General features: G+C 39.3%; 1 protein-coding gene across 2 annotated transcripts; it reads right to left on the bottom strand.

Annotated features, from left to right (window-relative positions):
* Window positions 1–32,417: 32,417 nt before the first annotated feature.
* Window positions 32,418–69,450, bottom strand: abcf3 (ATP-binding cassette, sub-family F (GCN20), member 3). 2 transcript variants are annotated; one of them, XM_030775748.1, is made up of 21 exons: window positions 69,369–69,450; window positions 67,652–67,799; window positions 67,403–67,479; window positions 58,340–58,395; window positions 58,129–58,226; window positions 50,785–50,907; window positions 50,152–50,418; window positions 48,997–49,077; window positions 48,783–48,842; window positions 48,454–48,510; window positions 48,320–48,342; window positions 48,174–48,229; window positions 41,001–41,201; window positions 40,259–40,335; window positions 40,120–40,164; window positions 39,900–40,032; window positions 39,693–39,781; window positions 39,043–39,134; window positions 35,625–35,757; window positions 35,454–35,541; window positions 32,418–32,962 (listed from the first exon to the last, which is right to left on the bottom strand). In XM_030775748.1, exons 1-21 carry the CDS (start codon window positions 69,439–69,441, stop codon window positions 32,804–32,806), a joined length of 2,136 nt encoding a protein of 711 aa, XP_030631608.1. In that variant the 5' UTR covers window positions 69,442–69,450; the 3' UTR covers window positions 32,418–32,803. The 2 variants fall into 2 exon arrangements, with proteins under 2 accessions (XP_030631608.1, XP_030631609.1); XM_030775749.1 differs by lacking the exons at window positions 50,785–50,907; window positions 58,129–58,226; window positions 58,340–58,395; ... (1 more) ...; window positions 67,652–67,799; window positions 69,369–69,450 and having other exon boundaries at window positions 50,152–50,264; window positions 50,345–50,353.
* Window positions 69,451–72,089: the final 2,639 nt, after the last annotated feature.

The following is a 72,089-nucleotide window of genomic DNA, read 5'->3' as shown; positions in this document are numbered from 1 at the left end:
GAGAAAAGTTGAGAAACTGCAAGAACTAAGTGGGAACTGTTGTAAATCAGTCAGAAAAAGTGTTTTTGAGTGCTTTGCAGTGTCTGTGTGATGAATACCATCTTTTAACTGTAAGACTTTCACTTTAGGTAAAACCATTGAACCTTGCCAGTACATGCTGAAAAAACATGTATTTGAGCTGGAGAAAGAGTTTTGGTGTCATCTGCAATGTTTGTGTGAAAGAAAGCTTATTTGGCCTGTAAGAGATGCATTTGGAGTAAGGCGTTGCACAGAAACGCTTATCTCAGCGAGATACGTCTTTTAAACAAGCAGAAACACCCTTTACTAGAAACAGTGTCAGTGTAAGAGAAAAGTTGAGAAACTGCAAGAACTAAGTGGGAACTGTTGTAAATCAGTCAGAAAAAGTGTTTTTGAGTGCTTTGCAGTGTCTGTGTGATGAATACCATCTTTTAACTGTAACACTTTCACTTTAGGTAAAACCATTGAACCTTGCCAGTACATGCTGAAAAAACATGTATTTGAGCTGGAGAAAGAGTTTTGGTGTCATCTGCAATGTTTGTGTGAAAGAAAGCTTATTTGGCCTGTAAGAGATGCATTTGGAGTAAGGCGTTGCACAGAAACGCTTATCTCAGCGAGATACGTCTTTTAAACAAGCAGAAACACTCTTTAGTAGAAACAGTGTCAGTGTAAGAGAAAAGTTGAGAAACTGCAAGAACTAAGTGGGAACTGTTGTAAATCAGTCAGAAAAAGTGTTTTTGAGTGCTTTGCAGTGTCTGTGTGATGAATAACATCTTTTAACTGTAAGACTTTCACTTTAGGTAAAACCATTGAACCTTGCCAGTACATGCTGAAAAAACATGTATTTGAGCTGGAGAAAGAGTTTTGGTGTCATCTGCAATGTTTGTGTGAAAGAAAGCTTATTTGGCCTGTAAGAGATGCATTTGGAGTAAGGCGTTGCACAGAAACGCTTATCTCAGCGAGATACGTCTTTTAAACAAGCAGAAACACCCTTTAGTAGAAACAGTGTCAGTGTAAGAGAAAAGTTGAGAAACTGCAAGAACTAAGTGGGAACTGTTGTAAATCAGTCAGAAAAAGTGTTTTTGAGTGCTTTGCAGTGTCTGTGTGATGAATAACATCTTTTAACTGTAAGACTTTCACTTTAGGTAAAACCATTGAACCTTGCCAGTACATGCTGAAAAAACATGTATATGAGCTGGAGAAAGAGTTTTGGTGTCATCTGCAATGTTTGTGTGAAAGAAAGCTTATTTGGCCTGTAAGAGATGCATTTGGAGTAAGGCGTTGCACAGAAACGCTTATCTCAGCGAGATACGTCTTTTAAACAAGCAGAAACACTCTTTAGTAGAAACAGTGTCAGTGTAAGAGAAAAGTTGAGAAACTGCAAGAACTAAGTGGGAACTGTTGTAAATCAGTCAGAAAAAGTGTTTTTGAGTGCTTTGCAGTGTCTGTGTGATGAATAACATCTTTTAACTGTAAGACTTTCACTTTAGGTAAAACCATTGAACCTTGCCAGTACATGCTGAAAAAACATGTATTTGAGCTGGAGAAAGAGTTTTGGTGTCATCTGCAATGTTTGTGTGAAAGAAAGCTTATTTGGCCTGTAAGAGATGCATTTGGAGTAAGGCGTTGCACAGAAACGCTTATCTCAGCGAGATACGTCTTTTAAACAAGCAGAAACACCCTTTACTAGAAACAGTGTCAGTGTAAGAGAAAAGTTGAGAAACTGCAAGAACTAAGTGGGAACTGTTGTAAATCAGTCAGAAAAAGTGTTTTTGAGTGCTTTGCAGTGTCTGTGTGATGAATAACATCTTTTAACTGTAAGACTTTCACTTTAGGTAAAACCATTGAACCTTGCCAGTACATGCTGAAAAAACATGTATTTGAGCTGGAGAAAGAGTTTTGGTGTCATCTGCAATGTTTGTGTGAAAGAAAGCTTATTTGGCCTGTAAGAGATGCATTTGGAGTAAGGCGTTGCACAGAAACGCTTATCTCAGCGAGATACGTCTTTTAAACAAGCAGAAACACTCTTTAGTAGAAACAGTGTCAGTGTAAGAGAAAGGTTGAGAAACTGCAAGAACTAAGTGGGAACTGTTGTAAATCAGTCAGAAAAAGTGTTTTTGAGTGCTTTGCAGTGTCTGTGTGATGAATACCATCTTTTAACTGTAAGACTTTCACTTTAGGTAAAACCATTGAACCTTGCCAGTACATGCTGAAAAAACATGTATTTGAGCTGGAGAAAGAGTTTTGGTGTCATCTGCAATGTTTGTGTGAAAGAAAGCTTATTTGGCCTGTAAGAGATGCATTTGGAGTAAGGCGTTGCACAGAAACGCTTATCTCAGCGAGATACGTCTTTTAAACAAGCAGAAACACCTCTTTAGTAGAAACAGTGTCAGTGTAAGAGAAAAGTTGAGAAACTGCAAGAACTAAGTGGGAACTGTTGTAAATCAGTCAGAAAAAGTGTTTTTGAGTGCTTTGCAGTGTCTGTGTGATGAATAACATCTTTTAACTGTAAGACTTTCACTTTAGGTAAAACCATTGAACCTTGCCAGTACATGCTGAAAAAACATGTATTTGAGCTGGAGAAAGAGTTTTGGTGTCATCTGCAATGTTTGTGTGAAAGAAAGCTTATTTGGCCTGTAAGAGATGCATTTGGAGTAAGGCGTTGCACAGAAACGCTTATCTCAGCGAGATACGTCTTTTAAACAAGCAGAAACACTCTTTAGTAGAAACAGTGTCAGTGTAAGAGAAAAGTTGAGAAACTGCAAGAACTAAGTGGGAACTGTTGTAAATCAGTCAGAAAAAGTGTTTTTGAGTGCTTTGCAGTGTCTGTGTGATGAATAACATCTTTTAACTGTAAGACTTTCACTTTAGGTAAAACCATTGAACCTTGCCAGTACATGCTGAAAAAACATGTATTTGAGCTGGAGAAAGAGTTTTGGTGTCATCTGCAATGTTTGTGTGAAAGAAAGCTTATTTGGCCTGTAAGAGATGCATTTGGAGTAACGCGTTGCACAGAAACGCTTATCTCAGCGAGATACGTCTTTTAAACAAGCAGAAACACTCTTTAGTAGAAACAGTGTCAGTGTAAGAGAAAAGTTGAGAAACTGCAAGAACTAAGTGGGAACTGTTGTAAATCAGTCAGAAAAAGTGTTTTTGAGTGCTTTGCAGTGTCTGTGTGATGAATAACATCTTTTAACTGTAAGACTTTCACTTTAGGTAAAACCATTGAACCTTGCCAGTACATGCTGAAAAAACATGTATTTGAGCTGGAGAAAGAGTTTTGGTATCATCTGCAATGTTTGTGTGAAAGAAAGCTTATTTGGCCTGTAAGAGATGCATTTGGAGTAAGCCGTTGCACAGAAACGCTTATCTCAGCGAGATACGTCTTTTAAACAAGCAGAAACACCCTTTAGTAGAAACAGTGTCAGTGTAAGAGAAAAGTTGAGAAACTGCAAGAACTAAGTGGGAACTGTTGTAAATCAGTCAGAAAAAGTGTTTTTGAGTGCTTTGCAGTGTCTGTGTGATGAATAACATCTTTTAACTGTAAGACTTTCACTTTAGGTAAAACCATTGAACCTTGCCAGTACATGCTGAAAAAACATGTATTTGAGCTGGAGAAAGAGTTTTGGTGTCATCTGCAATGTTTGTGTGAAAGAAAGCTTATTTGGCCTGTAAGAGATGCATTTGGAGTAAGGCGTTGCACAGAAACGCTTATCTCAGCGAGATACGTCTTTTAAACAAGCAGAAACACTCTTTAGTAGAAACAGTGTCAGTGTAAGAGAAAAGTTGAGAAACTGCAAGAACTAAGTGGGAACTGTTGTAAATCAGTCAGAAAAAGTGTTTTTGAGTGCTTTGCAGTGTCTGTGTGATGAATAACATCTTTTAACTGTAAGACTTTCACTTTAGGTAAAACCATTGAACCTTGCCAGTACATGCTGAAAAAACATGTATTTGAGCTGGAGAAAGAGTTTTGGTGTCATCTGCAATGTTTGTGTGAAAGAAAGCTTATTTGGCCTGTAAGAGATGCATTTGGAGTAAGGCGTTGCACAGAAACGCTTATCTCAGCGAGATACGTCTTTTAAACAAGCAGAAACACCCTTTAGTAGAAACAGTGTCAGTGTAAGAGAAAAGTTGAGAAACTGCAAGAACTAAGTGGGAACTGTTGTAAATCAGTCAGAAAAAGTGTTTTTGAGTGCTTTGCAGTGTCTGTGTGATGAATAACATCTTTTAACTGTAAGACTTTCACTTTAGGTAAAACCATTGAACCTTGCCAGTACATGCTGAAAAAACATGTATTTGAGCTGGAGAAAGAGTTTTGGTGTCATCTGCAATGTTTGTGTGAAAGAAAGCTTATTTGGCCTGTAAGAGATGCATTTGGAGTAAGGCGTTGCACAGAAACGCTTATCTCAGCGAGATACGTCTTTTAAACAAGCAGAAACACTCTTTAGTAGAAACAGTGTCAGTGTAAGAGAAAAGTTGAGAAACTGCAAGAACTAAGTGGGAACTGTTGTAAATCAGTCAGAAAAAGTGTTTTTGAGTGCTTTGCAGTGTCTGTGTGATGAATAACATCTTTTAACTGTAAGACTTTCACTTTAGGTAAAACCATTGAACCTTGCCAGTACATGCTGAAAAAACATGTATATGAGCCGGAGAAAGAGTTTTGGTGTCATCTGCAATGTTTGTGTGAAAGAAAGCTTATTTGGCCTGTAAGAGATGCATTTGGAGTAAGGCGTTGCACAGAAACGCTTATCTCAGCGAGATACGTCTTTTAAACAAGCAGAAACACCCTTTAGTAGAAACAGTGTCAGTGTAAGAGAAAAGTTGAGAAACTGCAAGAACTAAGTGGGAACTGTTGTAAATCAGTCAGAAAAAGTGTTTTTGAGTGCTTTGCAGTGTCTGTGTGATGAATACCATCTTTTAACTGTAAGACTTTCACTTTAGGTAAAACCATTGAACCTTGCCAGTACATGCTGAAAAAACATGTATTTGAGCTGGAGAAAGAGTTTTGGTGTCATCTGCAATGTTTGTGTGAAAGAAAGCTTATTTGGCCTGTAAGAGATGCATTTGGAGTAAGGCGTTGCACAGAAACGCTTATCTCAGCGAGATACGTCTTTTAAACAAGCAGAAACACCCTTTAGTAGAAACAGTGTCAGTGTAAGAGAAAAGTTGAGAAACTGCAAGAACTAAGTGGGAACTGTTGTAAATCAGTCAGAAAAAGTGTTTTTGAGTGCTTTGCAGTGTCTGTGTGATGAATAACATCTTTTAACTGTAAGACTTTCACTTTAGGTAAAACCATTGAACCTTGCCAGTACATGCTGAAAAAACATGTATTTGAGCTGGAGAAAGAGTTTTGGTGTCATCTGCAATGTTTGTGTGAAAGAAAGCTTATTTGGCCTGTAAGAGATGCATTTGGAGTAAGGCGTTGCACAGAAACGCTTATCTCAGCGAGATACGTCTTTTAAACAAGCAGAAACACTCTTTAGTAGAAACAGTGTCAGTGTAAGAGAAAAGTTGAGAAACTGCAAGAACTAAGTGGGAACTGTTGTAAATCAGTCAGAAAAAGTGTTTTTGAGTGCTTTGCAGTGTCTGTGTGATGAATAACATCTTTTAACTGTAAGACTTTCACTTTAGGTAAAACCATTGAACCTTGCCAGTACATGCTGAAAAAACATGTATTTGAGCTGGAGAAAGAGTTTTGGTGTCATCTGCAATGTTTGTGTGAAAGAAAGCTTATTTGGCCTGTAAGAGATGCATTTGGAGTAAGGCGTTGCACAGAAACGCTTATCTCAGCGAGATACGTCTTTTAAACAAGCAGAAACACCCTTTAGTAGAAACAGTGTCAGTGTAAGAGAAAAGTTGAGAAACTGCAAGAACTAAGTGGGAACTGTTGTAAATCAGTCAGAAAAAGTGTTTTTGAGTGCTTTGCAGTGTCTGTGTGATGAATAACATCTTTTAACTGTAAGACTTTCACTTTAGGTAAAACCATTGAACCTTGCCAGTACATGCTGAAAAAACATGTATTTGAGCTGGAGAAAGAGTTTTGGTGTCATCTGCAATGTTTGTGTGAAAGAAAGCTTATTTGGCCTGTAAGAGATGCATTTGGAGTAACGCGTTGCACAGAAACGCTTATCTCAGCGAGATACGTCTTTTAAACAAGCAGAAACACTCTTTAGTAGAAACAGTGTCAGTGTAAGAGAAAAGTTGAGAAACTGCAAGAACTAAGTGGGAACTGTTGTAAATCAGTCAGAAAAAGTGTTTTTGAGTGCTTTGCAGTGTCTGTGTGATGAATAACATCTTTTAACTGTAAGACTTTCACTTTAGGTAAAACCATTGAACCTTGCCAGTACATGCTGAAAAAACATGTATATGAGCTGGAGAAAGAGTTTTGGTGTCATCTGCAATGTTTGTGTGAAAGAAAGCTTATTTGGCCTGTAAGAGATGCATTTGGAGTAAGGCGTTGCACAGAAACGCTTATCTCAGCGAGATACGTCTTTTAAACAAGCAGAAACACCTCTTTAGTAGAAACAGTGTCAGTGTAAGAGAAAAGTTGAGAAACTGCAAGAACTAAGTGGGAACTGTTGTAAATCAGTCAGAAAAAGTGTTTTTGAGTGCTTTGCAGTGTCTGTGTGATGAATACCATCTTTTAACTGTAAGACTTTCACTTTAGGTAAAACCATTGAACCTTGCCAGTACATGCTGAAAAAACATGTATTTGAGCTGGAGAAAGAGTTTTGGTGTCATCTGCAATGTTTGTGTGAAAGAAAGCTTATTTGGCCTGTAAGAGATGCATTTGGAGTAAGGCGTTGCACAGAAACGCTTATCTCAGCGAGATACGTCTTTTAAACAAGCAGAAACACCCTTTAGTAGAAACAGTGTCAGTGTAAGAGAAAAGTTGAGAAACTGCAAGAACTAAGTGGGAACTGTTGTAAATCAGTCAGAAAAAGTGTTTTTGAGTGCTTTGCAGTGTCTGTGTGATGAATAACATCTTTTAACTGTAAGACTTTCACTTTAGGTAAAACCATTGAACCTTGCCAGTACATGCTGAAAAAACATGTATATGAGCCGGAGAAAGAGTTTTGGTGTCATCTGCAATGTTTGTGTGAAAGAAAGCTTATTTGGCCTGTAAGAGATGCATTTGGAGTAAGGCGTTGCACAGAAACGCTTATCTCAGCGAGATACGTCTTTTAAACAAGCAGAAACACTCTTTAGTAGAAACAGTGTCAGTGTAAGAGAAAAGTTGAGAAACTGCAAGAACTAAGTGGGAACTGTTGTAAATCAGTCAGAAAAAGTGTTTTTGAGTGCTTTGCAGTGTCTGTGTGATGAATAACATCTTTTAACTGTAAGACTTTCACTTTAGGTAAAACCATTGAACCTTGCCAGTACATGCTGAAAAAACATGTATATGAGCTGGAGAAAGAGTTTTGGTGTCATCTGCAATGTTTGTGTGAAAGAAAGCTTATTTGGCCTGTAAGAGATGCATTTGGAGTAAGGCGTTGCACAGAAACGCTTATCTCAGCGAGATACGTCTTTTAAACAAGCAGAAACACTCTTTAGTAGAAACAGTGTCAGTGTAAGAGAAAAGTTGAGAAACTGCAAGAACTAAGTGGGAACTGTTGTAAATCAGTCAGAAAAAGTGTTTTTGAGTGCTTTGCAGTGTCTGTGTGATGAATAACATCTTTTAACTGTAAGACTTTCACTTTAGGTAAAACCATTGAACCTTGCCAGTACATGCTGAAAAAACATGTATTTGAGCTGGAGAAAGAGTTTTGGTGTCATCTGCAATGTTTGTGTGAAAGAAAGCTTATTTGGCCTGTAAGAGATGCATTTGGAGTAAGGCGTTGCACAGAAACGCTTATCTCAGCGAGATACGTCTTTTAAACAAGCAGAAACACTCTTTAGTAGAAACAGTGTCAGTGTAAGAGAAAAGTTGAGAAACTGCAAGAACTAAGTGGGAACTGTTGTAAATCAGTCAGAAAAAGTGTTTTTGAGTGCTTTGCAGTGTCTGTGTGATGAATAACATCTTTTAACTGTAAGACTTTCACTTTAGGTAAAACCATTGAACCTTGCCAGTACATGCTGAAAAAACATGTATTTGAGCTGGAGAAAGAGTTTTGGTATCATCTGCAATGTTTGTGTGAAAGAAAGCTTATTTGGCCTGTAAGAGATGCATTTGGAGTAAGCCGTTGCACAGAAACGCTTATCTCAGCGAGATACGTCTTTTAAACAAGCAGAAACACCCTTTAGTAGAAACAGTGTCAGTGTAAGAGAAAAGTTGAGAAACTGCAAGAACTAAGTGGGAACTGTTGTAAATCAGTCAGAAAAAGTGTTTTTGAGTGCTTTGCAGTGTCTGTGTGATGAATAACATCTTTTAACTGTAAGACTTTCACTTTAGGTAAAACCATTGAACCTTGCCAGTACATGCTGAAAAAACATGTATTTGAGCTGGAGAAAGAGTTTTGGTGTCATCTGCAATGTTTGTGTGAAAGAAAGCTTATTTGGCCTGTAAGAGATGCATTTGGAGTAAGGCGTTGCACAGAAACGCTTATCTCAGCGAGATACGTCTTTTAAACAAGCAGAAACACTCTTTAGTAGAAACAGTGTCAGTGTAAGAGAAAAGTTGAGAAACTGCAAGAACTAAGTGGGAACTGTTGTAAATCAGTCAGAAAAAGTGTTTTTCAGTGATTTGCAGTGTCTGTGTGATGAATAACATCTTTTAACTGTAAGACTTTCACTTTAGGTAAAACCATTGAACCTTGCCAGTACATGCTGAAAAAACATGTATTTGAGCTGGAGAAAGAGTTTTGGTGTCATCTGCAATGTTTGTGTGAAAGAAAGCTTATTTGGCCTGTAAGAGATGCATTTGGAGTAAGGCGTTGCACAGAAACGCTTATCTCAGCGAGATACGTCTTTTAAACAAGCAGAAACACCCTTTAGTAGAAACAGTGTCAGTGTAAGAGAAAAGTTGAGAAACTGCAAGAACTAAGTGGGAACTGTTGTAAATCAGTCAGAAAAAGTGTTTTTGAGTGCTTTGCAGTGTCTGTGTGATGAATAACATCTTTTAACTGTAAGACTTTCACTTTAGGTAAAACCATTGAACCTTGCCAGTACATGCTGAAAAAACATGTATTTGAGCTGGAGAAAGAGTTTTGGTGTCATCTGCAATGTTTGTGTGAAAGAAAGCTTATTTGGCCTGTAAGAGATGCATTTGGAGTAAGCCGTTGCACAGAAACGCTTATCTCAGCGAGATACGTCTTTTAAACAAGCAGAAACACTCTTTAGTAGAAACAGTGTCAGTGTAAGAGAAAAGTTGAGAAACTGCAAGAACTAAGTGGGAACTGTTGTAAATCAGTCAGAAAAAGTGTTTTTGAGTGCTTTGCAGTGTCTGTGTGATGAATAACATCTTTTAACTGTAAGACTTTCACTTTAGGTAAAACCATTGAACCTTGCCAGTACATGCTGAAAAAACATGTATTTGAGCTGGAGAAAGAGTTTTGGTGTCATCTGCAATGTTTGTGTGAAAGAAAGCTTATTTGGCCTGTAAGAGATGCATTTGGAGTAAGGCGTTGCACAGAAACGCTTATCTCAGCGAGATACGTCTTTTAAACAAGCAGAAACACCCTTTACTAGAAACAGTGTCAGTGTAAGAGAAAAGTTGAGAAACTGCAAGAACTAAGTGGGAACTGTTGTAAATCAGTCAGAAAAAGTGTTTTTGAGTGCTTTGCAGTGTCTGTGTGATGAATACCATCTTTTAACTGTAAGACTTTCACTTTAGGTAAAACCATTGAACCTTGCCAGTACATGCTGAAAAAACATGTATTTGAGCTGGAGAAAGAGTTTTGGTGTCATCTGCAATGTTTGTGTGAAAGAAAGCTTATTTGGCCTGTAAGAGATGCATTTGGAGTAAGCCGTTGCACAGAAACGCTTATCTCAGCGAGATACGTCTTTTAAACAAGCAGAAACACCCTTTACTAGAAACAGTGTCAGTGTAAGAGAAAAGTTGAGAAACTGCAAGAACTAAGTGGGAACTGTTGTAAATCAGTCAGAAAAAGTGTTTTTGAGTGCTTTGCAGTGTCTGTGTGATGAATAACATCTTTTAACTGTAAGACTTTCACTTTAGGTAAAACCATTGAACCTTGCCAGTACATGCTGAAAAAACATGTATTTGAGCTGGAGAAAGAGTTTTGGTGTCATCTGCAATGTTTGTGTGAAAGAAAGCTTATTTGGCCTGTAAGAGATGCATTTGGAGTAAGGCGTTGCACAGAAACGCTTATCTCAGCGAGATACGTCTTTTAAACAAGCAGAAACACTCTTTAGTAGAAACAGTGTCAGTGTAAGAGAAAAGTTGAGAAACTGCAAGAACTAAGTGGGAACTGTTGTAAATCAGTCAGAAAAAGTGTTTTTGAGTGCTTTGCAGTGTCTGTGTGATGAATAACATCTTTTAACTGTAACACTTTCACTTTAGGTAAAACCATTGAACCTTGCCAGTACATGCTGAAAAAACATGTATTTGAGCTGGAGAAAGAGTTTTGGTGTCATCTGCAATGTTTGTGTGAAAGAAAGCTTATTTGGCCTGTAAGAGATGCATTTGGAGTAAGGCGTTGCACAGAAACGCTTATCTCAGCGAGATACGTCTTTTAAACAAGCAGAAACACCCTTTACTAGAAACAGTGTCAGTGTAAGAGAAAAGTTGAGAAACTGCAAGAACTAAGTGGGAACTGTTGTAAATCAGTCAGAAAAAGTGTTTTTGAGTGCTTTGCAGTGTCTGTGTGATGAATAACATCTTTTAACTGTAAGACTTTCACTTTAGGTAAAACCATTGAACCTTGCCAGTACATGCTGAAAAAACATGTATTTGAGCTGGAGAAAGAGTTTTGGTGTCATCTGCAATGTTTGTGTGAAAGAAAGCTTATTTGGCCTGTAAGAGATGCATTTGGAGTAAGGCGTTGCACAGAAACGCTTATCTCAGCGAGATACGTCTTTTAAACAAGCACAAACACTCTTTAGTAGAAACAGTGTCAGTGTAAGAGAAAAGTTGAGAAACTGCAAGAACTAAGTGGGAACTGTTGTAAATCAGTCAGAAAAAGTGTTTTTCAGTGATTTGCAGTGTCTGTGTGATGAATAACATCTTTTAACTGTAAGACTTTCACTTTAGGTAAAACCATTGAACCTTGCCAGTACATGCTGAAAAAACATGTATTTGAGCTGGAGAAAGAGTTTTGGTGTCATCTGCAATGTTTGTGTGAAAGAAAGCTTATTTGGCCTGTAAGAGATGCATTTGGAGTAAGGCGTTGCACAGAAACGCTTATCTCAGCGAGATACGTCTTTTAAACAAGCAGAAACACCCTTTAGTAGAAACAGTGTCAGTGTAAGAGAAAAGTTGAGAAACTGCAAGAACTAAGTGGGAACTGTTGTAAATCAGTCAGAAAAAGTGTTTTTGAGTGCTTTGCAGTGTCTGTGTGATGAATAACATCTTTTAACTGTAAGACTTTCACTTTAGGTAAAACCATTGAACCTTGCCAGTACATGCTGAAAAAACATGTATTTGAGCTGGAGAAAGAGTTTTGGTGTCATCTGCAATGTTTGTGTGAAAGAAAGCTTATTTGGCCTGTAAGAGATGCATTTGGAGTAAGGCGTTGCACAGAAACGCTTATCTCAGCGAGATACGTCTTTTAAACAAGCAGAAACACCCTTTACTAGAAACAGTGTCAGTGTAAGAGAAAAGTTGAGAAACTGCAAGAACTAAGTGGGAACTGTTGTAAATCAGTCAGAAAAAGTGTTTTTGAGTGCTTTGCAGTGTCTGTGTGATGAATAACATCTTTTAACTGTAAGACTTTCACTTTAGGTAAAACCATTGAACCTTGCCAGTACATGCTGAAAAAACATGTATTTGAGCTGGAGAAAGAGTTTTGGTGTCATCTGCAATGTTTGTGTGAAAGAAAGCTTATTTGGCCTGTAAGAGATGCATTTGGAGTAAGGCGTTGCACAGAAACGCTTATCTCAGCGAGATACGTCTTTTAAACAAGCAGAAACACCCTTTAGTAGAAACAGTGTCAGTGTAAGAGAAAAGTTGAGAAACTGCAAGAACTAAGTGGGAACTGTTGTAAATCAGTCAGAAAAAGTGTTTTTGAGTGCTTTGCAGTGTCTGTGTGATGAATAACATCTTTTAACTGTAAGACTTTCACTTTAGGTAAAACCATTGAACCTTGCCAGTACATGCTGAAAAAACATGTATTTGAGCTGGAGAAAGAGTTTTGGTGTCATCTGCAATGTTTGTGTGAAAGAAAGCTTATTTGGCCTGTAAGAGATGCATTTGGAGTAAGGCGTTGCACAGAAACGCTTATCTCAGCGAGATACGTCTTTTAAACAAGCAGAAACACTCTTTAGTAGAAACAGTGTCAGTGTAAGAGAAAAGTTGAGAAACTGCAAGAACTAAGTGGGAACTGTTGTAAATCAGTCAGAAAAAGTGTTTTTGAGTGCTTTGCAGTGTCTGTGTGATGAATAACATCTTTTAACTGTAAGACTTTCACTTTAGGTAAAACCATTGAACCTTGCCAGTACATGCTGAAAAAACATGTATTTGAGCTGGAGAAAGAGTTTTGGTGTCATCTGCAATGTTTGTGTGAAAGAAAGCTTATTTGGCCTGTAAGAGATGCATTTGGAGTAAGCGTTGCACAGAAACGCTTATCTCAGCGAGATACGTCTTTTAAACAAGCAGAAACACCCTTTAGTAGAAACAGTGTCAGTGTAAGAGAAAAGTTGAGAAACTGCAAGAACTAAGTGGGAACTGTTGTAAATCAGTCAGAAAAAGTGTTTTTGAGTGCTTTGCAGTGTCTGTGTGATGAATAACATCTTTTAACTGTAAGACTTTCACTTTAGGTAAAACCATTGAACCTTGCCAGTACATGCTGAAAAAACATGTATTTGAGCTGGAGAAAGAGTTTTGGTAGTCATCTGCAATGTTTGTGTGAAAGAAAGCTTATTTGGCCTGTAAGAGATGCATTTGGAGTAAGGCGTTGCACAGAAACGCTTATCTCAGCGAGATACGTCTTTTAAACAAGCAGAAACACTCTTTAGTAGAAACAGTGTCAGTGTAAGAGAAAAGTTGAGAAACTGCAAGAACTAAGTGGGAACTGTTGTAAATCAGTCAGAAAAAGTGTTTTTGAGTGCTTTGCAGTGTCTGTGTGATGAATAACATCTTTTAACTGTAACACTTTCACTTTAGGTAAAACCATTGAACCTTGCCAGTACATGCTGAAAAAACATGTATTTGAGCTGGAGAAAGAGTTTTGGTGTCATCTGCAATGTTTGTGTGAAAGAAAGCTTATTTGGCCTGTAAGAGATGCATTTGGAGTAGGCCGTTGCACAGAAACGCTTATCTCAGCGAGATACGTCTTTTAAACAAGCAGAAACACCCTTTAGTAGAAACAGTGTCAGTGTAAGGGAAAAGTTGAGAAACTGCAAGAACTAAGTGGGAACTGTTGTAATTCAGTCAGAAAAAGTGTTTTTCAGTGCTTTGCAGTGTCTGTGTGATGAATAACATCTTTTAACTGTAAGACTTTCACTTTAGGTAAAACCATTGAACCTTGCCAGTACATGCTGAAAAAACATGTATTTGAGCTGGAGAAAGAGTTTTGGTGTCATCTGCAATGTTTGTGTGAAAGAAAGCTTATTTGGCCTGTAAGAGATGCATTTGGAGTAAGGCGTTGCACAGAAACGCTTATCTCAGCGAGATACGTCTTTTAAACAAGCAGAAACACTCTTTAGTAGAAACAGTGTCAGTGTAAGAGAAAAGTTGAGAAACTGCAAGAACTAAGTGGGAACTGTTGTAAATCAGTCAGAAAAAGTGTTTTTGAGTGCTTTGCAGTGTCTGTGTGATGAATAACATCTTTTAACTGTAAGACTTTCACTTTAGGTAAAACCATTGAACCTTGCCAGTACATGCTGAAAAAACATGTATTTGAGCTGGAGAAAGAGTTTTGGTGTCATCTGCAATGTTTGTGTGAAAGAAAGCTTATTTGGCCTGTAAGAGATGCATTTGGAGTAAGGCGTTGCACAGAAACGCTTATCTCAGCGAGATACGTCTTTTAAACAAGCAGAAACACTCTTTAGTAGAAACAGTGTCAGTGTAAGAGAAAAGTTGAGAAACTGCAAGAACTAAGTGGGAACTGTTGTAAATCAGTCAGAAAAAGTGTTTTTGAGTGCTTTGCAGTGTCTGTGTGATGAATAACATCTTTTAACTGTAAGACTTTCACTTTAGGTAAAACCATTGAACCTTGCCAGTACATGCTGAAAAAACATGTATTTGAGCTGGAGAAAGAGTTTTGGTGTCATCTGCAATGTTTGTGTGAAAGAAAGCTTATTTGGCCTGTAAGAGATGCATTTGGAGTAACGCGTTGCACAGAAACGCTTATCTCAGCGAGATACGTCTTTTAAACAAGCAGAAACACCCTTTACTAGAAACAGTGTCAGTGTAAGAGAAAAGTTGAGAAACTGCAAGAACTAAGTGGGAACTGTTGTAAATCAGTCAGAAAAAGTGTTTTTGAGTGCTTTGCAGTGTCTGTGTGATGAATAACATCTTTTAACTGTAAGACTTTCACTTTAGGTAAAACCATTGAACCTTGCCAGTACATGCTGAAAAAACATGTATTTGAGCTGGAGAAAGAGTTTTGGTGTCATCTGCAATGTTTGTGTGAAAGAAAGCTTATTTGGCCTGTAAGAGATGCATTTGGAGTAAGGCGTTGCACAGAAACGCTTATCTCAGCGAGATACGTCTTTTAAACAAGCAGAAACACCCTTTAGTAGAAACAGTGTCAGTGTAAGAGAAAAGTTGAGAAACTGCAAGAACTAAGTGGGAACTGTTGTAAATCAGTCAGAAAAAGTGTTTTTGAGTGCTTTGCAGTGTCTGTGTGATGAATAACATCTTTTAACTGTAAGACTTTCACTTTAGGTAAAACCATTGAACCTTGCCAGTACATGCTGAAAAAACATGTATTTGAGCTGGAGAAAGAGTTTTGGTGTCATCTGCAATGTTTGTGTGAAAGAAAGCTTATTTGGCCTGTAAGAGATGCATTTGGAGTAAGGCGTTGCACAGAAACGCTTATCTCAGCGAGATACGTCTTTTAAACAAGCAGAAACACTCTTTAGTAGAAACAGTGTCAGTGTAAGAGAAAAGTTGAGAAACTGCAAGAACTAAGTGGGAACTGTTGTAAATCAGTCAGAAAAAGTGTTTTTGAGTGCTTTGCAGTGTCTGTGTGATGAATAACATCTTTTAACTGTAAGACTTTCACTTTAGGTAAAACCATTGAACCTTGCCAGTACATGCTGAAAAAACATGTATTTGAGCTGGAGAAAGAGTTTTGGTGTCATCTGCAATGTTTGTGTGAAAGAAAGCTTATTTGGCCTGTAAGAGATGCATTTGGAGTAAGGCGTTGCACAGAAACGCTTATCTCAGCGAGATACGTCTTTTAAACAAGCAGAAACACCCTTTACTAGAAACAGTGTCAGTGTAAGAGAAAAGTTGAGAAACTGCAAGAACTAAGTGGGAACTGTTGTAAATCAGTCAGAAAAAGTGTTTTTGAGTGCTTTGCAGTGTCTGTGTGATGAATAACATCTTTTAACTGTAAGACTTTCACTTTAGGTAAAACCATTGAACCTTGCCAGTACATGCTGAAAAAACATGTATTTGAGCTGGAGAAAGAGTTTTGGTGTCATCTGCAATGTTTGTGTGAAAGAAAGCTTATTTGGCCTGTAAGAGATGCATTTGGAGTAAGGCGTTGCACAGAAACGCTTATCTCAGCGAGATACGTCTTTTAAACAAGCAGAAACACCCTTTACTAGAAACAGTGTCAGTGTAAGAGAAAAGTTGAGAAACTGCAAGAACTAAGTGGGAACTGTTGTAAATCAGTCAGAAAAAGTGTTTTTGAGTGCTTTGCAGTGTCTGTGTGATGAATAACATCTTTTAACTGTAAGACTTTCACTTTAGGTAAAACCATTGAACCTTGCCAGTACATGCTGAAAAAACATGTATATGAGCCGGAGAAAGAGTTTTGGTGTCATCTGCAATGTTTGTGTGAAAGAAAGCTTATTTGGCCTGTAAGAGATGCATTTGGAGTAAGCCGTTGCACAGAAACGCTTATCTCAGCGAGATACGTCTTTTAAACAAGCAGAAACACCCTTTAGTAGAAACAGTGTCAGTGTAAGAGAAAAGTTGAGAAACTGCAAGAACTAAGTGGGAACTGTTGTAAATCAGTCAGAAAAAGTGTTTTTGAGTGCTTTGCAGTGTCTGTGTGATGAATACCATCTTTTAACTGTAACACTTTCACTTTAGGTAAAACCATTGAACCTTGCCAGTACATGCTGAAAAAACATGTATTTGAGCTGGAGAAAGAGTTTTGGTGTCATCTGCAATGTTTGTGTGAAAGAAAGCTTATTTGGCCTGTAAGAGATGCATTTGGAGTAAGGCGTTGCACAGAAACGCTTATCTCAGCGAGATACGTCTTTTAAACAAGCAGAAACACTCTTTAGTAGAAACAGTGTCAGTGTAAGAGAAAGGTTGAGAAACTGCAAGAACTAAGTGGGAACTGTTGTAAATCAGTCAGAAAAAGTGTTTTTGAGTGCTTTGCAGTGTCTGTGTGATGAATAACATCTTTTAACTGTAAGACTTTCACTTTAGGTAAAACCATTGAACCTTGCCAGTACATGCTGAAAAAACATGTATTTGAGCTGGAGAAAGAGTTTTGGTATCATCTGCAATGTTTGTGTGAAAGAAAGCTTATTTGGCCTGTAAGAGATGCATTTGGAGTAAGCCGTTGCACAGAAACGCTTATCTCAGCGAGATACGTCTTTTAAACAAGCAGAAACACCCTTTAGTAGGAAACAGTGTCAGTGTAAGAGAAAAGTTGAGAAACTGCAAGAACTAAGTGGGAACTGTTGTAAATCAGTCAGAAAAAGTGTTTTTGAGTGCTTTGCAGTGTCTGTGTGATGAATACCATCTTTTAACTGTAAGACTTTCACTTTAGGTAAAACCATTGAACCTTGCCAGTACATGCTGAAAAAACATGTATTTGAGCTGGAGAAAGAGTTTTGGTGTCATCTGCAATGTTTGTGTGAAAGAAAGCTTATTTGGCCTGTAAGAGATGCATTTGGAGTAAGGCGTTGCACAGAAACGCTTATCTCAGCGAGATACGTCTTTTAAACAAGCAGAAACACTCTTTAGTAGAAACAGTGTCAGTGTAAGAGAAAAGTTGAGAAACTGCAAGAACTAAGTGGGAACTGTTGTAAATCAGTCAGAAAAAGTGTTTTTGAGTGCTTTGCAGTGTCTGTGTGATGAATAACATCTTTTAACTGTAAGACTTTCACTTTAGGTAAAACCATTGAACCTTGCCAGTACATGCTGAAAAAACATGTATTTGAGCTGGAGAAAGAGTTTTGGTGTCATCTGCAATGTTTGTGTGAAAGAAAGCTTATTTGGCCTGTAAGAGATGCATTTGGAGTAAGGCGTTGCACAGAAACGCTTATCTCAGCGAGATACGTCTTTTAAACAAGCAGAAACACCCTTTAGTAGAAACAGTGTCAGTGTAAGAGAAAAGTTGAGAAACTGCAAGAACTAAGTGGGAACTGTTGTAAATCAGTCAGAAAAAGTGTTTTTGAGTGCTTTGCAGTGTCTGTGTGATGAATAACATCTTTTAACTGTAAGACTTTCACTTTAGGTAAAACCATTGAACCTTGCCAGTACATGCTGAAAAAACATGTATTTGAGCTGGAGAAAGAGTTTTGGTGTCATCTGCAATGTTTGTGTGAAAGAAAGCTTATTTGGCCTGTAAGAGATGCATTTGGAGTAAGCCGTTGCACAGAAACGCTTATCTCAGCGAGATACGTCTTTTAAACAAGCAGAAACACTCTTTAGTAGAAACAGTGTCAGTGTAAGAGAAAAGTTGAGAAACTGCAAGAACTAAGTGGGAACTGTTGTAAATCAGTCAGAAAAAGTGTTTTTGAGTGCTTTGCAGTGTCTGTGTGATGAATACCATCTTTTAACTGTAAGACTTTCACTTTAGGTAAAACCATTGAACCTTGCCAGTACATGCTGAAAAAACATGTATTTGAGCTGGAGAAAGAGTTTTGGTGTCATCTGCAATGTTTGTGTGAAAGAAAGCTTATTTGGCCTGTAAGAGATGCATTTGGAGTAAGGCGTTGCACAGAAACGCTTATCTCAGCGAGATACGTCTTTTAAACAAGCAGAAACACCCTTTAGTAGAAACAGTGTCAGTGTAAGAGAAAAGTTGAGAAACTGCAAGAACTAAGTGGGAACTGTTGTAAATCAGTCAGAAAAAGTGTTTTTGAGTGCTTTGCAGTGTCTGTGTGATGAATAACATCTTTTAACTGTAAGACTTTCACTTTAGGTAAAACCATTGAACCTTGCCAGTACATGCTGAAAAAACATGTATTTGAGCTGGAGAAAGAGTTTTGGTGTCATCTGCAATGTTTGTGTGAAAGAAAGCTTATTTGGCCTGTAAGAGATGCATTTGGAGTAAGCCGTTGCACAGAAACGCTTATCTCAGCGAGATACGTCTTTTAAACAAGCAGAAACACCCTTTAGTGGAAACAGTGTCAGTGTAAGAGAAAAGTTGAGAAACTGCAAGAACTAAGTGGGAACTGTTGTAAATCAGTCAGAAAAAGTGTTTTTGAGTGCTTTGCAGTGTCTGTGTGATGAATAACATCTTTTAACTGTAAGACTTTCACTTTAGGTAAAACCATTGAACCTTGCCAGTACATGCTGAAAAAACATGTATTTGAGCTGGAGAAAGAGTTTTGGTGTCATCTGCAATGTTTGTGTGAAAGAAAGCTTATTTGGCCTGTAAGAGATGCATTTGGAGTAAGGCGTTGCACAGAAACGCTTATCTCAGCGAGATACGTCTTTTAAACAAGCAGAAACACTCTTTAGTAGAAACAGTGTCAGTGTAAGAGAAAAGTTGAGAAACTGCAAGAACTAAGTGGGAACTGTTGTAAATCAGTCAGAAAAAGTGTTTTTGAGTGCTTTGCAGTGTCTGTGTGATGAATAACATCTTTTAACTGTAAGACTTTCACTTTAGGTAAAACCATTGAACCTTGCCAGTACATGCTGAAAAAACATGTATTTGAGCTGGAGAAAGAGTTTTGGTGTCATCTGCAATGTTTGTGTGAAAGAAAGCTTATTTGGCCTGTAAGAGATGCATTTGGAGTAAGGCGTTGCACAGAAACGCTTATCTCAGCTAGAGACGTCTTTTAAACAAGCAGAAACACCCTTTACTTGAAACAGTGTCAGTGTAAGAGAAAAGTTGAGAAACTGCAAGAACTAAGTGGGAACTGTTGTAAATCAGTCAGAAAAAGTGTTTTTGATTGCTTTGCAGTGTCTGTGTGATGAATAACATCTTTTAACTGTAAGACTTTCACTTTAGGTAAAACCATTGAACCTTGCCAGTACATGCTGAAAAAACATGTATTTGAGCTGGAGAAAGAGTTTTGGTGTCATCTGCAATGTTTGTGTGAAAGAAAGCTTATTTGGCCTGTAAGAGATGCATTTGGAGTAAGGCGTTGCACAGAAACGCTTATCTCAGCGAGATACGTCTTTTAAACAAGCAGAAACACTCTTTAGTAGAAACAGTGTCAGTGTAAGAGAAAGGTTGAGAAACTGCAAGAACTAAGTGGGAACTGTTGTAAATCAGTCAGAAAAAGTGTTTTTGAGTGCTTTGCAGTGTCTGTGTGATGAATAACATCTTTTAACTGTAAGACTTTCACTTTAGGTAAAACCATTGAACCTTGCCAGTACATGCTGAAAAAACATGTATTTGAGCTGGAGAAAGAGTTTTGGTGTCATCTGCAATGTTTGTGTGAAAGAAAGCTTATTTGGCCTGTAAGAGATGCATTTGGAGTAAGGCGTTGCACAGAAACGCTTATCTCAGCGAGATACGTCTTTTAAACAAGCAGAAACACCCTTTAGTAGAAACAGTGTCAGTGTAAGAGAAAAGTTGAGAAACTGCAAGAACTAAGTGGGAACTGTTGTAAATCAGTCAGAAAAAGTGTTTTTGAGTGCTTTGCAGTGTCTGTGTGATGAATAACATCTTTTAACTGTAAGACTTTCACTTTAGGTAAAACCATTGAACCTTGCCAGTACATGCTGAAAAAACATGTATATGAGCCGGAGAAAGAGTTTTGGTGTCATCTGCAATGTTTGTGTGAAAGAAAGCTTATTTGGCCTGTAAGAGATGCATTTGGAGTAAGGCGTTGCACAGAAACGCTTATCTCAGCGAGATACGTCTTTTAAACAAGCAGAAACACCCTTTAGTAGAAACAGTGTCAGTGTAAGAGAAAAGTTGAGAAACTGCAAGAACTAAGTGGGAACTGTTGTAAATCAGTCAGAAAAAGTGTTTTTGAGTGCTTTGCAGTGTCTGTGTGATGAATACCATCTTTTAACTGTAAGACTTTCACTTTAGGTAAAACCATTGAACCTTGCCAGTACATGCTGAAAAAACATGTATTTGAGCTGGAGAAAGAGTTTTGGTGTCATCTGCAATGTTTGTGTGAAAGAAAGCTTATTTGGCCTGTAAGAGATGCATTTGGAGTAAGGCGTTGCACAGAAACGCTTATCTCAGCGAGATACGTCTTTTAAACAAGCAGAAACACCCTTTAGTGGAAACAGTGTCAGTGTAAGAGAAAAGTTGAGAAACTGCAAGAACTAAGTGGGAACTGTTGTAAATCAGTCAGAAAAAGTGTTTTTGAGTGCTTTGCAGTGTCTGTGTGATGAATAACATCTTTTAACTGTAAGACTTTCACTTTAGGTAAAACCATTGAACCTTGCCAGTACATGCTGAAAAAACATGTATTTGAGCTGGAGAAAGAGTTTTGGTGTCATCTGCAATGTTTGTGTGAAAGAAAGCTTATTTGGCCTGTAAGAGATGCATTTGGAGTAAGGCGTTGCACAGAAACGCTTATCTCAGCGAGATACGTCTTTTAAACAAGCAGAAACACTCTTTAGTAGAAACAGTGTCAGTGTAAGAGAAAAGTTGAGAAACTGCAAGAACTAAGTGGGAACTGTTGTAAATCAGTCAGAAAAAGTGTTTTTGAGTGCTTTGCAGTGTCTGTGTGATGAATAACATCTTTTAACTGTAAGACTTTCACTTTAGGTAAAACCATTGAACCTTGCCAGTACATGCTGAAAAAACATGTATTTGAGCTGGAGAAAGAGTTTTGGTGTCATCTGCAATGTTTGTGTGAAAGAAAGCTTATTTGGCCTGTAAGAGATGCATTTGGAGTAAGGCGTTGCACAGAAACGCTTATCTCAGCGAGATACGTCTTTTAAACAAGCAGAAACACCCTTTAGTAGAAACAGTGTCAGTGTAAGAGAAAAGTTGAGAAACTGCAAGAACTAAGTGGGAACTGTTGTAAATCAGTCAGAAAAAGTGTTTTTGAGTGCTTTGCAGTGTCTGTGTGATGAATAACATCTTTTAACTGTAAGACTTTCACTTTAGGTAAAACCATTGAACCTTGCCAGTACATGCTGAAAAAACATGTATTTGAGCTGGAGAAAGAGTTTTGGTATCATCTGCAATGTTTGTGTGAAAGAAAGCTTATTTGGCCTGTAAGAGATGCATTTGGAGTAAGGCGTTGCACAGAAACGCTTATCTCAGCGAGATACGTCTTTTAAACAAGCAGAAACACTCTTTAGTAGAAACAGTGTCAGTGTAAGAGAAAAGTTGAGAAACTGCAAGAACTAAGTGGGAACTGTTGTAAATCAGTCAGAAAAAGTGTTTTTGAGTGCTTTGCAGTGTCTGTGTGATGAATAACATCTTTTAACTGTAAGACTTTCACTTTAGGTAAAACCATTGAACCTTGCCAGTACATGCTGAAAAAACATGTATTTGAGCTGGAGAAAGAGTTTTGGTGTCATCTGCAATGTTTGTGTGAAAGAAAGCTTATTTGGCCTGTAAGAGATGCATTTGGAGTAAGCCGTTGCACAGAAACGCTTATCTCAGCGAGATACGTCTTTTAAACAAGCAGAAACACCCTTTAGTAGAAACAGTGTCAGTGTAAGAGAAAAGTTGAGAAACTGCAAGAACTAAGTGGGAACTGTTGTAAATCAGTCAGAAAAAGTGTTTTTGAGTGCTTTGCAGTGTCTGTGTGATGAATAACATCTTTTAACTGTAAGACTTTCACTTTAGGTAAAACCATTGAACCTTGCCAGTACATGCTGAAAAAACATGTATTTGAGCTGGAGAAAGAGTTTTGGTGTCATCTGCAATGTTTGTGTGAAAGAAAGCTTATTTGGCCTGTAAGAGATGCATTTGGAGTAAGCCGTTGCACAGAAACGCTTATCTCAGCGAGATACGTCTTTTAAACAAGCAGAAACACTCTTTAGTAGAAACAGTGTCAGTGTAAGAGAAAAGTTGAGAAACTGCAAGAACTAAGTGGGAACTGTTGTAAATCAGTCAGAAAAAGTGTTTTTGAGTGCTTTGCAGTGTCTGTGTGATGAATAACATCTTTTAACTGTAAGACTTTCACTTTAGGTAAAACCATTGAACCTTGCCAGTACATGCTGAAAAAACATGTATTTGAGCTGGAGAAAGAGTTTTGGTGTCATCTGCAATGTTTGTGTGAAAGAAAGCTTATTTGGCCTGTAAGAGATGCATTTGGAGTAAGGCGTTGCACAGAAACGCTTATCTCAGCGAGATACGTCTTTTAAACAAGCAGAAACACCCTTTAGTAGAAACAGTGTCAGTGTAAGAGAAAAGTTGAGAAACTGCAAGAACTAAGTGGGAACTGTTGTAAATCAGTCAGAAAACGTGTTTTTGAGTGCTTTGCAGTGTCTGTGTGATGAATAACATCTTTTAACTGTAAGACTTTCACTTTAGGTAAAACCATTGAACCTTGCCAGTACATGCTGAAAAAACATGTATTTGAGCTGGAGAAAGAGTTTTGGTGTCATCTGCAATGTTTGTGTGAAAGAAAGCTTATTTGGCCTGTAAGAGATGCATTTGGAGTAAGGCGTTGCACAGAAACGCTTATCTCAGCGAGATACGTCTTTTAAACAAGCAGAAACACCCTTTACTAGAAACAGTGTCAGTGTAAGAGAAAAGTTGAGAAACTGCAAGAACTAAGTGGGAACTGTTGTAAATCAGTCAGAAAAAGTGTTTTTGAGTGCTTTGCAGTGTCTGTGTGATGAATAACATCTTTTAACTGTAAGACTTTCACTTTAGGTAAAACCATTGAACCTTGCCAGTACATGCTGAAAAAACATGTATATGAGCTGGAGAAAGAGTTTTGGTGTCATCTGCAATGTTTGTGTGAAAGAAAGCTTATTTGGCCTGTAAGAGATGCATTTGGAGTAAGGCGTTGCACAGAAACGCTTATCTCAGCGAGATACGTCTTTTAAACAAGCAGAAACACCCTTTACTAGAAACAGTGTCAGTGTAAGAGAAAAGTTGAGAAACTGCAAGAACTAAGTGGGAACTGTTGTAAATCAGTCAGAAAAAGTGTTTTTGAGTGCTTTGCAGTGTCTGTGTGATGAATAACATCTTTTAACTGTAAGACTTTCACTTTAGGTAAAACCATTGAACCTTGCCAGTACATGCTGAAAAAACATGTATTTGAGCTGGAGAAAGAGTTTTGGTGTCATCTGCAATGTTTGTGTGAAAGAAAGCTTATTTGGCCTGTAAGAGATGCATTTGGAGTAAGGCGTTGCACAGAAACGCTTATCTCAGCGAGATACGTCTTTTAAACAAGCAGAAACACTCTTTAGTAGAAACAGTGTCAGTGTAAGAGAAAAGTTGAGAAACTGCAAGAACTAAGTGGGACCTGTTGTAAATCAGTCAGAAAAAGTGTTTTTGAGTGCTTTGCAGTGTCTGTGTGATGAATAACATCTTTTAACTGTAAGACTTTCACTTTAGGTAAAACCATTGAACCTTGCCAGTACATGCTGAAAAAACATGTATTTGAGCTGGAGAAAGAGTTTTGGTGTCATCTGCAATGTTTGTGTGAAAGAAAGCTTATTTGGCCTGTAAGAGATGCATTTGGAGTAAGGCGTTGCACAGAAACGCTTATCTCAGCGAGATACGTCTTTTAAACAAGCAGAAACACCCTTTAGTAGAAACAGTGTCAGTGTAAGAGAAAAGTTGAGAAACTGCAAGAACTAAGTGGGAACTGTTGTAAATCAGTCAGAAAAAGTGTTTTTGAGTGCTTTGCAGTGTCTGTGTGATGAATAACATCTTTTAACTGTAAGACTTTCACTTTAGGTAAAACCATTGAACCTTGCCAGTACATGCTGAAAAAACATGTATTTGAGCTGGAGAAAGAGTTTTGGTGTCATCTGCAATGTTTGTGTGAAAGAAAGCTTATTTGGCCTGTAAGAGATGCATTTGGAGTAAGGCGTTGCACAGAAACGCTTATCTCAGCGAGATACGTCTTTTAAACAAGCAGAAACACCCTTTAGTGGAAACAGTGTCAGTGTAAGAGAAAAGTTGAGAAACTGCAAGAACTAAGTGGGAACTGTTGTAAATCAGTCAGAAAAAGTGTTTTTGAGTGCTTTGCAGTGTCTGTGTGATGAATAACATCTTTTAACTGTAAGACTTTCACTTTAGGTAAAACCATTGAACCTTGCCAGTACATGCTGAAAAAACATGTATTTGAGCTGGAGAAAGAGTTTTGGTGTCATCTGCAATGTTTGTGTGAAAGAAAGCTTATTTGGCCTGTAAGAGATGCATTTGGAGTAAGGCGTTGCACAGAAACGCTTATCTCAGCGAGATACGTCTTTTAAACAAGCAGAAACACCCTTTACTAGAAACAGTGTCAGTGTAAGAGAAAAGTTGAGAAACTGCAAGAACTAAGTGGGAACTGTTGTAAATCAGTCAGAAAAAGTGTTTTTGAGTGCTTTGCAGTGTCTGTGTGATGAATAACATCTTTTAACTGTAAGACTTTCACTTTAGGTAAAACCATTGAACCTTGCCAGTACATGCTGAAAAAACATGTATTTGAGCTGGAGAAAGAGTTTTGGTGTCATCTGCAATGTTTGTGTGAAAGAAAGCTTATTTGGCCTGTAAGAGATGCATTTGGAGTAAGGCGTTGCACAGAAACGCTTATCTCAGCGAGATACGTCTTTTAAACAAGCAGAAACACTCTTTAGTAGAAACAGTGTCAGTGTAAGAGAAAAGTTGAGAAACTGCAAGAACTAAGTGGGACCTGTTGTAAATCAGTCAGAAAAAGTGTTTTTGAGTGCTTTGCAGTGTCTGTGTGATGAATAACATCTTTTAACTGTAAGACTTTCACTTTAGGTAAAACCATTGAACCTTGCCAGTACATGCTGAAAAAACATGTATTTGAGCTGGAGAAAGAGTTTTGGTGTCATCTGCAATGTTTGTGTGAAAGAAAGCTTATTTGGCCTGTAAGAGATGCATTTGGAGTAAGGCGTTGCACAGAAACGCTTATCTCAGCGAGATACGTCTTTTAAACAAGCAGAAACACTCTTTAGTAGAAACAGTGTCAGTGTAAGAGAAAAGTTGAGAAACTGCAAGAACTAAGTGGGAACTGTTGTAAATCAGTCAGAAAAAGTGTTTTTGAGTGCTTTGCAGTGTCTGTGTGATGAATAACATCTTTTAACTGTAAGACTTTCACTTTAGGTAAAACCATTGAACCTTGCCAGTACATGCTGAAAAAACATGTATTTGAGCTGGAGAAAGAGTTTTGGTGTCATCTGCAATGTTTGTGTGAAAGAAAGCTTATTTGGCCTGTAAGAGATGCATTTGGAGTAAGGCGTTGCACAGAAACGCTTATCTCAGCGAGATACGTCTTTTAAACAAGCAGAAACACCCTTTAGTAGAAACAGTGTCAGTGTAAGAGAAAAGTTGAGAAACTGCAAGAACTAAGTGGGAACTGTTGTAAATCAGTCAGAAAAAGTGTTTTTGAGTGCTTTGCAGTGTCTGTGTGATGAATAACATCTTTTAACTGTAAGACTTTCACTTTAGGTAAAACCATTGAACCTTGCCAGTACATGCTGAAAAAACATGTATTTGAGCTGGAGAAAGAGTTTTGGTATCATCTGCAATGTTTGTGTGAAAGAAAGCTTATTTGGCCTGTAAGAGATGCATTTGGAGTAAGCCGTTGCACAGAAACGCTTATCTCAGCGAGATACGTCTTTTAAACAAGCAGAAACACTCTTTAGTAGAAACAGTGTCAGTGTAAGAGAAAAGTTGAGAAACTGCAAGAACTAAGTGGGAACTGTTGTAAATCAGTCAGAAAAAGTGTTTTTGAGTGCTTTGCAGTGTCTGTGTGATGAATAACATCTTTTAACTGTAAGACTTTCACTTTAGGTAAAACCATTGAACCTTGCCAGTACATGCTGAAAAAACATGTATTTGAGCTGGAGAAAGAGTTTTGGTGTCATCTGCAATGTTTGTGTGAAAGAAAGCTTATTTGGCCTGTAAGAGATGCATTTGGAGTAAGCCGTTGCACAGAAACGCTTATCTCAGCGAGATACGTCTTTTAAACAAGCAGAAACACCCTTTACTAGAAACAGTGTCAGTGTAAGAGAAAAGTTGAGAAACTGCAAGAACTAAGTGGGAACTGTTGTAAATCAGTCAGAAAAAGTGTTTTTGAGTGCTTTGCAGTGTCTGTGTGATGAATAACATCTTTTAACTGTAAGACTTTCACTTTAGGTAAAACCATTGAACCTTGCCAGTACATGCTGAAAAAACATGTATTTGAGCTGGAGAAAGAGTTTTGGTGTCATCTGCAATGTTTGTGTGAAAGAAAGCTTATTTGGCCTGTAAGAGATGCATTTGGAGTAAGGCGTTGCACAGAAACGCTTATCTCAGCGAGATACGTCTTTTAAACAAGCAGAAACACTCTTTAGTAGAAACAGTGTCAGTGTAAGAGAAAAGTTGAGAAACTGCAAGAACTAAGTGGGAACTGTTGTAAATCAGTCAGAAAAAGTGTTTTTGAGTGCTTTGCAGTGTCTGTGTGATGAATAACATCTTTTAACTGTAAGACTTTCACTTTAGGTAAAACCATTGAACCTTGCCAGTACATGCTGAAAAAACATGTATTTGAGCTGGAGAAAGAGTTTTGGTGTCATCTGCAATGTTTGTGTGAAAGAAAGCTTATTTGGCCTGTAAGATATGCATTTGGAGTAAGGCGTTGCACAGAAACGCTTATCTCAGCGAGATACGTCTTTTAAACAAGCAGAAACACCCTTTAGTAGAAACAGTGTCAGTGTAAGAGAAAAGTTGAGAAACTGCAAGAACTAAGTGGGAACTGTTGTAAATCAGTCAGAAAACGTGTTTTTGAGTGCTTTGCAGTGTCTGTGTGATGAATAACATCTTTTAACTGTAAGACTTTCACTTTAGGTAAAACCATTGAACCTTGCCAGTACATGCTGAAAAAACATGTATTTGAGCTGGAGAAAGAGTTTTGGTGTCATCTGCAATGTTTGTGTGAAAGAAAGCTTATTTGGCCTGTAAGAGATGCATTTGGAGTAAGGCGTTGCACAGAAACGCTTATCTCAGCGAGATACGTCTTTTAAACAAGCAGAAACACTCTTTAGTAGAAACAGTGTCAGTGTAAGAGAAAAGTTGAGAAACTGCAAGAACTAAGTGGGACCTGTTGTAAATCAGTCAGAAAAAGTGTTTTTGAGTGCTTTGCAGTGTCTGTGTGATGAATAACATCTTTTAACTGTAAGACTTTCACTTTAGGTAAAACCATTGAACCTTGCCAGTACATGCTGAAAAAACATGTATTTGAGCTGGAGAAAGAGTTTTGGTGTCATCTGCGATGTTTGTGTGAAAGAAAGCTTATTTGGCCTGTAAGAGATGCATTTGGAGTAAGCCGTTGCACAGAAACGCTTATCTCAGCGAGATACGTCTTTTAAACAAGCAGAAACACTCTTTAGTAGAAACAGTGTCAGTGTAAGAGAAAAGTTGAGAAACTGCAAGAACTAAGTGGGAACTGTTGTAAATCAGTCAGAAAAAGTGTTTTTGAGTGCTTTGCAGTGTCTGTGTGATGAATACCATCTTTTAACTGTAAGACTTTCACTTTAGGTAAAACCATTGAACCTTGCCAGTACATGCTGAAAAAACATGTATTTGAGCTGGAGAAAGAGTTTTGGTGTCATCTGCAATGTTTGTGTGAAAGAAAGCTTATTTGGCCTGTAAGAGATGCATTTAGAGTAAGGCGTTGCACAGAAACGCTTATCTCAGCGAGATACGTCTTTTAAACAAGCAGAAACACTCTTTAGTAGAAACAGTGTCAGTGTAAGAGAAAAGTTGAGAAAGTGTGTGTTCCTCACCCTCACTCACTCTTTAAATGCTCCGTCTGGTGCATAACTTTGTTGCAATCTGCAAATACATTTGTATGTTGATCTATTTATATTATATCATTGATCTCCTCAACAACGTAATGGCTGATCCAATTATTACCTCCGCCATAAAGTTATGTTTTCGGTGCGGTTTGTTGGTTGGTCTGTTGATTTGTCTGTTTGTCAGCAGGATTACGGAAAAGCTACCAGGCCGATTTTCATGAAATTTGGTGGAAAGGTGTAGTGTGGGCCAAGGAAGAACTCATTGAATTTTGGAGCGGATCCGAGTTATTATTTTCCAGTTTCGTTAACATTGCCAGATGAACTGAAATGAACTGAATTTGTCACGCATGCGCGAATCCGCCGTGACTAAACATACAGCAAAACAAAACATGACAGCAACCTCAAATATCACTATATAAACAAATGCAGCAGGTATGTCAGAAATAAGCAATGTCTACATTATCCTTTCTGTTTCCAAGTCGATATGACCAAAATAAGTCTATTTAAAGGTTATTGTGGACTTGCATAACACGCGCATAATCGCTAATCGTTTCGTGCAATAAATTAGCTTTCACAATCGTACATTCTGATTTTTAGATTCTAACAGTTTTAGAAATATATCCAAGACATATATTGTTGCGGCTGCAGATCTGAATGTCATAGAAGAGTGGAGTATTGGCCTTGGCGGAGCCCTGCGCTCTCTGAGTGCCCTTATCCACTCTTTTGCGAATGAACATTCAACTTGATGCTCCCATACAGCTGTAAATGTGCTATGTTATGTTTTTTTTGGGGGGGGGGGGGGGGCTGCGTCAGCTTGGTCAGTTGGTCAGGATGTGGAAGGGGGTGCGTGTCTTAAGAAGCTTGTAAAAACCGCTGCTATAGACCATTGAATCTTGTTACCCTGGACTCATTTGATATTGTAAATGTCTCTATGTTCTCTGTGCTGGCCAGACGAGGATGGGCTCTGTTCCTTACAAGGTTTCTTCCTCCTATTCATTTCGTTTTTCCTTGCCACTCCCAGCTTAAGCTTGCTCACTGGGGGTTTTGGTACTTATCTCTGTAAAGCTGCTTTGAGACGATTTTTGCTTGTAAGAAGTGCTATACAAGTAAACTAAAAAAAAAAGTGCCACTGCTAAGTTCAGTATCAGACATCATAGAAATGCAAGACTGTTGAAGGAAACCAAGAGTGTGGACTACAAGTGACAAGCCCCCATAACTTATGCTATTGAGCACCTCCAGGAACAAGTATCACAAATAAGTGCTAGGGTGTACCAGTCATGGAAGAAAGGAAATCATAAAAGTCAGTGCACACAGGACAGTATAAACATCAGTGCAGATTCATAGTAATTATAAGTGCCATGAGATATCATACAACCATGAATAGTGCATTGGAACATTTGCACCATCAAGTAGGTAGGGGTAAAGAAGGGTGGGTTAGTTTGTGGCTGTGGAGGTAAGGGTTTAGTGAAAAAGTTGAGTATTTAAGCACTTCTTGAAAATTGTGAGGGAGTCAGCACACCAGATGGAATTAGGAACTATGCATGCAAAGACTTCAGTTTGTGACTTTCTGTGGTGTGATGGTTGAATTACCAAACACTCTTTCCTTGCTGAACTTTTCGAGGAATTTAAGAGTTTTTTTTTTTTTTTTTGTCTTTTCCACTAACAAGCCTCATCTGAAATGTGTGGTTAAGAGTGATATAAAGGCTGTGCAAGTCTGAAATGTATCTGCTCATCAGCTAAATGTACAGAATATGTGAATTGGTTTTCTTATATTGTATCCTAGTCCACTTCCCCTTCAATCCTGTGGAGTGCACAATTTCAAATGGACATGATGTTGATAATCAAAGGAAACAAATCTTATAAATAAAATGAAAACCAGACCACAAATTGTGTTGTTGGAGTTAAGAAGCAACAGTAGGTGATGATTTTGCAAGGAGGCATTCCAAGTGACCTTGTCAGCCTGTAGGATGCTGAAATACAAGAAGTAAGAGGAACCAGGACCAGGAAGAGAGGTTGAGGGAGGGGTGAGTGAAATCATAGAAAATAAAAATATGCATTGGAGAGGATATTCATTGTGACCACTGAAACTCTACCGTGGAGAGAGCTGTGTAGCCCTTTCTACCTACTGAAGTCCTTTTTCATTTCTTTAAGGAGGGTTTCATAATTCTGCTCACATAGGTGATTTATCTTGGGATGAATTTATATAAACAGATAATTATATCACTGAGGCTGAATTGCAGCATCTCTTTAGACAATTAACATTAGTACAACCCAACATTTGCAAATGAACTCATCACTGGCCTCAGTCTTACTGTTCCATGTCTAGCAGAAACCTGGCTAAAACTAGTGTCTTGACCTGAATGAATATACTCCCCTCAGATATTGCTATAAGCAAATCCCCCATCTGAATCAGTGGGATAGGAGTGTCTAGTGATGGCATTACGCTTAAGTCTGACAGCAGTTTTACCACATTTAGAATGCTTGTTCTCAGTGTTGCTGCAGCAACAGCTAATAAGGACCCTTATTCTTCCACTCTTGTGACTGTTTATAGGTCCCCAGGACTGTATACTTAATTCTTACAGGAGTTTGCATCCTTTTTGTCCAACCTCCAGCACTGATAAGGCAGTTATTGCTGGAGACTTTATGATAGTAAACAAAATAGTAAAGATAAAGATCCTTACTGTTAAATTTTAGTTTTACATCCCATCATATGTCTGCCGACTGAGTTACGTACACAGTTTAGAGAATGATTTACTTACCAGTTGGACTCATTGAACTTAGTTCTCCTGTCACATCCTCGGTCCCATGCCCATAACACTACTAAAAAAATTTTGTGTTAACTCGTAAACCACTGTTACATGTGATTAACTCATCCCTAGGCCTCGGAGAGGTATTGGAGTCCTTTAAGAGGCTGTCATTAAACCACTTATTAGGAAAGCAGATCCTGATCCACATTATCTTTTCAGCTATAGGCCTATTTCATACCTTCCTTTTGTTTCTAATATCTTAGAGTACACTGTGGCCAATCAGTTATGTTTATTGCACCAGAATTTACAGAGATTTTAATCAGACTTTGGACCACACCATAGTACAAAAACTGCTCTAGTTAAGGTTTGAATGACTAACTCCTCAAAGCGCAGCTTTTATGACATGATGTCCTGATAATTAGGCTGCGAAGCATCATTGGCTTAAGTGGACAGGCACCCTTTTCGTTTAGCTCCAACTGTTACCAATTCACACATAAAAATGGTATGTCTTCTAAGCACACTCAGATGAAGAATAGTGTCTCTCAAATCCCTTGGGTCACTGCTTTTCTCGCTGTATATGTTCATTCTCACTGTGGATGGGCTCCTCCTGTTGAGTCCTGGTTTCCCCCAAGTTTTCATCCTGTCTCAGTCTAAGGGACATTTCATCCTGTCTCAGTCTTTTCATCCTGTCTCAGTCTAAAGGAAATTTCATCCTGTCTCAGTCTTTTCATCCTGTCTCAGTCTAAGGGAAATTTCATCCTGTCTCAGTCTTTTCACCCTGCCTCAGTCTAAGGGAAACTTCATCCTGTCTCAGTCTTTTCACCCTGTCTCAGTCTAAGGGACTTTTCATCCTGTCTTAGTCTAAGGGAAATTTCATCCTGTCTCAGTCTAAGGGACTTTTCATCCTGTCTCAGTCTAAGGGAGTTTTCCTTGCCACTATCAGCTCAGGCTTGCTCACAGGGGGCATCGGTTCTGTGTATCCACTAAAGCTGCTTTGTGACAAAAAGTGCTATACAAGTAGAACTAACGAATTGAAATAAGTAAATTTAAATTGTAGTAACTTCAATATTTTTCAAGCCAGTTCTAAAAACAAAGGAAAAAAAAAAAGGAAAGAGGAGTACAACAATATTTTTCAAGACAAACAATAAGTAGCGAATTAGTGTACCGGATGCTGTTTTATGAACTTCATGTTTGCATTCTTTAATAGCAATAAGAGTGATACATGCATTTGTTAAAAAGATAATGGCTTCTACACAAATCTTTTCTAAAGAAAATGAGGAAGACAGCAAAACTCAAAGACATCAAAACTGAGAACAAATCCATGTGTAGTTTTTATTAGGTGTTTTTTGTTTGTTTGTTTTTTTTTTTTAGTTATGTATTACAACAGCAATGAGGGACACAATATATATAGCTCTAAATATTCCCGTCACCCGCCATTCAGTTTATATAGATAGTGCAACATGAACCAGAGTGGGCTGACCCATTTTGATTTTAAGGTAAGCAAGAAAATAAAAACAAGTCCATGGAAGTTTTGCAGTATGTCAATACAGAATAAGCAGGATGGTAGCAGTTTAGTTTCAGTCATAAGGTTCAAACTGGCAGTTGGGCACAGGAACCCATGATTCTGAGGTTTACAGTATATTGGCATTTTTGGGCATGTCAGTCAGGTCAGTTTTGCAGGTCATGTGGTTAACATAAATCTGGGACTGACATTATGGATTCACAGATATCCCTCCTTTCGAAACTGCTCGTGCAAGATGTCCTTATATTCATCAAAGCCACCGTCTACTCGATGGACTTTTCCTCCCTCACATACCCAGAGTTCCTTACATACTTGCCGAATGAGTCGCTCATCATGAGACACCAGCACGACACCACCCTGAGGGAGAGAGAGAGGTTAAGGCACTGTTTTTCCTTAAAAGAAACAAAGCATCGTATCAGATACAAAATGGACCCAACACAGGGACATCATAAAGTTGAGCTGGGTAACTGGTTAAAACCCAAGAATAGATTAATATGTCGATTTACTATAGAACGGGCTTATGTATACAGAAACCTGCCTTACATTAGGAACACCTTTAATTTACTACCTATACTTTTTAAGATACTGGAGATCTGTTCAAACTCCCTGAGAGAATGGTAGAGTGCACTGTTGTCATATTGTTCCCCCAAAAAGGATACATACCAAACCTGACAAATATGAGAAATTTTGGGCCAGGGGGTTGTTAATGTCTTTTTGCCGTGTTTGTACGTTCATATTGTTAAATTAAATTAAGAGACCATCTAAGACCACAGGTGTCATCTCTGAGGGGAGTCACACTCCTGAGGACACAGGACACGGTCCTCTGCAACACTCAGTAATGAGTGATGAACAAAGGTTCATAAAACATACCTTCCACAATGGACAGCGCTGTGAAATTCATGATAGACACTTAATATATTGGATGCTCTCAACAGAAGTATGCCAAAAGCACAGTCCAATACTGTGGTGCAGCATTTCATTGCAGTGCTGTCTTAACATTAATTCTGCAGTAAACAACAAAATCTCCACAACACTAGCACGGCAAGAACGCTCAGAACCTCACATGATATTTAAACCAAAGAGCATACACACAACTGGAATATTGCCTCTTTTACAGTCACAGAGGCACCAGGTAAACTCCTCTACTAAAGCCAAGCTTAAATTGATTTTCACAAGTTTCTTGTTGTATCCTAAAATAAAGGGCCAGAGGGTGTCTATGGGTGTGCTCTGCGATCATTAGTTACCTAGTTGTCTGATAATTATGAACTAAAAAGCCATTATATTCATTCTTAAATGTAAACATTTAAGAAGTTTTTCGATCAGGCTTTTGATCACAGCAAAGCACAGAGACTGCTCTGGTTAATCTGAACATTGACTAACTTCTGTTATCTGACCATGGCTGCACATCTGCGCTTGAGCTACATTCAAGTGTAGCACTTGATAAAATAGACTATGCTATTATTTTAGATAGGCTGTTAAACTTCACTGGCATAAGTGGTTAAACTCAGTTGGCTAAAATCTTACTTCAGTAATTTTTACAAATTTATATATGTCCTCTGATCATAGTCAGGCACAGTATGGTGTCCCTAAAACCTAAGCTCTCTGGGCCTCTGCTCTTCTCACTGTATACGCTGTCTCTTGGTGGTATTATTCATAAATATAGAATCATATCATTTAGGAAAGAAAATTCCTCAAGGCACAAGACACCAGATATTGGATGACTTGTGGTGTCTACCTGCTATACTCTGAGAGGACCAAAAGTCTGTTTCTTGGTCATTCAGCTGCAAGAAGCAAACTGATTATGCACTGAAATATAGTGGCTTCTCCATTGTTTGTGACAACTGTCAAAAATTCTAGTGTTAGTAATATCTCTGATCTTTCATTTGATCCCAACATTGCTCCTCTTGACTTTTCTGATAGATGTATAAGTATTCTCATTCCCTTCAATAATATAATAACAAGAACTATTCCAGACCTCCTAGAGTTTGGCTCCTCTCAAGGTTTCTTCCCATTTAAGCCAGAGAGAGATTTTCCTAGCCATTGTAGGCTTAGAGTTAGTCTACTAGCAGTTTCAGGTGTTCCGGCATTCTAGTGTTCAACATCTGCTATAAGTATCTGCTATTGTCATCGATGGGATCGAATGTCCTGCATAAGCAAGCATCTTCAACATATGATAAGATTTACTTTTCATCAGCCACCTTTTATGTCTTGGTAGACTCATCAGAGTACACATATACCTACATCAATGCAAATGCATAACATTAAGCAGAAGGCTGCCATTCTTTATGATGAAGAGCCGGCAGAGTCATCTTAATGTGCAAAACCTGAGATGCTGCACTGGCTTTTGTCCACTAACTCAGTGCATCTGACACTTCACTCAAACTACAAAAAGTTTTATTTAGAGATCAAGCAAGAATACAAACAAAGTTGTCATGCAAAACATCTTGTGCATATGAGCAGGTTCTGAATTAGAAAGACTGGAAGTATTGTACCAGTAGTAAAATGATGTTGACCATAGAACATCTTGAACCATAATTAAGATCAGTAATGAAGACAGTCGCCTTCCCCTCAGAAACTCAAGATTGAGCAAATTGATTGAGCAAATTCAATTCTAAGAGAAATTTGCCTATACTTTCAGCAAACTGCTACAGAATTTAATCAGTAACACAAAAACAGTCCCAGAGATGCTGGATGTCTGTTTAAGCTCCTTAAACAATGGGCAGGAATGAGTGGTCTCAGTGCCTTGAAATATTTAGGAACAACATAAATTTTTAGTCCCTCAAACATTTGCGACCCAACTATTTAAAACAACACCTAAAAGATGAAAGACTTATAGAAATGCCCTTACTTTAAATTTATTTAGTGCTTTTGCCAGCGCTTCAATTGTTTCCATATCCAGGTGGTTAGTCGGCTCGTCAAGTATGTAGAAGTTTGGGCTGAAAGGCAGATTGAGAGAAAAAGTGAGACTGGGAAGGAGTGAGATGGACTCTAGATTGATCATGGAGAGAAAGTGGCTTACCATGGCATGGTCATCTGAGCAAAAGCCACACGACTCTTCTGTCCTCCTGACAAACTAGCTACTGGCCGTGTTGCCAATTCTCCAGAAATGCCATAAGAGCCCAGCTGATGCCTGTATTCTTCCTCAGAACGACCTGAAAATGTAAGATAACACAAGCTATTATAAGTGAAGAGTTCATTTACTTGTGTAGAATAACTTTCACTGTGTTTCTGCAGATTGTACTTCACATCTAGCACCTCATAGTTCTTAAAACCAACCTGTGCAGTGGTGAGCTGCAAGCCATATATCTGAAGGTAATTCTGTGGATCTGTCTTTGCCATGTCATGCTAAGAGATCATTTCTAAACTTTTAAATTTTGGGGGGTTTAAACAAATGTGACCCGGCGGGAGAAGACCCTCCATATCGCGGCCACGTCAACTTAACAGGAAAGCACAAAAACCGCCAAGAATCAGCATTTCATCAAAAGTGAGATAGTGATGGATTCAAATTCCTGATTTTTGAAACTGAAAGTGATTTGTAAATATGAAAAAAAAAAAAAGAAAAAGAAATATCGAGGCAAGTTTTCTCTCCGAGAACTGACAGGAGAGAAAACGTTTCCTATTATGTTGTATTATTAAAGCAAGCACTCGCATATTGTATGCTTCTGTCTTTTGATACAGTCATGCAGTTCAAGATCACCCTCTCACATTCGCTGTGATGTCAACTTGCAATACAAAGCAATTATGATACGTAATTTAAGTAATGCTGGATTTGTCACTGAAACCAGAAGGAATGTCCCTCTTCTGTGGTGGGAGTTTTGATAGCTTTTCTTCTTTTGTGGCGTAGTAACGCAATGCTGAGCCTAGCCAATCATTGTAGCTGAAACAATTGCCCAAGGCCATGTATTCCCTCCAGGTAGTCCTCCAACTATTCAAATGCAAATGAGCACTCACACCACCCACAAGAACAATGGAAACGATTTTCCAGCCATCAGCAGCCATTAGTCCTCAAGGCTTTTAGAGGCAATTGCATACTGGGATAGCTTGTTAGTCAGAGCTGAGTAGGTGAAAAAGGCTGATTTCTCAGAACTGTGGTTTGCAAAATCCTAATTTTCTATTGACCAAAGTATTTGGTCAATCTCAGAAAGTGATACCTTAGCTCTGAATCTGTACTTTAGTATAGTGATTAAAAAAAAAAAAGAATTATGAATGTGCCCCTAAAACATGTGATCGGTCACAAATGAATCAATGGCTAGCAGCCAAACTGTGTAACTAAGGTTGGTTTCAATATGGTTATAACTTGCCTACACAACAATAAGACTTCTTTTCCTGTAACTTGATAAGTATTTAAAATGATTTTACTTCCTCCAAGATCTCACCAAATGCCCGTTTCTTGGACAAGACAGTGAACTGAACTCAACAAATTCATAGTCCTTCTGAATCAAACAACAATTTCCTATGGCAAATTTAATACTAACCAAATCTATGTTGCCCTCTGTATCTGCTCTCTATCAAATGGGAAGAAATAAGGCAGAACACAAAGCTAGAAACTACATATGATTTGATTATAGCTGGTATTATTACTTGGAATGTCCTCATAAGAAAAGGTTGAACACTCATTTCTTCTTCTCTGGCTTTCTACATGGAGAGTTGAATGTTTAGTTATTTGTCCATCAGTAGCGATATTTTCACATGTTAAAAGTCTAGGCTAAATGCTATGTTGACAGGGAGGATCACTGGACTGTTATATGATAATGGAGGTAAAGATTTATTGATTGATCGATTGATTGATTTTTAACTTAAGCTCTTTTTTTTTTTCTTTTGTTTTTTTCTTTTTCTTTTTACAGATACAGCTAGATCACAGGAATTGTGGAGAGGAATATCCATACCATTCACGATTTAAGCTTTTTCTTACTAAGAGTAATGTTAATCATAATTTGAGCCCGGTATGGCTTTTCTTTCGCTTTTAATTTCTCACTGTGAGAGAATATAAGCACCATGCATACCATGCCATGCATGTTTGCTTTAGCTGACAATTACAACAGCTTTAATGACAATTGTTGGTTCTCATTTTGCAGTTGGAGTGCTTTCTGCCAAAATGGCATGCAAGAGCAACAGTCTCAAATGGACCGGAGAAAAATGTTAAAACTCCAAGAACTTCTGTTAGAGCCAAAGCTGTCTCTTTCTCATTCAGAAACTTAGACAGCAAGAACTGCTTGGTAATTTGGGAGATGATTGGACTGTCTTGTGTGTACAGACAACGGTACGCAATGCGCTGTCCAAAGACTTGGGTATGTGCATGTCCATTTTTATAAATATAGCTGCAAGCAGCGATGGGGGGGCCAAGCAGCCCAGCAGGGCACAGTCGACATGGCAACTTAATGTGATCACGTTAAAAGTGTGGTTTTAAGCACTGATATCAAGTTATCACAACTGATCTGACACAAGAGTCAGTTTTGCTAAGAAAAACAGATGAACACTTAAGATGCAAAAAGATATCTTTGCTTATTGCGGCACCCCCAGTGGTCAAATGAAACAATTTTTTTGCACATCCTCAGGAAGGTGTCCCGAGTCCACATACCAAGTTTGGTGTCACATTACAGATTAGTTGAGGTATGCCCTTACTTACTGTTTGGCGGCTTAGCCCCTGATTTTGATCGGCTGTAATGGGTGAATGCATTCGTCAATCAAAAAGCCAACGAATAACTTTTGTTCGGCTTGCTCTGAAGATCATCTGTGCCAATTTTGGTGAAGATTGGACAAACTTTGTGGCCTGTGATAAATTTTTAAACTTTTCCATAAACTCCAAAATGGTGCCCGCATCAATTAGGCTGACATGACAAGTTGCTATGTGTCGGCCTTGGATCCTCCCATAGCATCACCAGACATGTGAATCAGTTATTTAAGGCAGACATATCAACAGTTACTGGCCAAAGTGCATTTTTGCTTATTGCAGTGGTCAAATGATGCCGAATTGTTTGCGCTGCCTGAGTTCAATCTGTCCTGTTTCCAAGACACATGATGGACAAGTGACCTGCTGCTTTTTTTGAAGCCACAGCGATACAAAAATAGCCTGTCTTCTTCTCACTAACAGATGCTGATTGGACTGTTAGTGTACACCAACATAATCCACTCTCTGTCACATACAAGTTACATTAGCTTAAGTATATAAGAACAATAATTTATTGACAATGCCTTGTATCAAAATTACTAACTTATATGTATAAATCTCAAGGAAAGCACAATGCGCAAAAATTAAACATCTTTAATAAATTTATGTACAATTCTGGTTCAGAAATTTTTCTATCCCTTTTTACCATTCTTAGAAATGATGAATAAAATCTGTACAAGAATCAAGGCATACCAATACCAAATATATAACAGGATGCACAGTACCTGGGAACTTACCAATACTGAATATATAACAGGATGCACAGTACCTGGGAATTTATTGAGCAGCAGTTCTACTGAAGAGACATTGAGATCCAGTTGATCCACATGATGCTGACTGAAATAGCCAATCTTCAGATTTCTGTACCAAGAGAGACATCATGAATATATTTACAAGCCTGATTAAATCTCAGTCTGCACCCATGTGCACCACATGTTAGGGCTGCAACAACACTGAAATTGCATCGACATCAATATTTAAACTGACGCATCATATTTTTTATTTTTATAAATCTACCTTTTTGATTTCTAAAACGCTTCAATTCATTATAACAAATGTGCTTCTTAAATATCACTACGTAATTGCCATTAGGGCTGCCACTACTCCACTATTCTTGTGTGGATTAAATCGATTAATCTGTCAACTAATCGAGTTGAATAATCCATAGATTAATCGACAGAAGAATAGTTGTCAGTGGCAGCCCCAGCAGCAATTACACAGTGATATTGAAGAAACATATTTGTCATAATGAATTGAAGCATTTTAGAAATCAAAATGGTAAATTCATAAAAATAAAAAAAGATGTGTTGGTCTAAAATATTGACGTTGACACATTTTCAGCGTTGACGTAATCGATTATGTCAATTAATCGTTGCAGCCCTACTAGATGCCCCTACGTGCATAAGCGTTGTGCTTCACCTGTGGGCATGCCTAATGCCAGTGACCGGTGTCAGTTCCCCCATCAGAAGCTTCAATACTGTGGACTTTCCTGCTCCATTCTCCCCCACCTTTGACGGGCAAAAAAGTAAAGATGGATTGAACATTGACGCTAGAGAAAGGCACAATCACATTCTGATTTAAATGTGTCATTTAAAAGGTCACTGTTAGAGCAGTCTAAGCACATACAATGCAGATGCGAGACTCCAGGTCAGCAGACACACAGAGCCCAGTAAAGAGGGGATGGTCAGGACTGTAGTAGAACTCAACCTCGTCCAGCTGAAGGATTGGTGGAGACAGCTTTTCGAAATTATCTGGAAATCTGTTACATTGCAAATGAACAACCTGCTTGTGATTTTTAATTTTTTTTAAGTGTTACAATTTTCAGTGAGTAAGTGTTTGATCTTACCGTAAAATAACCTCAGATTCCTTTTCTACCGGTTTGAGTTCAGGACTGTGGGGGAAAAATAGGTGAAAGAGAGTGAAAATGCAGCAAGTGAATGTGAAAGTGAGTAGAAACAGATGAAAAAAAGTGACAGTGAACTCACAGTTTCTCCAGAAGCTTCAGTTTGCTCTGCACCTGCGCAGCTCTGTTGGCATTGTACCTGAACCTGTCTATAAACACCTGTGAGATGCGACAATGCCCTCAACAAGTCAGTCTCTTAGAACTGAACAGGAGACAAATGCAGCAAAGCAAGAACTGCTCAAAAACTGCTCTATATATTCACATCAAACTTCGCTTGTAAACAGATTTCTTTTTCAAAGCTGATTGTCATTAATATGGTATCATTCTTCTGATGTTTTCATAATTTTTTCTGTCTGCTGAAATAAAATGATAGAATATATCAGCACATCTTTCTGTAACTTCTCCTTTCTCCTTTCAGTAAAAGCATTTTAAAAGTAATACAAAGTACCAACAGGTGCTACACAAGATATTACTGATGATACCTAAGGGCAAACATAACAGAATACCTTCTATTAGCAGCCATCTTAACCCTGCCCAAACCCTAACAGATTTCTCTGATATTTCAGCTCCATATTGCTGATCTGAATTAGCCAAGGCATATTTAAAACTGTTTGACCAAACTTATTTGATTGTTTGACAGCCTTGTTCATTAATCAAAATGCCATCAAATAATCCTGGTATGTTGAACTAAGTGAAATGTAAAGTGACTTAGAAAATTTGTGTGCTGGGTGTATTATTACATAAAACCCCTTTTTTGGTTATGAAAGTAACAGACTAAAGATAATGTGTTTTGCTCTGTTATGAGACGCAGTAGGCAACACTACCTGTATGTGTTCTCTATACTGTAACTGAGCTTCATATTCTCTTTGTTGGTTCTTTAGTCGGTCTTCTTTGGTTTTGACAAAGTTCTCGTAGTTGCCTCGATAACTCTCCAAGCGTTGTGAGTGCAGGTGGATGATATCGGTCACCACGGCGTTTAGGAAGTTCCGGTCATGGGAAACGACCAGGATGGTGGACTGCCAAGTCTTAACCAGTAGAAAAAAAGATAAACATCATCGCAAAATAAAACAAAAAACAAAACCAGAGCTCCAGCTGTGTCATCTTTACATCCCTCACATTCACCTGTGAAAGTCAGTGCATTTCAGGATAAACAAAGAAAAACTGAGATTAGAGGAATTTCCCTGGGAACAGCTGGCAAACAAGTGTGTTTGAAGGTGTGGTGATCTCAACCCTCTCCCTCTTAGACATGATATTGTCAACAGTGTGTTGACATGACAGTCCAACATTTATTTGACATCTTCTTACGAAATCAAGAGTTAAGTATACACCACGTAAACAACATGTCATCACTGAGGGGTTAACATGCTAAGCTGAACACTATGTCTAATTCTACCCAAAACTATCAGTGACCATCAACCATCAGTGACTGCTGCTAAATTAGAGGGATCTGGGTCATCCACTGAGGGAAGCAAATGTGGGACACACCTCTGCTCTGTTACACATAACCTTAACACTATAAGTGCTGAGTGCCGGTCATTTGACCACTGTGATGTCTTACTGGAAGCGCTGTGCTGGTTTGACCCACTTATACCTAGAAGCTCCGAGCGGCGGTCACCTGATCACTGTGACCAAAATAATTAATTCTTTGCACTCGATCAAATTCCAGGACCCTCCTTTCATGACTTTTCCTAGATTTGTGCGTGCTACCACCTAGCAGGGTTCGCGCAAGTACTTTTCCTTATCCGTCCTGTGTCCGGAAAGAATTTATTTTACCGGACAAATTTGAAACTTAATGTTGCAAACGCAAATATAATGTACACCTAGGTTGACGAAAGAATTACAACGGCCTCTAATCAGTTTATATATCAGTACTTTGTCAGTATATATATATATATATATATATATATATATATATATATATATATATATATATATATACACACACACACACACACATACACACACACACATATACATATATGTATAAACCGAAATGATGACAATAACTTAATTTAATCACGTAAGTAATCATATGACATCAGCAACAAAAATTTACAAGGCTGAAATGCAAAAGTTTTACAAAGCAGATAAACGTATAATAAGCGGATTTTTGTTTCATGTACATGGCCATAACTAATTGTTATATGACATAGATAGTTTGCAGGAATTTTGCAAATGGCAATTTATTCAATATAATAACACCCTTTGAGGGCAACTGGAAGGTGATAAAAGGAGACGACTGCATGGGCGGGGCTGTTATGATCATTGTATTTGCAATAGTATTTCTGAGACATCAAGAGCTATAAATTAGTCCACAGGTATGTCTACAGCTCAATGTGTAGTGGGGTGGCCACACAGTTTGGGCGGTTGCACAGTGCATTAAATACAATGATTCGGAGTGCTCGATATACCCCACAGCAAGTGTTGGAGCTGCTGAGTAATATCAATGAGATGGAATTGGAGGGCGAACAATGTGAGGTGTCGGATGGAGATGATGAGCGCAAGTGCAGAAGTGAATTCAATCTGAACCTTGAATCTGATTCAGGTTCAGAATAAGACTGAAACTGAGTGTGCTGGGGGCTCATTTCAAGAGGCTAGAGATGGCACAGTATGGGCTGAACCAACTGCTGGCAACCCTCGGGGCAGAGTGCGAGAGTGCAATATAATGAGAGAAACCCCAGGGCTCACACGTTATGCCAAGGACAGTATTACAAGTCCACTAAGCAGTTCACTGTGTTTGACTGACACAGAAATGTGGGAAAAGATTAAATAATACACTCAGGAAGCTACAATCGGAAGCTGACCTAAATAACGCTGATAAATTAAAACTGACAGCTGATGAACTAAAAGCATTCATGAGTCTCCTCTATTTGAAAGGTAGTATGGGCAGTAAAAGCATGAACCTGGATGAGTACTGGTCTGCTGACTTGGGAAATCCCATTTTCAAAGAGACAATGTCTCGGCAGAAATTTCGATATCCATGCGCTTTGATGACAAGAACACAAGGGCTGCCCGCCTCGTGACAGATAAATTTGCTATGATGTCCGAGATTTTCGATAAATTTGTGAAAAACAGTATTGCCTCTTACACACCCGGTGAGAGCATAACTGTAGATGAACAACTGTTCTCTATCAAGTTGCACTGTCATTTCACACAGTACATGGCCAATAAACCGGACCAATTTGGTATCAAATTCTGGGTTGCAGCTGATGTCGAAACAAAATACATGCTGAATGCAATTCCCTATCTAGGGAAAAATGACAGTAGGCCGGCTGGTCAGCGGCTGCGTCTCATGGAGCCTTTCCTGGGTAAAGGAAGAAATGTCACGACAGAGAATTTCTTCACCTCACTGGTACTGGCAAACAATTTTTTGGAGAACAAAACCACAGTTGTTGGCACAATGAATAAAAACAGACGAGAGATGCCCCTTTGTACACAGGCACAGTCTGAAAGATTTTTCACTAAGGTGCTGAGGGCTGGAAAAGTTACACTCACCATTTACCAGGTAAAGCCAAAGAAAAATGTTTGCATCCTGAGCACAATGCATCAGACATTTTCAATCGATAATGGTGCAAAGAAATTGCCTGAAACAATTTCCTTCTTTAATAGCACTAAAGTTGGCGCTGATGTTATGGATCAAATGGCACGGCTGTATTCGGTAAAGGGAGGCAGCCGCTGTTGGCCTGTGGCTGTGTTTTAAAACCTCCTAGACCTGGCTGCAATTACTGCACATGTTCTGTACAAACGGTGCATGAACGTCACCATAAGCAGAAGGAAATTTATTCTCGAGCTGGTAAAAGAGCTGTGTCTGCACCAGAAAATTGCAAAAGTAACGGGAGTGACAGCACGCAAACAACTTTTGCCTGGAACTCCTTCTCTGCCTGCGGAAAGGAGTTAGTGCCAAATCGGCAGATGTTCAGGGAACAAAACTTGTGACATCTGCCAGACATGTAAGCGACTTGTCTGTGGCAAATGCTCAAAGAACCCACCAAAGCTGTGCTTGGAATGTTGATAAAGTGATATATACATCCTGAGCACAGTTTGAAGGGAAGTGTAGGGGTCGTCAGGCCGTAAACCATATTACCCATAATTCCCTGCTTGACCGCATGGGTAATCTGTACCCATCTTCTCAGGTTTCACTGTAACGGTATTGGTTACAGCAATGGAGCAGATACAGTGATGACGCAATTTTCGCCATAAAACCGCGGAAAATTCCAAACTCTCTCTTTTTTCCGTTCTTTTCCACCTCTTTCCAGCCCCGCAATGCTGCAACTCAGCGGGTGTCTCTTTTCTCTGCCGAAGAAAAGGACAGCGTAACAAAGAAGCGAGACATTTGTACAACCAAAGTTTAATTTACTTGGAATTGGAGGGCGAACAATGTGAGGTGTCGGATGGAGATGATGAGCGCAAGTGCAGAAGTGAATTCAATCTGAACCTTGAATCTGATTCAGGTTCAGAATAAGACTGAAACTGAGTGTGCTGGGGGCTCATTTCAAGAGGCTAGAGATGGCACAGTATGGGCTGAACCAACTGCTGGCAACCCTCGGGGCAGAGTGCGAGAGTGCAATATAATGAGAGAAACCCCAGGGCTCACACGTTATGCCAAGGACAGTATTACAAGTCCACTAAGCAGTTCACTGTGTTTGACTGACACAGAAATGTGGGAAAAGATTAAATAATACACTCAGGAAGCTACAATCGGAAGCTGACCTAAATAACGCTGATAAATTAAAACTGACAGCTGATGAACTAAAAGCATTCATGAGTCTCCTCTATTTGAAAGGTAGTATGGGCAGTAAAAGCATGAACCTGGATGAGTACTGGTCTGCTGACTTGGGAAATCCCATTTTCAAAGAGACAATGTCTCGGCAGAAATTTCGATATCCATGCGCTTTGATGACAAGAACACAAGGGCTGCCCGCCTCGTGACAGATAAATTTGCTATGATGTCCGAGATTTTCGATAAATTTGTGAAAAACAGTATTGCCTCTTACACACCCGGTGAGAGCATAACTGTAGATGAACAACTGTTCTCTATCAAGTTGCACTGTCATTTCACACAGTACATGGCCAATAAACCGGACCAATTTGGTATCAAATTCTGGGTTGCAGCTGATGTCGAAACAAAATACATGCTGAATGCAATTCCCTATCTAGGGAAAAATGACAGTAGGCCGGCTGGTCAGCGGCTGCGTCTCATGGAGCCTTTCCTGGGTAAAGGAAGAAATGTCACGACAGAGAATTTCTTCACCTCACTGGTACTGGCAAACAATTTTTTGGAGAACAAAACCACAGTTGTTGGCACAATGAATAAAAACAGACGAGAGATGCCCCTTTGTACACAGGCACAGTCTGAAAGATTTTTCACTAAGGTGCTGAGGGCTGGAAAAGTTACACTCACCATTTACCAGGTAAAGCCAAAGAAAAATGTTTGCATCCTGAGCACAATGCATCAGACATTTTCAATCGATAATGGTGCAAAGAAATTGCCTGAAACAATTTCCTTCTTTAATAGCACTAAAGTTGGCGCTGATGTTATGGATCAAATGGCACGGCTGTATTCGGTAAAGGGAGGCAGCCGCTGTTGGCCTGTGGCTGTGTTTTAAAACCTCCTAGACCTGGCTGCAATTACTGCACATGTTCTGTACAAACGGTGCATGAACGTCACCATAAGCAGAAGGAAATTTATTCTCGAGCTGGTAAAAGAGCTGTGTCTGCACCAGAAAATTGCAAAAGTAACGGGAGTGACAGCACGCAAACAACTTTTGCCTGGAACTCCTTCTCTGCCTGCGGAAAGGAGTTAGTGCCAAATCGGCAGATGTTCAGGGAACAAAACTTGTGACATCTGCCAGACATGTAAGCGACTTGTCTGTGGCAAATGCTCAAAGAACCCACCAAAGCTGTGCTTGGAATGTTGATAAAGTGATATATACATCCTGAGCACAGTTTGAAGGGAAGTGTAGGGGTCGTCAGGCCGTAAACCATATTACCCATAATTCCCTGCTTGACCGCATGGGTAATCTGTACCCATCTTCTCAGGTTTCACTGTAACGGTATTGGTTACAGCAATGGAGCAGATACAGTGATGACGCAATTTTCGCCATAAAACCGCGGAAAATTCCAAACTCTCTCTTTTTTCCGTTCTTTTCCACCTCTTTCCAGCCCCGCAATGCTGCAACTCAGCGGGTGTCTCTTTTCTCTGCCGAAGAAAAGGACAGCGTAACAAAGAAGCGAGACATTTGTACAACCAAAGTTTAATTTACTTTCTCTCGCGCAGTTGCAACTTTAACTTCTACCGGCAAGTTACACTGTAACGCACACAGTAATCGACGGAAGAAAAGGCGACCGGATCCCTTTCTACTTCTTTAAATGTCGACGAACTAAATCAAGAACCCTTAAAGATCATCGGACGAGTAACGGAGCCCCGAAGATCTTCAAGTGACAAGGAAAGGAACTTCTCCCTGGACCTGCGAATCGCACTGCTCATCAGGCTACCAAAGACGCACCTTCGGTCGCCACGCAATGAGCTATTCAAAGTAAGGCTGGCATCTGGGCATACTTTAGTATTAAGATCACACGCAGTTAACGTGAAGAAAGTGTTATCATTTGAATTCTTTTATGATTTTAATGTACACGCTGTATTTCATGTACGATGCGTTTTTTAGCCGTTTATTATTTTCTTGTGAAGGATAGATCTGGCATGCGTTCTCTCTCTCTCTAACTCCCTTTTTCTGATTGCACACCTCCAACATTGGGATTGCAGCGTGACTTAAGGGTTGGGTAGAGTTGTTGAGTTTAGGGCCTACTTACTTGAGACTAGCTCTCAAGTTAGGCATTCTTTGGTCTCTCGCACACATGCGATTCTCGTTGCCACCCCCACTCTAGTTGGTGCCCAGCACACACGCTTGCGCACTAAATCCTCATACCACGCATACCTCTTGCTGTACACATGCGCACAGCCTCTCTCCCTTGCTCCTCCTCCTCTCTTCTGTGCGCCTGCGCACAGCCTCTCTCCAAAGAACTCCTCCCTCTCTCTTCAGTGCGCAGCTGGGCACACGCCCACATACACGCACGCGCTCTCTCTCTCTCGCTCTCTCTCTCACACACACACACACACTCACTCATCTCTGGTCTAACACTCATTCAGTTCTACACTGAATGCCTGTACATAGACTCATCACCATTTTGTTACCCTTTGATCATTCTATTTGCTGCTGATTATTGATTGTACCATATCAGTATTGGTTTGCCAAGTAGTATTGATTATGTTAATAAATAGTATCATTGAAATAAACTGTTGTCCTGTCTGTTTCTGCCGCAGTATCTACTGAATGCCAACCTCTGCCATCAAAGCACTCCCAATTACCTTCAACCTGGTTGTTCATGAGTGTTATGGGTTTAGTAGTGTAATTGCAATACATTAGTACTGCAATGCTCTCTAAGACTGTAGCACAGTGTTACAGCTAGCTTATCCCATTAATCTTAGTTGTTTAATTAATAAAATATTGAACATCGAAATTAATGGTTAATAAATTTTATGAGACTGATTTATGAGACTGATTTATAGATCCTACCACACCTACATCTTTTGGTGTCTCTGTGTTAGGATTGCAATTGCACCTACAGAAGAGACAGACAGGTTTGGAACTGAAACACTTTGGCCTTACTCTCCAGCGCCATTCAAAGCATTCTCACACTCTAAACTCTTGGACCGTACTCTTCGGTACTTACAAAACTGTTGGAAGGTGCAAAGGAGCACCTACATATAAAGGTATATCTTTAAAGGGGAAAAGAAATGCCTACACACACACACACACACACACACACACACACAAAATGTTGTCATTTTGGAAGCACAAAGCTGAATCCAACATTCATCAAGTTTACCATACCTGATGTAGCCAGCTACAATTACATAATAGTTTCAAAATTAAAGAGGTTTGCTTACAGCTTTCAAATATTAAAAAAAAATCATCTTGTAATGGGATGAAACTTACCTGTAAGTAGTTCTCCAGCCAAAGAATAGCTCTGACATCCAACATGTTGGTGGGCTCTGCGCAAGACACACATTACATACCACATGTTACATGTATTTTCAGCATAAAAGACCATGCACTATATTCAAAATGTCATGTTCACTTACCATCAAGCAATAAAAGGTCAGGCCTAAAACAACAGATCAAACAGAAAATGGTGACAAATCCAAGCTAAGCCAGCACCACAGAAACAGGATATTTTTAAACTGATAAACCACAGTATTAGGAAGGACAGACTTACTTGGCAAACAGGGCTCTGGCCAACGCTAACCTCATTCTCCAGCCACCTGAAAACTCCCTGGACAAAATACATATCACTCTCTTATTATAGGTAAAGTGAAACTAAAACTACAAAACATACCACTCTCCTATTATATGTAAAGTGAAACCAAAAAACAACTAAAACAAAACAAACATCATTGTCTTTCTACGAGTGGTGAAATTAAAACAAAATGCACATCACTGTCTTATTACAGGCAGTATATCGACAACAAAACAAGCATCGCTGTCTTATTACAGGCAGTGAAACTAAAACTTTGGGACATGTTGGTCTTTATAGACCAAACTCACTTGGTTGTCTGCTTCTGCATTTTAGGAGAAAACCCTAGACCTGCCAAAATGACAGAGGCTCTGGAAAGGTAAATAAAACAGACGGAGTGGGACTGAGAAGGTGAATATGTAAAAAAGATATATGATCTCATGCTTGATCAAGTTAAACCAGATATTCAAATAAAATGCACGACAGCAAAAAGGAAATAAAAAAGGGAATAAAAATGTCTTATACCTGGCAGGTGCCTTATCAGCTTCAATGTCCTCCAACTTAGCATAAATTTCTGACAGACGAATGCTCTCCTGACCATCTGCCCTGAGGGGAAGAAAAGACTCACATGCAGTAGGTGATTTGTTATTTTTTGATGGGGGGACGGCCCAATGGCCACTGACACTACTCTATAGAGTATACAGGGGCATGGCAAGTTAACAAGGGGGATGCGTTTTGGTCATTTTCTAACAAGGGGGATGGCATCCCCCCCTTATCCTCCTACAAAATGCCTACTGCTTACATGGATTAATTAAAAAAAAATTGTTTCTGCTTTACAAGGTCAAAGAACCACACAGACTCTTTATAAATCATAACTTCTGTGAAGTATGTAATGGTACTGCTTGGGCAACATTCCTTTCAACAAAGGAATTAATGTTGGAACAAATGAATGAATGAATAACTGTACACTGGTGTGTTTGTGGAAAGAACTGAGCTTAAAACAAACCACATTCTCTCCTTCCGCACAGTGGATGACATGACCCCTGCTTTCTCACATAAAAACAGTTTTCATCAGAAACACCACTTTAGCTGAGACCTGAACAAGTCCAGACACTCTCCTCTCCTGCATTCACAAGGCAATGACACTGTAGAATCCTTGAGATTGAACAAGCTCTCAATTGTTTCTTGGGTGGGCATGTCCCTTAGCCCCTTTGGCGGGATAGTTTTACCACCAGCTCACTGTTTCAAAATTTTGTAAACACTCTGCTTGGAACTCATCTATTTTTCATATCTTGTTCAGCACTGGCTTGGTTATTATTGTGTATCATGTACCTCTTAGTGAGGAGATCCAATATCACTGTACCTGTCAAATATATAGCTGTGGTCCTGTCTGTACTTTATAGTAGTCCCATAATATAATGTCCTGTCCACTATGTAATAAAACATGGCATGCTAATGAATGTTTATTATATGCTGTTTGTTTGCAAAAAAACACTTAGTTAGGCTCAGTTTACCGGATACAGTGCACATTGTTCGACAGGCTCTGACAGGCACAACCTTCTATTCCCTGTAGCTGTCACGATTACAGTTTTACTCAAGTAGCCAATACAGGCAGCCCCTTGTGTTTTTCTTCTCTGCAGTACTAAGTAATTCTACAAATGACAGAGTCTGATAACATACGTTCCGTTTGCAACGCGAGAATTTAGCAGGCACTCCTCCTTCAGCAACTCTTCTCTGATGTTGTCACTCTCCAAAACACTCTGCAGTGCTGGTGTGTCATCTCCTGCTACCTCCTGCTCCACGTGTAAGATAGAGATGTGAGGAGGTACACGCAGGCTACGACTTGCGAGCATCTTCAGCAGCGTGGTCTTACCAAGCCCATTACGGCCCACCAGTCCATAACGTCGGCCACTGGCTAAGGACAGTTCTGCTCCCTGTAACAGAGACCTGAAGCACAGTTCCCATCATTTAAGTACTTTATGTCGCGGACATAGGATGACATTCACCAGCTTCACCAGATAATTCCTCTCATCAATGAATGTTGAAAAGCATGAATATATTTACTGTTGAGTTAAACAAACAAATTTCACATTTAAATATGAGGCACACTCACACCAATGCTTTCTCACTTATTTCCCAATATAAAAGAACAACACTGATTGAGTAAGAGATACTTGTGCATTGTGATCTGGTGAGATATTTGGAGAGATATATAAGGTTGATGAAGCCCTAAGGGACAGGCCAGATGAGAAAAGGATGGACGTGTAAAGCCAGAGCAAATAAGTTGCTATAAAGCGTCTGAAGACCACTCACCGTTCCCCAAAGGATACATCAAAGTTCTCAATGCGAATATCATAGCTACGATTTTTCCCAGACATGTCCACACGATTGTCTTTCTTACTGCTAGCTTGACTAGCAGATGCCTCTTCCAAAACCCTCGAGAAACAGAAAGAAAGACCAAAATGACAGTTACATCACATTTGATATTCAGTGACACATTTGATACTCAGTGCATGACAGTTTTCTACAGTAGCTCAAGATAGAAAGTTCAGTCAACAAAGTAGGTGGTCCACACTAACCTGGGTAAATTTGTAAATGCATAATTATTTCTCCGTTAAGTGTTCTTATTGCGTTTGGATATATAACAGCTGTTTTTTTTTTTTTTGGTGTAAATTTGGTAAAACCTGGTCATCATTTGTAAGCCTAACTGACTTAAAAATGAAATTAGTCATATTTGCTTGCATGTATTTTTTAACAACATTAATTTGTTAATTTGTTAAGCATTAATTTGTTAGTGTAGTAGCCTAGTCTACTATATGACAAACTTGATATTAAAACCATCCTTGAGAAATCCGTCCACAACAACTGTTGCATGTTTATTTCATCACAACGAGAGCAAAAACGAAATCTGCACAGTGAAATACAACAGTAAAGCAAACAAACAATTTATTCACCCTTTTCTGCTGTCGCCATCCTTACTCTTGTTTACCAAGGACTCTGACTGAGAATTTATGTAACTGCCCAAGTATTCTGTGCAACCCCTGGTAGTTTCCTCTTTGAAGGAATGAAAAATGCTGCATGAAATCTTATACTTCCACCCTTTTGACCTTTTTTTTTTTTAAACAGAATTGTTTAATTTTTATTTATTTATTTATTTATTTATAATTTCACTTCACATGATAAAAAACAGCAGATTGGCTGAAAACAGGGTTAAAATGAGAACACATGGCTCAAATATTAAATCTTACACTTACAACATTTCTTTATTACAAATGATTTATTGCTCTGCTTACGTGAGGTTTACAAGCATTACAAGCAGCTAAGGTGCTGGAAGCCTATTGCTGCTCGCAGTTTCCAATTAAGAGTCCAGGGGGCTATTCCAGAAGGCGGGTTTAGTGAAAACTCTGAGTTAGTTAATTCAGAGGGAGTAATAAACTTCCTAATAGAGGAGTCCTATGGCTTCATTCTCCTAGCAAAACAAAGCCATGAGGCTCTTCTATTAGGAGGTTTTCTACTTGTTCTGAGTTAACTAACTCAGAGTTTTCACTAAACCCGCTTTCTGGAATACCCCCCTGGAGAACTCCTCTATCAAGAATCCAGGAGGAGTTCTTTAAATCTTACCTGACAGATCGCCGCCACTTTGTAAGTGTAAACCAGGAGCTGTCAGATATCTCTCAGGTTAAATACAGTGTGCCACAAGGTTCTGTTTTAGGTCCCTTATTGTTCTCCTTGTACTTGCTACCATTAGGAGACATTATCCGTTAGCACGGCATTAACTTCCGTTTTTATGCCTGTGGACTGTGACGTATGTTTCAGGTTTCCGGTTCGTACCTGTGCAAGTCTGCTGCTGCTGCTGTGCTGATTGTCCTTACTGCTCTACGGTCTGTCGTTAACAATTACGTTTTGCTGCAATTGTAATGTTTTGTACTTGTTTTAATCTCGCTCTGTGTCTCTGCTTCGTTAGCGTTACCTCTCAACACATTTTTTCTACTGTTTGGCTGCTGGCTTGCTAATACCAGCTTAGCCTTCTTGCTAACCCTACTTACACAACAGTAGTGTGTTGATACTTCACGTTAATGTTACCTTTCATTGCCTGCCACTATGTCTTGCTCTCTCTGCCTCGCTCTCGTAGAGAAGTTGTCTCTCCTAGAGAGACGTGTCTGTCAGCTAGAGAAAGGTAGCGCTAGTTCTAGTTTTATTACTATATGTACGACGGCCACCCCAGATAGCATTAGTTTAGCCTCTGAGCCGATTAGCGGCTCAGTCTCTCCCATTAGTGCAGTTTCACTGGCAGAAAAGGAGTTTGTTACGGTCGTGAGTGGCAGGAGGTCTCGCTGACGCCGACGCCGACGCCAGCCGTCATCTGTACGGCCTGACTCACAACCGCTCCCGGTAATGAATTGCTTTGCTACTTTTGTTTCTCCTGTTTGCCGGCCTGGGTCCTCTGCCTCCCTCGATCGCACCAAGCCCCGTACCTTAGTTATAGGGGACTTAGTGACCCGAGGGATCAGGTTAGCAACGCCAGCGACTGTTACCTGTCTCTCTGGGGTCAGAGCTCCCGACATAGAAGCTAACCTTAGAGTGCTGACAAACAGGAATAGCTGTATCGATAAGGCACAGCCCATAGACACCAGCTATGGCAACATTGTTATTCATGTCAGCACCAATGATATTAGAATGAGGCACTCACAAAGGTCAACATAGCTAGGACTTGTGACTTCGCCAGAAAGATGTGCTGGCATCGATTAATTGTCTCTGGCCCTCTACCAGCTAGAGGTAATGATGAAAGATACAGTAGATTAGTGCAACTGAATCGCTGGCTGGAGCAGTTCTGTGTGGATCAGGGATACGATTTTGTAGATAACTGGCCCTCTTTCTGGGGTAGACCTGGCTTGCTAAAATCAGACGGCCTGCAGCCTAATGGGCTTGGCGCCACTGTTTTATCAGGCAACATAGATAGATGTTTAAGTCAGCTATGACATCCTTCACCAGAGCAGGCCAGGTCGCAGGTGATTAGAGAACCTGCTAAGGAAAAGCCCTCAGAGGCTGCTGAGTCCCATGAGTCAATGACTCCTCTCCTCCAACATAAGGCTTAGATTAATATGACTAAATTAATATGAGAGGCTTCAGCAGAGACTCCCTCAGAGATCTCCCTGTTTAAGCCTGGTCCTCATTCTGCCTCAGTTGCACAACATAACCTGCACTATGGTCATCTCTCCATCAGCAGCAATCTAGCTTTTCCTATTAGTGTACTCTCATGCCCACACAGGTCACTTCGGTCTAGATCCAGACAATCCATATCTCACAACAATTTAGTTCCAATTCAATTGACCCCCTCTTCTGATTTGATCGTTGTAAGCCCGATAACCCTGAAGTTTTTACTAATATTAGATCGCTCTCCCATAAGGCCTTGCTGGTCAGTGATCTGATCACTAATCTTAGCCTTGACATGATGGGTTTGTGTGAAACTTGGTTGGAGCCAGATGTTTATTTCTCTTTAAATGAAGCCTCACCTATTCCTTTTCACATGCTGCTAGAGCAGCGAAGAAAGGTGGGGGTGTAGCCCTAATTTATAACACTGAATTCTCTCCTAACATCTTTAACGTACCAAACTTTGACTCCTTTGAGGTGCTCTCCATGAAGCAATCCTGCACTACCTCATCCTTCCTTATAGTAGTGATCTATTGGCCCCCTGGGCCCTATAGTGAATTTCTAGATGAATTCTCTGAATTCATCTCTGACATTATAACTACGGTGGATAAAATCCTTATAATGGGGGATTTTAATATCCACATCAATAACAACTCTGATTCTCTTAATACAGCATTCACATTTATTTTAGACACTTCTGGCTTTAACCAATACGTCCGCGGGCCCACTCATTCCAATGGCAACACCTTAAATCTTATTCTACCTTGCAGCCTAACTATCTCTCATGTGGTTGTATCTTGCTACTCCACTGCCCTCTCTGACCATTTTCTTGTTATCTTCCAGGTCACACTCCCCTCTCCTCCTGTAGTCTCTACCGTGGTTCGTAGCTGCATTAATGCTTCCACCACTGCCGCTCTCACTAATCTGCTTCCCGCAGCCCTCACCTCCTTCAATGATGAACAAGGGTCTTTGAACGATCTGACAGACAGTATAAACTGTGCCCTCCGTAATGCATTAGATATGGTAGCACCATTAATGCTAAAAAATAGGTGTAAATATATAACACCTCGGTTTAATAATGATACACGTGTGGCTGAAGCAAGCGTGTAGAATATTAGAATGAAACTGGTGCGCCATTAAACTGGAAGTCTTCCGCCTCGCCGGGCATGATAGCTTGATAAATGCGCCCTCTCCACAGCCAAATCCGCCTATTATTCAAAAATCATTAATCTCAACAAAGCAACCCAAGATTCCTATTTGATAGAGTATCAAAATTGACCCAGAATCACTCCCCTCAGTCCAGCTCTGTTACCGCATGTGATTTTGTCAAATTTTTCTTGTAAAAAATAGACATCCATGGTGATACTCAAATTAGTGTACGAAATCAATGCGCCGGTATACTCTCCATCGCTGCCCCAGAGCCTAATCAGGATGTGCACTCTTTAACCCAGTTTGATCTCCCTAGACGTGCTCTCCAAACTGGTGCACTCTGCTAAACCAGCCTCTTCCCTGCTCAATCCCCTACCTCCTAAACTTTACATAGAACTTTTCTCGGTCCTCGGCCTTATAATCCTCAACCTTTAAAATTTGTCAATTAAGTTGGGCGTTCTACCCTCTGCTTTTAAAACAGCCTTGATTAACCCTTGAAGTGTTTCAGTCAGGCTTCAGGTGTTTTCATTCTACTGAAACCACACTAACTAGAGTGACTAATGATCTATTACTAGCCATGGATGCTGGTGATACCTCAACACTTATCCTTCTCGATCTGAGTGCAGCATTCGACACAGTCGATCACACCATACTGTTACAGCGCCTGGAAAATCAAACTGGCATTCGTGGCCTGCCGCTCTCTTGGTTCAAGTCTTATCTCGCAGAAAGAAAGCAATGTGTCCCCTATAATAATGTGACATCTGAGTACCGAGAGCATAACTATGGTGTCCCTCAGGGGTCGGTCCTTGGCACTCTCCAATTCTCTATTTTCATGCTCCCTCTGGGAGATATTATTTGCAGCTATAACATTAGCTTCCACTGTTATGCTGATGATACTCAGATGTACTTACCAATCAAGCACAATGACCTCTCTGAATTGGCTAACCTTGAGGCGTGTCTCTGTGCTATTAAAAGTTGGATGTCTTCAAATTTCCTGATGCTTAACGCAGGCAAGACTGAAATGCTGGTCATTGGTCCTCCTGCGCATAAGCATCTTTTTAAAAATCTTACATTAAATTTTGACAACTGCATTCTGTCGCAAAATTCCACAGCTAAAAACCTTGTGATTTTTGACTCTAGTCTCTTGCTTGTCACTCATATCAAGAACACTACCAAAACGGGCTTTTATCATCTCCGCAATATCGCCAAAATTAGGCTCCTACTATGTATCGCTGATGCAGAAACCATTGTTCATGCATTTGTCACGTCTCGCCTTGACTACTGTAATGTTCTGTACTCTGGACTCCCCTCTACTACAAGAAGTCTTCAGCTCGTCCAGAATGCTGCTGCCAGAATCTTGACCCGAACTAGGACTCACTCCTGTCCTGGCCTCCCTTCACTGGCTCCCAATTCACATGAGGGCTGATTTTAAAGTCCTCCTATTAACATTTAAAATTCTCCATGGGCTTGCACCAGCCTATCTGTCTGAATTAATTACACCATATGAGGAGTTTTTTCTTGCCCGTTATGAGGATCAAGTCAGGGGGTGCCACCCTGCTCTGGTTGTTGTAATCCTGTGGGCATGTAAAGCCCTTTGAGATTGTAATAAGTGATATCGGGCTTTAAATAAACTTGAACTTATGCCAACGACTAAGTTCAACCGTAAATATCTGTAAAACCAGGTGATCTCTCTCAGATTGTATTAGGGACATTAAAGACTGGATGACCAGTTAATACCTCCTGTTATAGCCAAGAGCCAATATAGCCAAGATAAGGAGTATGCTGGCTTTGCATGATACAGAGAGGTTAGTTCACGCATTCATAACATCTAGATTAGATTACTATAAAGATCTATTAGCTGGATGCCCTGTCATGTATATAAACAAGCTTCAGTTCGTTCAGAATGTTGCAGCTAGGGCTCTAACAAGAACCAGGAAGTGTGAACATATTAGTCCAATATTATCCCATGCACACTGGTTATCTGTTAGGTTTCATATTGATTATAAAATTCAGCTGCTAACATACACGTCTAGACTAAAGATCCACCTATTCAGCCTAGCATATAGCTAACCATCTTTGCCAAAGTGGTTGAGGCATTTAACCATAGTCATGGAGTGTTTTGGTGTACTGATATGTTGATGCTGTCTCCTCTACTCACATCCAATCACTCAAGTTTGTTGACAATGGAATGGAGACTTGTCGATGTCTCTAGGACCCCAAATGGCTATGCGGCCTGCTGCTGCTCCCCTCTCTTTTGTTTTTTGGGCCAACGCTGCATTAACTAGGATTGCCAGAGTGCTAGTGCTGCACTTGAATCAGAATCAAAATAATTCTAAAACATATAACAACTATACTGCATGCTTCAGTTTGCTTAACTATCTTGTTCCTTCTTTTCTTTTACCTTCACTTCTGTGCCCTAACACTGGGGTATGCATTCTGAGGTCTACAAGGTCACAAGCATCTGCTAGTAGCATGAGGCCTATATACTCCTGTCCCTTCTGCAGGCCCCTGCTCTGAGCCAGAGGCCCGCCTGTGATGCTAATTCAACCTGACTGTGAACCAAGAACAGCCTGTCCCTTATAACCATGTCTAAATCTCAGTTTTAACAATAGCAAAGCAAATCATTCTGCACCACCATACAGTTGGTCTTAAACTTACTGATATGAACAATGCTTAGCCTAGTTATCAAATTGATCTATATCTGATACCACCTAGAACTCCTTGAACCTTGTATATTAACTCTTTTATACAGTGAACAAATCAGATATTGCAAATAGTTGTACAGACCATTGAATCTATTTACCCTGGACTCATTCTACATTTTAAATGTCTATGTGCTAGCCAAAGGAGGATGGGCTCCCCCTGTTGAGTCTTGGTTCCTCCCAAGGTTTCCTCCTCCTATTCACCTCATTAGGGAGTTTTTCCTTGCTACTGTTGTCTTGGGCTTGCTCACTGGGTATTTAGGTACTGATCACTGTAAAGCTGCTTTGAGACAATTTTGATTGTAAGAAGTGCTACAAAAATAAATGTGATCTTGAACTTCTGGATCCGGCATCCAGGAGAACTTTTCTATTAAGAGCATGCATGATGCTATTTCCTACTCTTTGTTTGATTTCCAGAATTTTAATTCTCTCTATGTGATATGCGACCATTATAGGAATGCCAAGCAGAGTAGGGTCTAAGGATAGATAACTGTGATAACTCTTTTATTGTGGCTCTGGTACTTTTTGGACGAATTGGTTTGCCAAAAGCTTTCTAGCAGTGTAAAATTTCCTAAGGGATCTTTAACACGCACAGTTCATGATCATAAATTTATGACTTTAACAACAGAAAAAAATTGAAGGTTGTGATGCTTACAAAGGAGTGGAAGTTTTTTGTGAGTCTCTTTCACTCCTCCTCTCATGCTTTGCCCTCAGCCTGGCCTCAGCCTTCTCCAGTTTTTTTGCATCCACTGTCTGTAGTGGCAAAGACAGTGGAAAAATACAAAAAACAGAATGTCAAGGAATAAACAATTGATCAACATTTGAACACACATTTGAACTTAAGTTACAGAGATGTGTCATCTCACCGTGTTCTGACTACGTTTCATCATCCAAATCCCTTGCATGTCGTTAATGGCAGAGTCTAAAGAGAGAAAGAAAAGTTATGAGTGCCCATATCTGGATGTGTTCAATTGAGCAGGTATGAAAAGCTCAGAGAGTGCAAGGAGGAAAGGGGCGAGTTCACAAGGCTACAGCATTACAGTCACTGTTAGAGCAGTAAAATCTCTGCGATAATAACTGTCTGACGCCATACTATGGGTCAATCAGTGTGAAAACATATTCATGATGTCTCAGACCATATTAACAGTCACAATAAAGCCTTGATTACTAAAGCATAAGGGTTATGTAGGCATATATCTAAAACCTGTTCGAGAAAAAAGGTTTGTTAAGGAGCTCCTTTTTGTTGTCTCTGAACTAAGAATGCCAAAAAACCAAACAAACTAAACAGCCCAACCAAACTAAAACAACTCAATATGTTTTACATTGTGCTTAATTTAAGTCTCTGAACACACACACACACAAACACACAGACACACACACACAAAGAATGCGTTAGATAAAACAAGTAGAAATGGCCATCATTATTTAACACCTCAGTTAAAGAAAAGCTATAAATATAGTAACGTAAAACGATTTGAGACCCCCCCTTCCCTCCAACATCAAAATGCAAACACCAAACAAAGCCTTTTGAAAGCTGTTCTGTAACAACCAACAGAAAAGATGGTCAGCATCTAGAGATACTGTTCTACTTATACTTATTCAAATAATATGAGAAAGACAGCATGTTTGGTATTTACGTTGGTATATAAGTATTTACACACTACTGAGGGCTGGAAAAGAAAGTAGGACTCTTGGGTTAGTGAGCAAACTTCAGATTTGTCACACAGGCAATCCTGTCACAAAACTAGTTACTTATGAGCAGGTTTTACAGGACTCACCTCTCCAGCACATGTAAAGCCAAGCTCTAACCCAACCACAACTCCAAGAGCACATGTAAAGCCAAGCACTACACCAATCATAACTACAAGAGCACATGTAAAACTGAGCTCTTAACCAATTCTTGAAGACTCATCATTTTCTCATCAGTTTCGAGTCCTGCAGAACTTCAGAACTTGCATAAAGTGGCATATATAATGAACATATTTGGAAAATGAAACACAAAAACATAAAAATTTGCACATAAATTTACATGGTTCAAAGAGAGTTTAAACTTCTTTTTGACAGAGAGAATAGTTTACATGAAGCATTCCTATTGAGCTTCATACCATATGCTAGGCCTGTAACAATTATGATTGCCTAACTGTGATTTTTTTGACATGATCATGTTTTGTTTTGTTTTGGATTTTTTTGCTGAACATTGGTTAAAACATTTTTTTTCTCATGAGATGGGTCAAAGCATGGTCACTCTTTTGTTTGCATCCATCAAACATGTCCAATGTAGCAGGACAGAAAAGTAGCTATCCTATCAGAGGGCGTCCCGCCCACACTGATTTACAGCAAAGTCAAAGTCACCTTCAAACTTTAAAAATCCAAAGAGAATTGGGCAGTTTGTGAGAAACAGTGTTGTACCTTTGAGAAATGCCCATAATATTAAACTGATAGATGTTTGGTTTGCACTTAGCGTTGGTAAAGCTGGCAGAGTTTTCATTTAGCGTAAGTTAAAAAAAAAGAAAAAAAAAAGAAAAAGGACTTGACACTGTCCCGTTGGTCATGTCAAAATGTGGGGAGTCTGCAAGCCCAACTGAGTTCAGCTTTTCATAGGCTGTGTACTTGTGTTATTACATTATCTGGGTCACATAACAGTGAAAAAACCAAAGGATGTATCCTGGGATTCATTAAAAACTTTCATTTGATAAATAATAAATAATAATAATAATTTGACCAAAATTATTAATTAGTAAAATCAAATAAATAAATAAATAATTAAATATGACCAAAAGAGACAATTATATTGTTAACTGCAGTCATTTCTGAGACAATTAATTGTACAGCAACATTTCGAATTGTTACAGCTCTACCACATGCACGTGGTTTGTGCTCTGCTGCTGTGAAAATCTCTTTTATATGAATAATTTATATTATTTATAGAGGTGTAACAGTACACCCAACTCACAGTCTGGATTTTGGGCCATGGTTCAATTTGTATCATGGTTTGGCTTGAAATAAAACTGAACTGCAATCAGAATTTAAGTTTTTCTTTCTTATCAGTTGAAAAAATTAGAAATCCAACATATTCATAATAAGTATTCAAAAATAAGACTGAAAGGAAACTAATCTTCAGTACTTTTCTGAAGTTCTCCTTTTAGGAAATAAGTAAAAAAAAAAAAAAATAGATGAGAGCAACTTTTAGGAACACTTATTTTAAGGCTTTTCTTCATGACAATCAGTGAAATATAGTAAATGCAATCCTAAGTACATTTAAATTTAACGTTCTTACACGAGAAATTGACTGCAACAAAATGAAGACTGGGCACATGTTAACTGAAGATATTCTTTCAGAAATTCGTAAGACAACTGAACTTGAACAGGACTATCGTAAATGCCATATCAGTAGAAAATTAAACACAGGGTGACAGCAAAATGACAATCAACTGTTATGACCTTTTTCAGTTCAATGTGCAGCTACTTCAGTGTAATAAAAACAAGTCCCCACTTATAAAAGCCTAGAGATCATATTTACTTATATTTTCTTGTATTATATCTACTTTTTTTACTTCCTCATTCATATGGATGCATATACAACAAAATAACACGCCGTTTCTGGTCTAAGTAACAGCCCCATGTGTTTTGTTCTTATTGAAAAAGGCTGACATTGTCATCAAAGCTACAGTAATTGTCCACTCAGTATTGTCCACTCTAAAGCATACACACTACTAATAAAACACAAAATGCATTCATTTTCTCACAGAGAGAATTGAAAAGAAAAAAAAAAAACAGTGTGGAGGAATCAATTATAATTGTTATTCTTAATGATCAAAAGTATAGTGTACAACGTTCTCCTATACTGAGTATATGTGTATTCCCTCTAATTTGGCATCACATTTGAGGGAAATGCAGTTTTGGTTTCAGTACAAAACCGTTGCAACATTGATTATTAGGGATGCTCTTTTAAGATCAGATGAGTCAGAGGAAGTGACCCCTGGGACACGTTCTATGGTAGGCCTGCGCAGTATTCTGCTACCTGTTCTCTACAAGGACGTTATCAAGGGGCACAAGGCTCTCCTATCCTACTTTCCTCATTTCATTACCAAGAGCTATACAAAATACCTGTACTATTTTGGAGATCTCTCATCCATATAGATTGGAACAAAGGAAAATATATACTAAATCACTTATGTAATCACCTACTACCACATACAACGTCTTTATATTTGATTTTTGTCTGCTGCCAATGCAATGTAACACCACTGTTGTGGAGAAATGAGAAATGATCAGGCCCTTTCAGGTAAACACATAACAGGCTGGATTAAGAAAACCTGACTTGGCTATGTTGTGCCAATGGTGTGGATCAGTTCTGGATAATGGTTCACTATGAATATTACAATTAATACTAATATCACTTAGCTGTAACCATAACTTTATCTCAGAACCTAAATCCAGTGAAATTACAGTAATTCTAGAAAATTCTATTTATAGCTCAGTGCCCTGAACACTGAACCTAGAAATTATTCAAACAAACTCTTCATTAGCCTTAACATATATTAAATACTAGAGTCCGACCGATAAATCGATATTATCGGCCCACATGAGCTGGATCCTTCAACCATGTTATGACATTCATGTAAGCAATGCCTGGTTTTGATGCAGTAACGTGATAGCCGGTACAGTCAGTCAGACATCAAAATTATCTTTAACGTTACAGCAGTTGAGTGGTGTAGGCTAAGCTGTTGACAGACTTGATTGTACGTTTACTTATGAAACAGCATGGCAGTTCTAGCAAGTAAACAAACTACAGTCCTATTATTTCTCCCTCATAACTTCTAAAAATTCTCTGGCAACATCGCTTACAGCAGCTGATAAAACTGTCCATTGCTAAATTATGTTACCCACAAAGCTAGCTAATGCCATGTTTATCAGTGGGAGACCACGAATGTTAATGAGCGGTTAAGCTATAGCGTTTAACTTATTCTGCCTAAATGAAGCAATGGTAAATATACCTGCGACTCACATGTCTATAGTTAAAGTCGGTGCATTGGAAATTATTAAACCAGAGGGGACAAGTAAACAAACGTGAGCTGAACAAGTATGTAACATGGCTTGGCAGCCAGACAAAGTTATCTAACCTCTCTTTCAAACATGTAGTGGGTAATCCCAAAGTCACGTAGACAGTCATGTAGTACTGCATTCAACAGCAGCGTTAGGTCACTTTAGGTCACTGTATCAGTTTACTGCATTATTTATCAAAACTTTAATATATTTTGCTGTACTTTTGCTCAAAGTACTATTTATGACAATAAAACAGGTTTATTTTTAAACTGCATTGTGTCATGTTATCTTGGTGAGGATTCTTAAATAACTACACATGACAAATGTTAGGGAAACTCTTTGTTTATGTTATGTTTTTCTGAACAACGACAAGAACAAAGAGTATCGGCTGATATATTATCGGATTTTTAAATCCTCAAATATCGAAATTGGCATTGATCTGAAAAATCCTATATTGGTCGGGCTCTATTAAATAATATCCTGCATAACCAAATTCCTGGATCACAACATTCAGAAATGCAAACATAAACATTTATTACAACAATAAAATCCAAACGGTAGAGAATGAATTTAATGTTGAATAAATTGCAGTTTAGGTAGAACCAAGGCACATTCACCATACACATACACATACTGTTCCACAGCATCTAAACTACACACAAGAAGACCCAACAACTAACAACAGGCAATAACAATATCCTTGCTACCCTCAGTATGCATGAATGAACAACTATGTGTGTATGAATTATTACTCATGAGGAGGTACGCTTAACCAAAGTGAACTATCTGAGTGATGTTCTAGTGGAGTTACTTACACACAAAAGGGTACTGAAGGAAGGGGAGGAAAGGAGAAGAGGAAAAGAAGCAGGCCCAGCCATGTTCAGGTAGGAGAGACTGGGATTACTCAGGTTTACTGTAGAAGACTGTGAGCGAGACTTCACGTTGGTGCCAGGAGAGTCTTTTAGTGTTGTGGATCTTCCAAAGTGGAGAGATTGGGATGATTCTTCGCAGAGACAAGCGGAAGAGACTGACAACAAAACAGTTGGCACAGCCAGAGCTCAACTTGACTGCTATCCTTTTGGGGGTGTCTCTGCTGAGAGGGAGGAGACACTCCTTGGAATTTGGGAAGTCTGAATCTGAGCACAATTTTAATAACTTTTTCCAGTTAAGGAACAGAAAAAATATATTAGCCGACTCATATCCTTGTTTGTCTACCTGTATAACAAATATGATTGCTCTATTATTGCAAACAGCTTAGATTCACTGACAGCTTGAGAATCAGCTGTTGGTTACCTGGTGAAGGTTATCTAAAAGCCCTATAGCACATTTACAGCTATACAACTGATTACAGCTTCAATATGCGCATTTATTCAGTAATTTTGTAAAGGTTAATTTCATTTTCTTTTGTTCTATATAGTTTGAGTGAGGGAATGTTGACTGGACTCAGGTCCAAATGCCACCCCCACAGGAAACAACCCACTGAGGTGATCTGGTATTCATCAGAAAAGATAAGTCGTCGAACCTGGTGTCTGTTAGGTGTTACGACTACTGAGTTCTGATTTTGATGAACAAAGGTGGGCTTAGGCCATGGAGGAGGGAAATTAGGATCAAAGGGACATGCACACAGAGGAGGAATGAGGGGGACAGGTGTTAAGGAAGGGTGAATTTGAGTTTAATATCATAATCAGCAAACATTTATTAGCCCATGGACTGCAATGTAAAAAGTCTTGTCTCCTATTGCCGCTCAACACTCCCTCTTTTTGACCTGGCAAATTAGCGACAAGCTGGCTTGCCAGGGCAAGCAAGTTGTTAATGGAGCTGCAGTTTCCTCTGCTGAAACAGGTGACCAGTCATTCTCTTGGACATGGGCAAGAAGTTGAGCTGTACCTCCTTTAAAGACTCTTCTTCTGCTTCCACCTCTCTTCTGTGGTGGTTGCAATTCTTGGCTAGAGTATGCTGTGATGGAAACACCTGTCGTCCATTGTGGAACTGCTGATGGCAGCTCTCGGGGAAGAGAGCTTGGGAAGGTTCACAGCAGTGTCTTCACACATCGGGGTGGTTTGTCTTGAGATCACTCAAAGCTTGCATATCAGGGCATGTGAGTGAGGGGAATTACCCTGAAAGTCAGTGGACGGTAGTGAACCCCATAGTATGTTTTCATGGCAGTCAAAAAGGGGCTGGAAACAGCTTAGGAAAAGCAATGTGTCCTTGTGGCAGGCCACATAGACAGGGTGCTTGACTGCCAATCACCCAAGTGTTAATTCTAGCCAAACCATACCCCTGATTGGTTGTGAATGTATGCTGCCAAAGGCTCTAAAGCTCAGATCACTGGCTTGAAGCTGCAGTGGTAGCTCCTTCACATGTGCCTGTCAGCAGTTTGCTGAAGTGTGAATGCGTCATGAGGGAGACTTCTGCTCCTGTGTCCAGGAAGGCTTCCGCTTCCACAGGTTGATCTCATCTTCATCAGTCCTCTGTTGCAGGAAGGAAGCATGACAGAAACTTGAGATATGAGTTCACAGAGTATTCCTCATTGAGGGGTCAAAGGGGTCAATGTTAGCAGCTGTAATGGCTATGACATCTAGGGAGGCGTGGTCTCCCAAAATGGACGCTGGTTTCTGTTGGAGGCCAGCACTGCAGTACCCTGGCCCTGGAGAGACAAGATGGGGCTTTGGGGACTCCTTGTGGATGCCGGTGTGAAGCCCCACTCTTTGGGCCCTCTGCTGGCATCGAATGGCACTCTTCCTTCAGGGGTGACTTGACACAGGGGTACTCCTATGATAGGTGCCTGATGGGCTAAGCTTGGGCTCCAGGGAGGTGTGTTATCCTTCTGTTCTTTTCCTCAGCACCACAAGTTCTTCCTCCTGGACTCTCAGTAGAGACTCAAGAAAGGCACACTCTGCCTCCCCGTATTTGTGTTCAGTGTCCTCGACAAGGGCTTTTTGTCTTTTTTCACTTTCCAGTTCTGCTGCCCAGAGGCTGAACTGGGGATGGAGTGAGTGGAGCTCCGCTCTGGTTGAGTCAGTCATTGGTCAGCACATTGTAGCTGCTGTTTGAAGTCCTCTACTTGGTGGGTGACTTCTGCAATTAGGTCCTGCGGTTCCTTATTTTCATCCTGACCGCTGCTTTGTCTTTTTTTGACCCAACCCGCCTGAACCTGTGATATTTTCTAGGAAGCTTACCCAAGCCCACCCAACCCGTGGGTTATGCATCACTAGTAGTCAGTATTTTGCTAACACAGTGTAGTCAGTATTCTGTTACCACAGTAAAGTCAGTATTCTATTAACACAGTCAAGTCAGTGTTCTGTTTACACAATGAAGTCAGTATTCTGTTAACACAATGTAGTAAGTATTTTATTAAGACAGTACAGTCAGTATTCTGTTACCACAGCAAAGTCAGTATTCCGTTAAAACAGTGTAGTCAGTATTCTGTTATCACAGTCAAGTCAGTATTGTATTAAGACAGTGAAGTCAGTATTCTGTTAACACAGTAAAGTCAGTATTCTGTTAACACACTGTAGTCAGTACTGGGGCTGAACGATTAATTGATTTCAACTTGAGATGATGCAATTAGCAAACTGAAAAAGGCTGCAATTTAGAATATACATTATGTAGCGCATCTGACCCAGGATTTAAACTGTCGTGTCAATGGTTTTACAAATTCATCCCGACATCCTTGTGTTACAGTCATGCTCACCAATCAGAAGTGCCGTCCTCCTCATGTACCAGTCAAGCTCACCAATCATAAGTGACTCAAGGCAACTGCGTATACGCCAACCAACAACAAATACGTGAAACTCAAGGAAAACGTTACTGTAGGTACACAATCCATCCCAGCTGCCCCATCCGTTCTGCACATGCGCCCGCTTGCGCAAAAGTCAACTAACCCCATCCCTTAACACTAACCCTAACCGTCAGTGCGCGCATCTGCAGAACGGATTGTGCACTTACAGTTACATTTGTGGTGAAGAAAAATGGCCTCCGCTTAGCCAGAAGCAACATTGGACAGTTTGGACAGTAAACCAGGAATTACGGTAATGGAAACCCTGGCTGGAAGCAATTCATATATTTAAGTGCTCATCCTTTCATTAGAACATAGTGCAGTTAAAATTTTGATAGCATCTCTGTGTGGTAATGCTCCACCACATATTTTAAATCTATTACACAGTGAATATTGAATTGAATCTTGACTTTAAAAAATTATATCGCAAATCAAATTGCAATCGCAATATCTGTCAGAAAAATCACAATTAGATATTTTCCCCAAATCACGCAGCCTTAGTCAGTGCTATGCAGGCGATAACACAGACTTGGATAGAGAACAGTGGGAAATTAAGTGCATAACATAGTTTTGATGGAATAACAGACAGAATAGACAGACAGAATTATATCCCAGCAGCAACAGAGAGGGAGGTTTTCCCAGCAGTTTTGAGGACCATTACAGAAATGCAATAAAGATTTTGCTTCAAAACTGCAATGTAGATCTCTCTCAGGGCACTCTAACTACCAAATCTACAGACCAAACCAGAGTTACAGAATTTTTTGACAGAATTAAAAAACAAATGCCACACGAGAAATTGCCATAAGCTTGTGTCTTGAAACTAAACAAATTGGGAAAAAAAGAAAATAAACTGAGAGAAATGCCACCAGGCCACATCAAAATAAGAAGATGACAGTTAAAAAGAGAGGACAACCGTTGAGCCGGAGATTGTAAAGATGTCGACTGCCTTTGCTACAGAAGGTTCAGATCAATAACTGTCACAGGAAAACCATGCTGACAGTTTTAGAACTCAACAATCCTTTAATTCTAATCGAGGAGAGTGACTGCTGTGGTTAAAAGAGGAGGCAGGATATAAATTGAGGAGAGACTTAGGAGACATACTTACCATTCTCTCCAGAGATTTGAGACAACTGCACAGGAGCATTCAATAGGACCTGCTTCTGATCTGAATGGCAATTGTTCCTGAAGGACAGCAAGCAAGAGAAAGCTTTACAGAGCATTTACTTCTTTGTCCTCTCTAACTCTAGGCTGACTAAACTTTGTGCGTCAAAGAGAAAGTACAGGAAAGTGTATGTAAATCAAAGAGAAAGTACAGGAAAGTGTATGTAAATGTGAGAGACAGTGAGACACTTACAGCTTAAGAGTATCAAACAGCTGGAGACAAATTCCACGGATGTCATCTTCATTCTTGTAGTCGGCCGAAACTTCCTGAAGAACCCCTCCAATGGCATCAAACACCTCCTCTCCATCTTCAAAATCTGAGCCACCACTATCCAGCACCCCTGTACCGTGCCATAATCATGAGAAATATGAAGATTCATCAAGCAAATCAAGGAATAATCAAACATCCACATCAAAAGAGGTCTTGTATTAAAAAGTTCTAAAATTTGTTATGGTCTTAAGTCAGCAACAGTACACATACATTTCCAATATGGACTCTGAAGTATCAAAGTGGGAATCACCTCCACCATAAGAGCAGCTTTATGCCTCTATATAATTATGAGTCCTTGCTATTGGGGGGCAACTACAACGTGAAACGTTCCCTGTGCCATCAGCGGCTGTTCTCCTAACCACAAATTAAAGAAAATTGTATTACGTCAACATAAACTGCGAGCTCGCACACACTTCCTCCCACACCATTGTCCACATACATTACCTGCTGTAAAGCATTCTCTGCAGGAAGCAGTAAAGCATTCTCCTTCAATCTTACTAACAGTCTCACATTTTTACTAACAGTCTTAAAATCTGCTTGTGGTAGATATTATTAGAAAAATCTAACATATTATTAGAAACAGTGTCATTGGCAGACATTTCAAATGCAGCTGAGTGTAAACTTTGCTTTGGCCATGTAAAAACATTTTCACTTCCAATTTCATCTCACTTGGATCTACTTGATCAAAACATCCTCCATTCCCAGTGAAGACACTTTTTGATGCTTGTCTGGCTGTGCTTGCAGCTCATTTCAAGATAAAGCTAATATTTGTCACTTATCAAACTTAATAGAATAATTAGGCAACAACTCCATAACTAATTTTTCCCTCAGAAAAGTAATCATTAGGGTTGTATTATTGAATAACTTGGTTATTTTGGTTCACCTATACTATCACCTTCAATGAAACGTATGGAGTCTTCCAAGACAAAAAAACAGCACGTGTTTAGCCTGTAACAGCAACATCAGAAATTTGTTATATGGTATGTGAGTAATTAAGGAAAGCAAAGAGAGAGCTGATAACTTCCATTAATGAAGATTAATACTCACAAAATGGCACTGAATGACACTACTGAATACATATATATGTGTATTTATCTGATCACCATATTCCTTCAGAAATGTCTTAAAACATGCATGAAAGCGAAGTCCCCATGAACAACTAACAGCAACAGTGTTAGTTTTAGTTTAGAAATTATTTGTGTCCACCCTACCATCCAATCATAAATTTCTCCAATGAGTGTGTAAAGTGTTGTATAATGGTGTGATTCAGCACACTCCTTGAATTGAAGTATGTACGGCAATACACTATTAGTTGTTATTCCACGACAAAATACATATCCATGACAAGGCACTGTAGTTTTTGTTTGTTTGTTTTCTTTCTAAATCCCTCTGACGCTTAATCCCACACTTATTCCCAGAGATCCCCCGTTACACCATGTGAATTTCCTTCGTATAGTTCATGAGCATGCTGGGGTTGCCAGATAGCTATCAGGCTATATTCGGTTAGCATCATAGCGAGCCAAAGGCACATTCTGTCTTACATGTCTTGGTAATGATTATATTCACTCCACTCACGTTCTTCACACCCTCTAAAATGACCGAGCTGTATGCACTGTAAAATGATGAACTGTCCTCTTACCGGTGATATAATCGAAGACTTCTGTGTCGATTTCAGGAAACTCGCTGTTTAGAATATCCACGTAGGTCGCCATGATACACCGGTCCCGTGCACACAGATTGCGCATGTGCTTACATTGTTATTTATGTATTTGAAAGCATGCCGGGAAATGTAGTACTTAATTGAGTCGGAATGAATAAATGCGTGCCAGACGCTTTCTTTTTCCTTCAGTTCAAGAGGAAACGAACGCTACTGGCAGCGGTCCTGTGGCAGTCGAAACTATGTGCAGTATCCCATCATTTTCATGTGAACTAGCAGTATTCAGGAAGAAGACGTGCTTTTTCATTCAAAACTTTGATGAAAACATTTTCTCAGTTATCATCAGCCCATAATACTGCAGCTGTTGTAGTCATTCAGTTAGTCTCTCTCATAGGTTTCTATATGCTGAAATAGGTGGCGCAGTGGGTAGCGCTGTTGCCTCACAGCAAGAGGGTCTCGGGTTCAATTCCCGAGGTCCTTTCTGTGTGGAGTTAGCATGTTCTCCCCGTGTCTGCGTGGGTTTCCTCCCACAGTCCGAAGACATGCAGGATAGGTGAATTGGAGACACTAGGTATGAATGTGTGTGTGAGTGTGTTTGTCTGTGTGTCTGCCCTCCTATGGACTGGCGACCTGTCCAGGGTGTTTCCCCGCCTTTCGCCCCGCCCCCCTATGAGCGCTGGGATAGTCTCCAGCACCCCCCGCAAACCTACTCAGGATAAGCGGCTTAGATAATGAGTGAGAGTGTTTAGAGGTAAGAAAACTGAAAATTCTGCGGAAAAAAAGTAATACAGAAAGAAAGGGGGAAAAAAGATTTGTAAACTGAAGCGTTTTGGGATTTGCATTATCTTGGATATCCAGTGTTGACTGAGGCACAAATTACTTCTTAAATGCTTTAGTTGCAATATTTTAAATAAACTAATATGCTCTCTCAGCATTTTGAAGGTGCGTCTTACAAATCCAAGGGGCCTTAAATTACAAAGCAAGAAGTGTGCTAAGAGAGGTGCTAAGAATGCAATGTTAAATAGCTTTGGTTGATCTTTGGCTTATGTTTATCTGTCCATCTACATGCATATATATATATGCATATATATATGCATATATATATATATATATATATATATAGAGAGAGAGAGAGAGAGAGAGAGGGAGAGAGCTCTGGAAAAAAATGAGACCATTGCAAAATTATCAATTTGAGTAAAATGAACATTTTTGTTTTATTCTATGAACTACTGACAACATTTCTCTCAAATTCCAAATAAAAATATTGTGATTGAGTATTTATTTGCAGAAAATGGACAACTGGTCAAAAAAAAAAAAAAGATGCAGTGTTTTCAGACCTCAAATGATGCAAAGAAAACAAGTTCATATTCATTTTTAAACAACACAATATTAATATTTTAACTTAGGAAGAGTTCAGAAATCAGTATTTGGTGGAATAACCCTGATTTTTAATTGCAGCTTTCATGCCTCTAGGCATGCTCTCCACCAGTCTTTCACACTGCTGTTGGGTGATTTTATGCCACTCCTGGCACAAAAATTCAAGCTGCTCGGCTTTGTCTGATGGCTTGTGACCATCCATCTTCCTCTTGATCGCATTCCAGAGGTTTTCAATGGGGTTCAGGTCTGGAGATTGGGCTGGCCATGACAGGGTCTTGATCTGGTGGTCCTCCATCCACACCTTCATTGTACTGCTGGAAAAACCAATCTTCAGAGTTGGGGAACATTGTACGAGCAGAGGGAAGCAAGCTTTCTTCCCTTATACTTGGCTTGATTCATGCGCCCTTCGCAAAGACAAATCCTTGCTGAAGCACCCCCGGATCATCACTGATCCTCCACCAAATTTCACAGTGGGTGCAAGACACTGTGGCTTGAAGGCCTCTCCAGATCTCCGTCTAACCATTAGACAACCAGGTGTTGGGTAGAGCTGAAAATTGGACTCATCAGAGAAGGTGACCTTACTCCAGTCCTCTACACTCCAATCCTTATGGTCTTTTGCAAACCTCAGCCTGGCTCTTCTTTGCATCTCATCGATGAAAGGGTTTTTTCTAGCTTTGCACGACTTCAGCTCTGCCCCTAGGAGCCTGTTTTGACCGTTCTCGCGGTGCACTTCACCCCAGCTGCCGTTTGCCATTCTTTTTGTAGGTCACTTGATGTCATCCAATGGTTGTTGAGTGATATTTGAATGAGGTGGCGGTCATCCCGGTCAGTGGAGAGTCGTTTTCGCCCTCTGCCGGTCTGTAGCTTTGTTGTCCCTAATTCTGCTGCTTGACCTTGTTCTTATGGATGGAAGCAACTTTACGCTCACTGTATCCCTCTGCCAGTAAAGCCAGAATGGATCCCTCACAAAATGGATTTTCCTCACTCAAAACTTTTCTTTTCAACTCTTCGTGGCATAGTCAATAGTTATTTTTTAAATTCCAATTACTTTTGAGGTACTACCAGCACTGTTTTTGCCATCTAGCTGGTCTGATCGGAGTGGTCTCTTAATTTTTTCCAGAGCTGTATATATATATATATATATATATATATATATATATATATATATATATATATATATATTTATTGTGTGTGTGTGTGTATGTGTGTGTGTGTGTGTATATATACACACACACACACACACACACATATATATATATATATATATATATATATAAAATCTTGCCTCACTCCATGGGACCTGAGGGAGCATTAAGAAATTTGCAA

The sequence above is a fragment of the Chanos chanos genome, chromosome 5, assembly GCF_902362185.1.
Source record: "Chanos chanos chromosome 5, fChaCha1.1, whole genome shotgun sequence".
Classification (NCBI taxonomy): Eukaryota; Metazoa; Chordata; class Actinopteri; order Gonorynchiformes; family Chanidae; genus Chanos; species Chanos chanos.
Note: the sequence above shows the minus strand (reverse complement) of the source record. Positions and strands in the feature narration are given on the sequence as shown.

Bases quoted from the DNA above. Each gene is read 5' to 3' on its own strand.
- abcf3 (XM_030775748.1), bottom strand. From the start codon at position 69,441: ATGGCGACCTACGTGGATATTCTAAACAGCGAGTTTCCTGAAATCGAC. The intron at 58,396-67,402 runs GTAAGTATGTCT...TTCTCTCTTTAG, and splicing joins TCAAATCTCTGGAGAGAATG to ACTCTGCCATTAACGACATG. The intron at 40,165-40,258 runs GTGAGTTCACTG...TTTCCCCCACAG, and splicing joins CTGAAGCTTCTGGAGAAACT to TCCTGAACTCAAACCGGTAG.